Source organism: Durio zibethinus, chromosome 6 (assembly GCF_047325235.1).
Source record: "Durio zibethinus cultivar Kanyao isolate XHJ-2024 chromosome 6, ASM4732523v1, whole genome shotgun sequence".
In the NCBI taxonomy this organism is placed as follows: domain Eukaryota; kingdom Viridiplantae; phylum Streptophyta; class Magnoliopsida; order Malvales; family Malvaceae; genus Durio; species Durio zibethinus.
This window is the reverse complement of record NC_143167.1, coordinates 13,231,042-13,303,130: the sequence shown is the minus strand read 5'-3', so window position 1 is coordinate 13,303,130 and position 72,089 is coordinate 13,231,042. Positions and strand designations below refer to the sequence as shown.

Here is a 72,089-nt window from a genome sequence, read left to right as displayed (position 1 = left end):
TTATACAATTTAAATTATAGATATAATTTTTAAAAGTATAATAAAATATATAAATTTAATTCTATGAATTAAAAATAATCATCTTCACTTTGGGAGGATTAAATCATTCTGCTCCAAGAATATGATAATTCTCCTTATAATATTATCATTTTCAATTAGATACAAACATCTTCACACCATATCATACTGGTATGCTTATTTATTATCCTATATACTTAACATGATTATAAACTTTTATTTTATTATAATTATACCAATTAAATTTTAAAATTGAATGAATAATATTCAATTGATAAAATTTTAAAATAGTATTCTCTTAATTTTTTTTTAATCCATTCAAATGAATCTAAGTAAGTATTTTCAATAAATTAAATCAACCAATTAAAATTTAAATAAAAAATTAAATATTTTATATTGTCAAAAGTTCTAATTACAATAAAATAAATGTTTATAATCTTAATTTCATGTAATAGAAGATTAAGAGCTTATTCACATTTTAAAGTAAAATTTGAAAGTTTATTTGGATATTATATCTTTTTTTAATTTTTTAAAAGAATAAACTCCATGTACACCCCCTATGATATGCGACTTTCCCATTTACACTCATTGTGAAAAAATTTTCCCCACTTATAATCTTGGAGTTACGTATCATTATTAATAGGGATAATGGTGTCACCTTAAACCCTAAATTCCATTCGAAGAGAGAGTACAAAGGAGATTGGGACCAAAATTTCTTTGAATGTTGAGATTAATCGCTTGAAAATTAACGAAATTTAGTGGGTTTACTAAGGAATGAAGATGAATTAATAAGTTGTTGGTGGATGTTTTTGTGTCATTTTTGTTTATTGAAACCAAAGAGAAATCAAGATAAAATTCTATTCCATCACTCTTAGTAGTGCTTTTGATAGCATGTTAATTGATTAAATATAAGGTTTTTGGCTATTTTGTTGCTTTGTTTTGTCAATTAGCATTCTAGGGTTTATATCTGGATTATAAAAATATGTTTAAGGATTGTTCGATATTGGTGTTTTTTAAATCCTATTTTTTCACCTTAATTTTTTTTGTTACAAACATGTTGTATAATGAAGAATGTTGGTATACAAACATTGTTGGTGAAGATGTGCATTGGTTATAAAAATTTTAGATTATTGAATAATACTTTGTTTTAGGCTCTATTATTGAATGATAATTTGTTTTAGGCTATGTTAGCTATAAAAACTGTGCAAAATGTCTTATATTTGTTAACCTGCAGATGATGAACAATTGAAAATTATATGTACTGGTTTTTTATCATAGAGGTGAGTTCATAAGACAATTTAACTTAGTGTATGTTGATAGAGATGTGCACTGGAATGATGAGTTTCTTTATAAATGAACTATCATATTACGAGTTACATACAATGTTTGATCTTGTAAAACCATATTTATTGGACAACACTAAAATTTACTACTGTATACCAAGTTTTAGGCTTGAGACTAAGTTTATGATAATTGAAAATGACAAAGATGCTAAATATATGTTAGATTTTTATAAAAATGAGTATAGTAGCCCAATATACTTGATGTTTAAAGATAATTATATTTGTCTACAAGTAAGGGTATTTACCTTAAGTACAGAAAATGAAAGTCATATGGTGACTTTAGTTAGCCAAATGTTTTATGTTTTTCTGATAAAAGGCCTAGGGTTAAAATGAATGATAAAGGGAATAGGGTTGTTACATAATAACCATGGGGGGTTAAGATGAATGATAAAGGGAATGATGTTATTACTTAAGAACTAAATGGGTTAAGATGAATGATGAAGGGCTTGAGGTTGTTACACAAGATCTTAAGGTTGAGATGAATGATGATGGGCTTAAAGTTGAAATGAATGATGATCTAATGTTGGAAAATGAAGGTGGGTTTGAAATATTGCCTAATGATGATGGAGGTGGTGGTGAAATAGGTAGTGAAAAAGTATCTAGTGATGAAGTATTTGTTACTGATGAAGTTTTTGGAAGTGAAAAAGAACTTGTTGAAGAAGTGGTTGCTAAGAAAATGCCTATTAGAGATAATTTTGCTAAAGAAATGCATGTTAAAAACGTGCTTGTTGAAAATGTGCCTGTTAAGGAAAATGAAGATGGCATCAACTTGACTAAGGAGGATTTGAAAAAGTTGATGAAGCCAAAATAAAAAAATGAAGATGAATGCATAATTTGAAAGGTTTAAATGATGAGGAAGTAAAACAATACCCTAAATATCATGAACCAAAAGGTAATGGAAAAATGAAATTGGAAAAAGGTGTGGTGTTCTCCATCAGTAAAGTAGTTCAGATTAGCTTTAAATAATTGGGTAGTAGATATAAGGTATAATTACAAGTTTTAAAAGAATGAAAACTCTATAGTGACTGTGGTTTGTAATACTCATCAAGTTAACTACCTTTTAGATTGCATGCTCATGAGTGGATGGTGAAAATACATTTCAAATTAAAACATTTAGAGACCAACATACATGTGCTAGAACATCAAAGATGTCTCAAGTTGATGTTAGATTTTTGGCAATAAGATACTTAGCATCATTTAAAGAGGATCTAAAGCTAAATGTCTTGGCTTTTCTAAATAGAATATGGAGAGAACTAGGATGTAAGATTAGTACACCTATTTTTTTAGGGCAAAAAGCAAAGCTTTGAACTTTATTGAAGGAGACTATAGGGGTTAGTATGCAACTTTAAGGGATTATCATGAAATGATCTAAAAAAACTAATCATGGGAGCACTCTAAAGATGTTTCCTAACTTACAACCTCTAATGGTGGTGAATAGGTTACAAAAGAAGATGCCATCAAGGTTTTAGAGTTTTGTAGCTTAGTTTTCATGCACTAAAAAAATGGTTTAGTGGGTATTACAGACCAGTAATTGGTTTAGATAGGACATATTTGAAGACTGCTCTAGGTGGTCAATTGCTTATTGCCATTAGAAGAGATGGTAATGAAACTATGGTACCCATTGCCATAGCAGCTATTGTGTAAGAAATAAGAGAGTCATGGACTTGGCTTTTGACCATTTCATTAGATGATATTGGACATCCAACAGTTAAAAGGTAGGCATTTATTTCAAATTAGCAAAATGTATATTTTATTTTAAAGAATTATTTCTTATATCAAAGTTTTTTTTTATTTTTATAAACTTTTAATGTGTTTTTGTTTTTTGTTATTTGTTTAGGATTTACAACAAATGTTTCATTAGTTTTGTCCAACTATAGAACATAGGTTTTCCATAAAGCATAGGTATGAAAATTTCAAAAAGAGTTTCAAGGGTGTCGAGTACAAAGATACTTTTTGGGTAATTACTAGTGCTTTATCTATGAAAGAATGAAAGAAGGCAATGAATAAGCTGAAACAAATAGACAAAAGTAAGCCTTATGAGTGGTTGATGAAGCATAAAACTCAAAGTTGAACAAAAACACATTTTAGCACTAGAATTAAGTCTAATATCTTAGTTAACAATATGTGTGAGCCATTTAATGCATACAACTTAGCAACTGGGAATAAGCCAATTGTGTCAATGTTGGAGATGATTATGAAGAAGTTTTATGAAAAGATATGTTAAAAAACAAGATATGGAGAAATATGCAAGCCCAATCACTTTTACCATATAAGAAAGTCTTGATAAACATAATTTATAAAGTAAGAACTATTTGGCCATTTTTGTAAGTACGATGAAATATGAGATGGATTATTTTAACAAATCATGTATTGTAGACTTAGCTACAAAATTTTGTTCATATTGACTTTGGGACCTTACTGGTGTTTCATGTAAGCATAATGTCGCTTATATATTTATGAGAATAGAGAAGTCAAAGCAATATGTAGATAAATACTAAGGTAAGGAGACATATTTGAAGACATAAAAAGCTACGATCAATCTAATGCCAAGTAAAGATGAATTTAAAAGCTCATTAGGTCTTGTTGATGTACCAGTTGTCTTTAAACCCTCAGAAAAGTCCAAAAAAGCTAAGAAAAAGGCAATTAATGAATCTAAAAACCTTACAAAGTGTCAAGGGCAAAAAGTTTGTTAAATGTGGTAATTATCATAAAAAAGGTCATAATGTCAAAGGATGTAATGCTAGTGTGACTGGAGAAACATCACATCAAAAAAGAATAAGGAAACAAAATAATCAAGCATAATTTACAACTATTGAAGCTACTGTTTAACCTACCAAACATCAAACCTCAATTATAAATGTTCTCGAATGCTTATCCAAACTTTTAAAAGTAGCGTATTTTGTATTAAAAGTCATGTATTAATTATTGTTTTTTAAGGTAAAATTTTTTATTAGTTATTTCATATTAAAATTTTCTATATATTGTAGCTTTCAATTAGATCAACTAAAAAGTCAAAAATAGAAATTGTAAACACAGTTGCTGTAAATGTTCTTGAAAAATTATATAGGATTTTATCTACTCTTATGCAGCCTTTTGCATTAACTCTTGTGTAGCTTTCTTCATCTACTATAATACCCACCACTGGATTAAAGTTTTTATCTGCAATGCACACTACAAGATCAAAGTAAACTTTTAAATCCTTCAATTTGGTCAGACCTTCAAACTTACCTTTTTTTTTTTTAAAATGTTGACTTAGCTTTATGATGTTTAAATTGTAGTCACAATCTTTGCCACCAGGAAACAAAGAAAGGTAACTTTCAAGAATATAAAGCAATGTTGGAAAAAAAAAGGAAAATTAACCTAAAAAAGGATGACTTGCAAGCAAAAAGTTAGCTTTTTTATTTTTGTATATTAGAACTATTGACTTAGTATAAGGTTTCATATTTTCTAAGTTATAAATATGATCAGCTAGTGTAACATTATGATTTTTGTATATCCAAACTGTAACTAATCAGCAAGTATTATATGATGAATATCTTAATTAATCTCTTAGTTATATGATTTGTTCTAAGAACTAAGTTTTCATTATATGAGTTGTTTCGTATGTTGATAACAAGTTTATTGGTCCCATACCTTGAGTATTCAATTTATGGTTCATCATTACATAGCAATTTTTCAAGCAATTCTGGTTTCAAGTTCACTAAAGGCATTAATTCTTTAAGCATTATAGACACACCATATTTTTTCAGGATTTTATTCATTGATTTTATATTTTAATGTTATTGGTTTTTATTATTTTATTTTATTTGTTCTTGTTAAGGAAAAAAAAAGGGCAAATTCAATAGGAATTGAATATTTTGTCAAACAACATTTGGAAATAAACTTTCTTTGGTCCAGAATATTGTTTTGGATTCGATTTAGTGTTTAAATAAAAATATATATAATGATAAAAGCCTAGTTTTGGGAAAGGGTCTAAAAATGAATTGAATTTAAACTCTAAGATTGAGACTTTGTGAAGAAAAAAAAAACTAAAAACCTTATTTTATTTTGGAGTCTAGTTTGAATTAGGATTAATTCCCTATTTAAAGAACTATAATTAAACACAAAAAATAGGAAGGAAAAAAAAAAAACTAAGAAACATCAATTGACAAATAAGAAAAAAGCAAAAATAGTGCTATGGCAATGTTTGTTTTGGTAGTTTTTGGGATAAGATTCTTATGTTGATCATAGGTTTATGTTTGATTTAAAGAGGTTGAGATTTGGGGAAAATGAAAAGAGAATCGATGTCTGGGTTTAGGAATTTTCTTTTGCAAAATTTTAGAATTTTTAAGAAAATTTTAAATTTTTCGTTGAGATTTCTAGTGAAAGTTGAAGATTTTGGTGAAGTTTTGGGCAAATGTTGTAGATTCCGTTGAAGTTTTTGGTGAAGGTTGAATTTTTTGATTAAGGATTGGAGTTTCCAAGTTGACTTCCGAGATTTATTGTCAGAGCTAGGTTTCTATGAGTTTTTTGGCCAATGTTCTTGGTGTTTTACATAGAGGTTAGAGAAAAACCAAAAAAAAAAAAAAAAGAGAGGATAAAGGAAAAAAGTGAAAGAAAAACATATTTTAGACTTTTTGGAAACAACACATTTTAGGCTTAAAAAATTTTTGTAAATTTGTGGCCTAACCCAACTAGACTTACATATTGACTCAAGGTAAGTTAGACTTGTTTTACATGTTTTCTTTTTTATATTTTTATATATTTTTTTATTATTTAATTCATTTATTTGATTTATTTAATTTGTTATTTGTCTAACTTTTTTTTCTTTCTTCTTAAATTTATATTATTTTTTTATTGATTTATTTATGCATTTATTTGATTTGATTTAAAAATTAAGAATACGTTAATTAAAAAAATGAGATTAAATTCATGTGTTAGATAATAAATAATTAATTAGATTTCATTGTACTTCTCTTGTATTTTCTAAAAAATTAGTTTTGTGTAAAATTTTGAGAATAAATATTAATTATTTCGATGATGAAATTTTACAAATGCACAAATGGGTGTTTTTTTTTAAAAATTTCTAGATGAGAATTTTTTTAAAAATTTTTGTTAGAATGGTAGAGAATTTAGATAAAAGTTTTCAATAAGTGATAATTTAAATTTATGTTAGAATTAAAACAAAATTAAAATAAAAGGGTATAGAATTAAATATTAATTATTCCAATGATAAAATTATAAAAATGCATGAATGAGTGATTTTGAAAAATTTTTAAGTGAATTTTTTTTTTTAAATTTTGCCAAATTGATAAAAAATTTAGATTAAAGATTTCAATATCAATAACTGATTTTTTTTTCAAATTAAAATAAATTAGAACAAAATTAAATTAAAGTAATAAAACTTAGAAAATAATATTTTCATAAAATATAAAATAAGTCTGACAATGAGATATTTTGAAGAGAACGAATGAGTTTTTTAAATACTCTTGAAATGAGAAAATTTTTTAAGAATTCTGCCAAAATAGTAAGAAAGACTTCAATTATTTTTGATAAACTTAATTAATTTTTTTCATAAATTATTTAATAAATCCGATGATGGAGTGAACCTTTTCGAGAAAATATTAGAATTTTTGAGTATTTTTTGAGGTAAGGAGGAACTTTTGAAAAATTTTACTAGATTAATGGAAAAAACCTAAAAATTTGTTCCAATATTTAAATATCAAAACTTAAGATAAAAGACCATTCAATTAAGACCAATATTAGGATAATTTAAAATTAATTGGTACCATTTTAGGATGGGCATTGTGGGGATACTATAGCCTACCTAACATGTAATTGAACTTTCGAATCTACTTCTGGATGCAGATTATAATCTATTCTTTTTAAAGAGCCTTAATCATGCTTAGGACATCTTTAAAAAAGTAGATTCACTTAAGTGACAAATCATACCTAAACAAAAATATTGATGGTGGCTCTTAGTTAGTGGTAAGAATCGAGTTCTCGGACTTGTACGTTATAATAGTATAACGACTCCATTAGGACAATTTGAGAATCGAGCCAATAACTAATTTTATATTAGCCTATGTTTTTATTGAATGGTCTTGGTTTATTTTTATGTATATTAATTTTTTTTTAATTAATTTATTTTTGTAAATGATTATGAGGCATCTTTAGAAAACTTATTATGTTCCTTCATACAAACTAACACATGTATATGCATAACATAAGCCCTACATTTAGGCTTTGTCCTTTTTAAAAGAAGATAAAGTACCTACATTTTTGTGAGATAATAATCTCCTAATGGCTAGCGAAATAATCCTACTCAAATTGAATCTTTTCGTTTGTAGTCTATGATGGGCAAAGATTAGAGTACCTTACTAATTCACTTGGGATGTTAATGAGAAACAATTTAAGAACCTTCAGTCTGTAAAAATCTTAGCCCTGCACATAGTGAACCATAAGGTAACAAGCTTAAGGTAGAGTTATGATCCACCCATTATATGGAATGTAAACCAAGTTAAGACATATGAAAGGACATTTGAATGAATTATATGATAAGTTTGAAAAACTTTGAGGGTATTTAGTTTCTCATGCATCACTAATGCATGCATTCATCCATGCATCGTTAAATTATTACGTAGCAAAAACATTAACACATGCATCCATTAAACCGTTATGCATTCATTCAATCTTTCAAATACATGTATTCATGCATTAGTGGTGTATATAATCGTTCAAATTCATGCATCATTAGATTGATAACATTCAATGCATGCATTTATTTGTTCATTTATGCATATGGGAAAAATTTTTCTAACATATTAGGATGACTTTTGTCATAAGTATCTAGTAATGTATAATCTTAATTATGGTAACAAATGGTTTGAAAATCATTAGAGAATTTCATATAGCCTATTTGCCATTGTTATAACACTCATGCTCAAACAAAGGTCATGGAAAAAGAATAGGCTAGTTGAATTAAAAATGTTGAAAATGCCTAAATAGAAATCAAGAGAGTTAGAAAAGATTATAAAGATGCTCAACAAGATGAACAAAAGAAAAGCTATAGAAGAGTCTTCTATTTTGTAAAATCATCCATCCTAAGATGTTGTAGGCCTCTTATATCCTTCATACCAAGCCCAAACATATCACAGGGTACAAGCATAATAGCTTCTTGGAATGCCTTTTGCAATTCTCCAAAGTTTGTTTTAAACATATACCAATCCTATTTGTAAGGAGAAAATGTTTGATCCTATTCAAGTTCCTGATTTGTATGATATTAAGGAATAAGAAAAATTGAAGAAAAATTTAAAGCAATGGATAGAAAAATTTAAAGTAATGGATGACTCTTTTACTCAAAAGATGAATCTAATAAAATATGGACTTTAAATGGTGGAAAGAATGAAAATTTATAGATGTATGGATGCATTTGAGCTATGCTTGGTTCATGATTAAGATAAATAAATGTTTATAATCTTAATTTCACGTAATAAAAGATTAAGAGCTTATTTACATTTTAAAGTAAAATTTGAAAGTTTATTTGGATATTATATATTTTTTAATTTTTTAAAAGAATAAACTCTATGTACACCCTCTATGATATGCGATTTTCCCATTTACACTCCCTAGGAAAATTTTTTCCCCACTTATAATTTTGGAGTTACCTATCATTACTAAAAGGGATAATGGTGTCACCCTAAACCCTAAATTCCATTTGAAGAGAGTATAAAAAAAAGATTGAAAGCAAAATTTCTTTGAATGTTGAGATTAATCACTTGAAAATTAACAAAATCAAGTGGATTTACTAAGGAACGAATATGAAATAATAAGTTGTTGGTGGATGTGTCTGTGTCATTTTTGTTTATTGAAACCAAAGAGAAACCAAGGTAAAATTCTGTTCCATCACTCTCAATAGTGCTTTTGATAACATGCAAATGATTAAATCTGAGGTTTTTGGTTATTTTGTTGATTTGTTTTGTCAATTAACATTCTAGGATTTGTATCTGGATTAAAAAAAAGTGTTTAAGGATTGTTCGATATTGCTTTTTAAAAAAAATATCATGTTTTTTCACTTTAATTTTTTTTGTTACAAACATGTTGTATAATGAAGAATGTTGATATATAAACATTGTTGATGGAGATGTGCATTGGTTATAAAAATTTTAGTTATTGAATCATACTTTATTTTAGGCTTTATTATTGAATGATACTTCGCTTTAGGCTCTGTTAACTATAAAAACTATGAAAAATGTCTTATATTTGTTAACTTGTAGATGGTGAACGATTGAAAATTATATGCATTGGTTCGTTATCATGGAGGTGAGTCGTAAGACAATTTAACTTAGTGTATGTTGATAAAGATGTGCACTGGAATAGTGAGTTTCCTAATAGATGAACTATCATATTATGAGTTATGTACAATGTTTGATCATATAAGACTATATTTATGGGACGACACTAAAATTTATTACGATATACTAGGTTTTAGGCTTAAAACTAAGTTTATGATAATTGAAAATGACAAAGACGCTAAATATATGTTAGATTTTATAAAGATGAGTATAGTTGCCCAATATACTTGATGTTTAAAGATAATTATATTTGTCTACAAGTAAGGTTACTTACCTTAGGTACAAAAAATGAAAGTTATATATGAAGCTTTAGTCAGCTAAATGCCTTATGTTTTTCTAATGAAAGGCCTAGGGTTAAAAAAATGATGAAGGGAATGGGATTGTTATATAATAACCATGAGGGGTTAGAATGAATGATGAAGGAAATGATGTTGTTACACAAGAACTACAATGGGTTAAGATAAATGATGAAGGACCTAAGGTTGTTACACAATATCTTATGGTTGAGATGAATGATGATGGGCTTGAAGTTGAAATTAATGATAATCTAATGTTGGAAGATGAAAGTGGGTTTAAAATATTGTCTAATGATGATGATGATGATGGTAATGGTGAAATAAGTGGTGAATAAGTGTCTAGTGATGAAGTATCTGCTATTGATAAAGTCTTTGGAAGTGAAAAAAACTCGCTGAAGAAGTGGCTGCTAGGGAAGTGCCTACTAGGGATAATTTTGCTAAAGAAATACAGGTTAAAAATATGCCTGCTGAAAATGTGCCTGTTAGGGAAAATGAAGATAGCATCAACTTGACTAAAGATGATAAGAACAAAGTTTATGAAACCAAAAGAAAATGAAGACAAATGCATAATTTGAAAGGTTTGAATGATGGAGAAGTAGAATAACACCCTAAATATCATGAACTAGAAGGCAATGGAAAAAGGTATAGTGTTCTCTATTAATAGAGCAATTCAGATTAGCCTTGAATAATAGGGTAATAGATATAAGGTATAATTATAAGTTTTAAAATAATGAAAACTAGTGATTGTGGTTTGTAATACTCATCCAGTCAACTACGTTTTAGAGTGCATGCTTCATGAGTGGCTGGTGAAAATACATTTCAAATTAAGACATATAGAGACTAACATACATATGCTAGAACATTAAAGATGTCTTAAGTTGATGTTAGATTTTTGGCAATAAGATACTTAGCATCATTTAAAGATGATCCAAAGCTAAATGTCTTGGGTTTTGTAAATAGAATATGGAGAGAACTAGGATGTGAGATTAGTACACCTACTTTTTACAAGGTAAAAAGTAAAGCTTTGGACATTATTGAAGAAGACTATAGGGATTAGTATGTAATTTAAGGGATTATCATGAAATGATCTAAAAAAACTAATCATGGGAGCACTCTAAGATGTTTACTATGCTATAACCTTTAATGGTGGTGAATGGGCTACAAAAATAAATGCCACCAAGGTTTTAGAGTTTTATAGCTTAGTTTCATGCACTAAAAGAATGGTTTAGTAGGCATTGTAGACCAATAATTGGTTTAGATAGGATACATTTGAAGACTGCTTTACGTGGTCAATTGCTTATTGCCAATGAAAAGGATGGTAATGCAACTATAGTGCCCATTGCCACAATAGCTATTGTGTAAGAAATAAGAGAGTTATGGACTTGGCTTTTAACCATTTCATTGGATGATATTGGACATCCAACTGTTAAAAGGTAGGCATTCATTTCAAATCAACAAAAGGTATATTTTATTTTAAAGAATTATTTTTTATATCAAAGTTTTTTTTTGTTATTTTATAACCTTTTAATGTGCTTTTGTTGTTTGTTTTTTGTTTAAGGTTTACAATAAACATTTGATTAGTTTTGTCCAACTATAGAACATAGGTTCTACATAAAGCATAGGTATGCAAATTTCAAGAAAACTTTCAAAAGTGTAGAGTAGAAAGATACTTTCTAGGCAATTGCTAGTGCTTTATCTTTAAAGGAATGAAATAAGGCAATGAATAAGTTGAAACAGATGGACAAAAGTAAGCCTTATGAGTGGTTAATGAAGCATAAACCTCAAAGTTGGACAAGATCACATTTTAGCACTAGGATTAAGTCTAATATGTTAGTTAACAATATGTCCAAGCCATTTAATGCATACATGTTAACAACTAGAAATCAGCCAATTGTGTCAATGAATTTTCAAGTTGAATTTTTCAATAGGTTTGAATTTTTTGGTGGGATTCTGGTGACATTTTTAGAAACCAATTGGTTTTTCAGTTTTTGATTAAATTTTTTAATGACTTTGCCAGAAACTAGTGGGTTTTTTTTTAGTTTTTGGTTGAATCTCCGATGGTGTTTTTAGAAAATTTCTAGAGAGAAGTCAGAGCTTCTTGGTCTTGAAAAAGGGAGAGCAGGGGGCGTAAGAACAAAAACACAAAAAGTGACTTTTATAGGGTGTCAAAATGACATTATTTTGGAAAACCTAGTTATGAAGGTGACCAGACAAAGATCCACACATTGACCTCGTGCTGACTCAACCTGATTGTAAGTTTTTCTTTTTTTTTTTTTCATTTTCATTTTCATTTTCATTTTATTTTTTGATTTGATTTGATTTATTTATTAATTTGTTTTTCCATTTTTTGTGTTATTTTACTGGTTTATTTATTCATTTGTATTTAGTAATTCAATATTTTATTATAAAAAATCTTTTCTTTTAGAAAAATAAAGTAAAAAAAATACTTTCAAATAAGTCTTTTAAAAATATATATAATAAATAAATAAATAAGAAAAAGTCTTTTCAAATAAGTTGTAATAAAAAAATTTTTCAAATAAGTTTTTTCAAAAAAGCAAATAAACAAAAATAAAAAAAATAAAAGAAATCTTTTCAAGTAAATTTATGGAATCCACCAAACTATTGAAAAATTTCATAAATCAGTTTTTCAGAAAAAGAAATAAATAAAAGATAATTTTATCCTACAAATGATTGGAGGATTGCTTGTAAATTAAGTCTTATCAAACTATTGAGAGACTTAATGAATTTTCTCAAAAAAAGAAAAATAAAATTTTTACAAATATTTTTTTAAATCTTACAAAACTATTAGGAGACTTACTAATTTTTTTGAATAAAATATTTTAATAAATCTGATGACGAAACATTTTCAGAGTGGGACACTAGTCTCTATAAATACTTTTAAAGTGAGAGAATTATCTTAAATTGCTATCAAACTATTAAGAAATTTTAAGACTAATTTTTAATATTAAATAATTTAGTAAATTACAAATATGATCAAGGCTTGGATAATTTGAAATCAAACTGATACCATCTTTTGAATAGGCGCTGTGGGGGTGCTTTAACTTTCCTTACGTGTAATTGTACTCCCGAACCAAAACTCTGATTTCGTAGATTAGGATCTAATATTTAAAGATACCTAAGTCAATTTTAGGATTCCTCTTTAAATAGTACAGATTTAAACCGGTGACCAATCACACCTAAACAAAAAAAGATTAGTAACGACTTCTCTAATCCATGTTTAACAGTAGGTCTATGGATCTATACGTTATGATAGTTTAGCGACTCCACTGGAGACATCGAAAGTCAAACCAGTAGATGATTTCTTATTATCTAACCTTGACCTAATAAATTTAGGATTATTTTGTTTTTGCTTTTTTATATTTGCTTAGTTATTTATTGTATATACATGTTATTCATTTACATGTGCATAACATAAAATTTTCCACCTGAGCTCTACCCCTATGAGAGAGTGAAGTATCTATGCCCTTGTGAGATTTCATGTCTTTGCATAGGCTTGCGAAACAATCCTACTCAAATTGAATCTTTTTCACTTGTAGCTTATGATAGGCGAGGATCGAGATGTCTTACTAGTCTGTGATGGACAATAATATAAGGAACAATTTGGAAACCTTCTAGAAGTAATCCAAGCCACATATAGTTAACTCTAAAGGTCCAAATCTAGGTAAAACCGTGCCTTCTGTTACGTTAGAAAACCCTAAATAGGGCATATGGTTGGATGTCTAATATCTTTTTGTCTCTTCTCTTTTACTAATCCTGTATGCTAGTATTTATATTTACATTTTTACTAACTATTTTCTTTTATTATGCATTTACATCATTATAAGGAATATTTGCCATGAAATATTTTAACAAAGAAAATCTTAGTTACATCAAGGGAAAGCCTAGGTAAATCCTCTACTAGCCTAAAAAGAAAGTCTGAAGAGTTAAAGCATGTAAACAAAAGGCTAAAAATAGAAGTCCAAACACTTGAGCAAGAAAAGGATAGATGGAGGAATTTGTGCATTGACCTTAATACAACAAGGTCATCCATTAATTAGGAATTGGCCCAACAATTGCAAGAAAATAGGTAACTGCAAGCAAAATTACAAGAAAAGGAGACAATGCTCTTTGAAGTAAAAAAGCACATCCAGATGCTAAATAAAGTGGTGATGAGAATTAGAGTGCAAATGAAGGCTGTAACTGAAGAATATGATCAAATAAAAAAAAGCATATATGAAGAAGTATAACCAGTTGAAGTCTCTACTTGACCGAATCATGATGGTCGTTGACAAAACCAAGGACATGATAGAAAAGATTAAAAAATGAAAGGCAAGGGTGCCATCAGTGGGGGTACACAACCAGAAGTTGATAGATTTCTTTAATGAAGTGCAAAGCTAGTATCAACGAGCCATGAATTTTTTTTCAGTAGTTTTAGACTTTTTATGGATGTAACGTTAGATTTGGTTAACAATAAATTTTAATTCAATAAAGATTTTCTTTGATAACAATTGCTATGTGGTAAATTTTTCTTATTGTATTCATATATTTTGTTTTAGTACTTATTCTTATGAATGATTTGAAAGTTTTATGAACATCATTTGAAATTTGCACATTGTGAAAATCAAGGTTCGAGGATAGCTCAACACTAGTATTACATTTAAACTAGAGCTAGAAAGATGGAGTAAGACAATGTAAGCCATTTTGAGATGATAGAAAAAGCTTAAGAGATAATAGAGAAGAATTTAAGTAAGATTTTTTAAGCTCTAAAAAAGATGAACAATAGAAAATAAGTAGAAAAAGATACCTCATATAGAGATACTGAATTATCATACCCTCCAGGCTTTGGTCCACACCAAACTTAGACCGTTCTGAATCTTCAACTGTAATAGACTATGTTCCCAAATTACAGGAATGTTCAAAGTTATAACAATCTTACCTTCGTTAAAAAATCGGATGAGCCTATCCAAATTCTCAAAATGGATGAAGCAAAAGAAGAAGTGAAGTTATAAATGATTGTACCATCAAAATATTCAAAGATCGATTAAGCCATGAACATGATTAAGGAAAGACTATGGGCTATGGAAGACATTGATTTCTATAGCTCTATGGATACTATCAACCTTTGTTTGGTCTTAGACATTATGATTCCTTCGAAATTCAAAGTACTAGAATTTAATAAATACTATGATACTAAGTGCCCCATTACACACATAACAATGTATTATCATAAAATGGTGACATATGCTAGTAATGAAAAATTGCTTATGCATGTGTTTCAAGATAGCTTGATCGGGTCTGTTGCAAGATGATATGTTTAGTTGGATAGGACTCGCATTAAATTATGACAAGATTTGACTCGATCTTTCATCAACCAATACTGCCACATTATATATATGGCTTCTAATCATATTTCATTGCAAGGTATAGAGAAAAAATATCTAAATCTTTCAAAGAGTATGTCTAAAGGTGGTGAGATGTCACTGCTTAGGTACAACCTCCCCTAACAGAGAAAAAAATAACAATGCTATTTGTAAGCACTCTAAAGTTATCATACTATGAGAGAATGATAAGTAACGCGACTAAAAATTTTACCGATATGGTGATTTCAGGGGAGATCATTAAAAATGCAATCAAAAGTGGTAAATTGAAAGAAATAGAGTTTTTTGCTACTAAAAAAAGCCTAAGAAAAAGGAAAGTGAGACTCAAGTTGTGAGTTTTGATAGGTAGTAATTTAGAAACCACTTTTAACTAGTTTATCCAACATATCATACTATTGTGAGTTATGCCTCTACTACAGTTTACCAATCAACTCTATGACTTTCTTATCTATCCATACGTAGGACCTTTGTTCGTCCAACCACCCTAACAAGTGGTGTGCAGGAATCATGAAATCAAGAAAAGCCTTCATTTGACCTTATTCCTATGAGTTACCTAAATTTGTACTAAGAACTTTACAAAAATCATTTGATTACTCCTATAATTGTAAAACAACCCGAACCTCGTTATCCTAAATGGTATGATTCCACTACTTACTGTGACTAGCATTTTGGGGTGGTAGACCATTCCATCAAAAATTGTATCCCTTTGAAACATATGATGCAAAGTCTGATCAAAGAAAAGGTTTATAAATTTTGATACAAGTTGACACACGACATCTAATGTCAGTGGTAATCCATTGCCCAATCATCCAGAGACATAATTTTAGAGAGGTTGGTTGGAACTACTTGTCATTATGAACTTCTTGAGAATATAGATATTCTTTTATGTACTTGAATTTTATCTTATTTTTTATCATTTTAATAAAGTGATAGATTTGATGCATTTTTGTGATATTTTTCTTTTGTGTGAATTACCATTATCTACTTTTACCCATTTATACCTTTTTTTCATATCCATTCTTTGATTCTAAATAATGAATGTTTGGGCAATTGAGATGATAATTTAAGATTAGATTTTTAAAATATCAATTCATGATGATTGGATTAATAAATAAAGATTTTTTGGGAGACTGATGAGTGAAAGAAAGGTAAATCTGGTAAAGAATTTCAAAAGTGATGCAATATATGATATTTGCAATTATGTTCTTAGTTAATAAAGATTCTCCATCAAGAGTATTCATTTTCGAAATGAGATATGGCCATCTTTCTTTTACTTTAAAAAAAAAAGAAAAAAGATTAAAATTATCCTTTGCTACCCTATTTGAACTTGTTAAAATTTTTTTTAAAGAACCCTAACCAATGATTACTCCCATATTGGGGGGCAAAGTCAAGAACTTTGTAATTTTAAGGATAAAGCCCTTTTATGTTTAAATTTTTGTAAAAAATGACAAAAAGAAAAAAAAAAGAAAAAGAAAATGAAGAGAAATTGTTGGGGCAAAACGTCAATACGGTCCACATGAAGAAATGATCCTTGGTTTGATTACCCTTCATATACAGTTTGGGCCTGTTTCATCCATCTTTTTAGCAACCTTTACCTTAGCCTATGCTACGTCCCTTAAAAGTCTATTTTAATCGAATGAGAATACTCGATTTAGAAAATCATGAATTGAATTAGGGCATGTTTGTCATTGGATTATTTGAAGCTTTGATCAAAGTGTCACTGATAGATCATAGGATAAATGGGAAAAAGGTATCCTAAAAAAAAAGAAAAAAATTGTAAAAATTGAAAAGAAACAAAAAAATTAAAAAATGATGCAAGAAGAAAAACAAAAAAGGGAAAAAGAAGAAAAAAGAGAAAAAAAAAATTAAACTGAAAACCTTAAAGGGCAGTTTAAGTAAAGATAAAAACTTAAAAAAATAGCTTTATGTGAAGGTCCCAAGAATAAGGATAATGATTTGCTCAACAATTGAAAATATTAATGGAATGTGTTTTTGAAAGATGATCTTGAGTTTGAGTTCAAAATTATCTAAACAATCATTATTTTAGATGTTAATAACCTATTTGAATGAATCACAATATTTTGCTTTTGTTCATCATTGAGTTGTTTTTTACCATACCTTTTGTTCTTTCAATAATAAAAACTCGTTTTTCTTATCTTTCACCAAATAAGCATTCCTTGAATGAACTAAATAAATGTATTATGTCTGTCATTGATTTGAATATTGGCAAATAAATGAATGACATTTTTCATAAGGAGTTTTCCCATTTTTTCGAAGAAAATCCAAGATGAGATAAATGAAAGAAGCATGAGAAAATGATTTACAAAGGGGCAAATAAGGTGATTCAGTGATGAATTTAGTAATAGATTTGTTGACATGACCTACAAGTTATGATTAGATGAAAAGAATGATATGGATCAGTTGATAAAATTTACTCTGAGATTATTAATACTAAAAAGCTAAAAAGAACTGGTGGAGTATTGAGAATCTTGTCACCACAATTGAAATTTCATGACATCAGTAATATATAAATTATGTTTACATTTACATCATAGCTAGGACATGCATTTGCAGAATAGCATTATCACTCATTCTGATCTCAGTTTAGTCCAGATCATTTTTTTAACTCACGATTTTATCTCGATCATTCCTCTTTAACCTTGACTCAGTCTTGGTTGCTCTATCTCTTAGACTCACAATTTCATCCTATTCATTCGATATCTACTCAGTCCAAATCATTTTCTTGACTAATGGTTTCATCCTGATCATTTATTTTTGACCTTGATTCAGTCCTGGTCATTTTTAGACTCACGATTTTATCCTGGTCATTTATCTTCGATCTTGACTCGATCTTAGTTGCTTTTAAACTCATGATTTCATCTCGATTATTCGATTTTGACTCAGTGTAGATAATTTTCTTGACTTGCGATTTTATCTCGATCATTCATCTTTGACCTCAACTCGATCTTGGTTGATTTCAGACTCATGATTTCATTATGATCATTCGATCTCAACTCAGTTCAAATCATTCTCCTGACTCACAGTTTCATCCCAGTTATTCATTTTCAACCTTGACTCAATCGTAGTCACTTTTAGACTCGCGATTTCATCCCGATCATTCATCTTCGACCTTGACTCGATCTTGGTTGCTCTATCTTTCAGACTCGCGATTATGTCTTGGTCATTTGATCTTCGCTTAGTCCAGATCATTTTTTTGACTCGTAGTTTCATCTCGATCATTCATCTTCAACCTCGACTCGATCCTTATTGCTTTATCTTTTAGACTCGTGGTTTCGTTCGTGTCATCCGATTTCGGTTTAATCTAAATAATTGTTTTGACTTGTGGCTCAGTCCCTATCATTCTACCTATTGACTCGATGCTTAGGGTAGAGTGGGTGTTTAGGTCTTTACATCATCCATGTTTAACAAAGATGTGTAAAGAGGAGTAGTTATAGACACCCATTTGTGTCCGGGGTCAATTTTCATCATTATTATTACTATTATTTTTTATTAGTATTATTGTTTGTTATTATTACTATAGTATAGTGTACTATTTTATATTATTATTATTATTGTAGTATAGCTTATTACTTTAGTTTAGTATTATATGTTTATTAGTATTATTACCTTTATTATTATTATTATTATTATTATTATTATTATTATTATTATTATTATTATTATTATATTTTATTTCCTAATCGACGGTAAAAAATTGAAACTTGGAATTGAATTTAGTCAAAGGGTTAATCAGAACCCAAATCAAGGGATTTTTAATAAATTCAGAAAATCAGTAAAGAACTTAGACCTAAATTGAGGTTTAGGCATAATTCACTCCCATGATTCAAGCTTGGGATTGATTCTATTCATTTCCTAAAATCTATCCTTGAAGTACCTATAAATCAAACCAAGAATCACAAGAAATGGACATGATTGATTTTCTAGAAAAATGGTTGAATTTGGTGTTATGAAAATTTTCTAGGTAGTAGGGATTTTTTGGGATTTTGATTTTGGGAACCCTAGGTTCGATTTGAAGTTTCTGGGTTAGATTTGGGTTTTTGAAGTTTGCATTAGGGTTCTACAGAGTTTTTGAAAAAATCTAGGCAAATTTAAAAAATTTAGAATTTTTTTTAAAAAATCTAGGTTTAGGATGATTTTTTCGGTGAAAGATGAATTTTTCGAATGAATTTTTTGATGGGTTTGAATTTTTTGGTGGGATTTCGGTGACATTTCTAGAAATCAATGGGTTTTTAGTTTTTGGTTAAATTTTTTGGTTACTTTCCCAGAATCTGATGGATTTTTTCAATTTTCAGTTGAATCTCCGATAGTGTTTTTAAGGAATTTCTATAAAGAAATCAGAGCTCCTCAGTCTAAAAAAAGGGAAAGTATGGGGCTTCTGAACAAAAATGCAAAAAAGTGACTTTTATAGGGTGTCAAAACGACACCATTTTGGATAATCCAGTTAAACGGACAACCTGACAAGGATCCGCACATTAACCCTGGTGCCAACTAGACCCATTGTAGATTTTTTTTTTTTCATTTTCATTTTATTTTTTGATTTTATTTATTTATTTATTTATTTGTTTTTCAGTTTTTTGTGTTATTTTATTGGTTTATTTATTCATTTGTATTTAGTAATTCAATATTTTATTATAAAAAATCTTTTTTTTTGAGAAAATAAAGCAAAAAAAATATACTTTCAAATAAGTCTTTTCAAAAATATATAATAGTAAATAAATAAATAAATCTTTTCAAATAAGTTGTAATAAAAAATCTTTTCAAATAAGTTTTTTCAAAAAAAAAAAAATATTTTTGAGTAAATTTATGGAATCCACCAAACTATTGGAAAATTTCATAAATAAGTTTTTTTTTTTTTTAAAAAGGATAATTTTATCTTCCAAATGATTTGAAAATTATTTTTTAAACTAAGTCTTATCAACCTATTAGAAGATTTAAGGAATTTTCTTAAAAAAAGAAAAATAAAATTTTTACAAATGTTTTTTTTCAATCTCACTAAAATATTAGGAGACTTACTAATTTTTTTAAATAAAATATATTAGTAAATCTGACAATGAAACCTCTTCAAAGTGAAATACTAGTTTTTATGAATACTCTTGAGGTAGTAGAATTATCTTAAATTGATACCAAACTATTGGGATAATTTTAAGACTAATTTTTAGTATTAAATAATTTGGTAAATTACAAATATGATCAAGGCTTGGATAATTTGAAATCAAATTGATACCATCCTTTGGATGGGCGCTGTAGGGGTGCTATAACCTTTCCTATGTATAACCGTACTCTCAAATCAAAACTTTAATTTCGTAGATCAGGATCTACTACTTAAAGATACTTAAGTCAATCTTGAAACTCTTCTTTAAATAGGACAGATTGAAACAAGTGACTAATCACACCTAAATAAAAAAGATTGGTGATGACTCTTCTAATCCATGTCTAGCGGTAAGTCCATAGATCTATACGTTACGACATATATAATGTAAAAAGCCTGGTTTTGGGAAAGGATCTAAAAAGGAATTGAATTTAGACTTTAAGATTGAGACTTTGTAAAGAAAAAGAAACTAAAAACCATTTTTTAATTTGGAGTCGAGTTTGGATTGGGATTAATTCTCTATTTAAAGAACTATAATTAAGCATGAAAAAAAGGAAGGAAAAAGAACAATTAACAAACATCAATTAACAAACAAGAAAAAGGCAAAAATAATGCTCTGGCTATTTTGTTTTGGTAGTTTTAGGGATAAGATTCTTATGTTGATCGTAAGTTTATGTTTAATTTAAAGAGAATGAGATTTGGGGAAAATGAAAAGAGAATCCAAGTCTAGGTTTATGAATTTTTTTTGCAAAATTCTGGAATTTTTAAGAAAATTTTAAATTTTTTGTTGAGATTTCCAATGAAAGTTGAAGATTTTGGTGAAGGTTGAATTTTTTGATTGAGGTTTGGAGTTTCCAACATTGATTTCTGAGATTTATTGTTGGAATTTTGGTTTTTATGGGTTTTCTTGCCAATGTTCTTGGTGTTTTAGATAGAGGTTAGAGAAAAACCAAAAAAAGAGAAAAGGATAAGGGAAAAAAGTGAAAGAAAAACATATTTTAGACTTCGTCGAAAACAACACCATTTAGGCCTAAAATTTTTTTGTAAATCCATAGTCTGACCTAACTAGACTTGCGTATTGACTCGAGGTAAGCTAGACTCATTCAGCATGTTTTCTTTTTTATATTGTTTTCTTTTTTTCATTTTTATTATTTAATTCATTTATTTGATTTATTTAATTTGTTATTTGTCTAACCTTTTTTTCTTTTTCTTAAATTTATATTATTCTATTTATTTATTGATTTATTTATGCATTTATTTGATTTGATTTAAAAATTAAGAATACGTTAATTAAAAAATGAGATTAAATTTGTGTTAGATAATAAATAATTAATTAGATTTCATTGTATTTCTCTTGTATTTTCTAAAAAATTAGTTTTGTGTAAAATTTTGAAAATAAATACTAATTATCTCAATGATGAAATTTTACAAATGCACAAATGGGTGATTTTAAAAATTTCTATGTGAGAATTTTTTTAAAATTTTTATTAGAATGGTAGAGAATTTAGATAAAAAATTTCAATAACTAATAATTAAAATTTATTTTTGAATTAAAAGAAAATTAAAATAACAGGGGTTTAGAATTAAATATTAATTATTCTAATGATGAAATTATAAAAATGCAGGAATGATGATTTTTAAAAATTTTTAAGTGAGAAGTTCTTTTTCTAAATTTTGCCAAATTGATGAAAAATTTAGATTAAAGATTTCAATATCAATAATTGATGTTTATTTTCAAATTAAAATAAATTAGAACAAAATTAAATTAAACTAATAAAACTTAAAAAATAATATTTTCATAAAATTTAAAACAAGTCCGACGATGGGACGTTTTTAAGAAAATGAATGGATTTTTTGAATACTCTTAAAATAAAAAAATTTTTTAAAAATTCTACCAAAATTTATGCATTCATTCAATCTTTCAATACATGTATTCATGCATCAATGGTGTATATAATTGTTCAAATTCATTCATCATTAGATTGATAACATCCAATGCATGCATTTATTTGTTTAGTTATGCATATGAGAAAAAATTTTTAATATATTAAGATGATTTTTGTGATAAGTATCTGGTAATGTATAATCCTAGTTGTGGTAACAAAAAGTTTGAAAATCATCAGAGAATTTTAGATAGCCTATTCGCCATTGTTATAATACTTTTGCTCAAACAAAGATCATGGAAAAAAATAGGCTAGTTGAATTAAAAGGTTGAAAAGGCCTAAATAAAAATCAAAAGAGTTAGAAAAGATTATGGAGATGCTCAACAAGATGAACATAAGAAAAGCTGTAGATGAGACTTTTATTTTGCAAAATCATCCATCCCAAGATGTTGTGGACCCTTTATATCCTCTATACCAAGCCTAAACATATCAAAGGGTACAAGCACAATAGCTTCATTTTTTTAGGGCATATCCATATGCATATCCTGGAATGCCACTGCAACTCCCCAATGTCTGTTTCAAACATATACCAATCCTATTTTTAGGAAAAAAAATGTTTGATCCTTATTCAAGCTCTTGATTTGAATGATCCTAAGGAATAAGAAAAATTAAAGATAAGCACTTTTAAAGCAATAGATGACTCTTTTACTCAAAAGATAAATCTAATAGAAGAGAGACTTTGAGTGGTGGAAGAAATGAAATTTTATAGATCTATGGATGCATTTGAGCTATTCTTGGTTCATGATGTAGTGGTTCTGCCTAAATTTAAGGTCTAAGAATTTGAAAAATATGATGGGACAAAATGTTCAGTGACCCATATCATTATGTATTACTTCAAAAAGGTTATGCACACTCATGATTAAAAGCTTATGATTTATATGTTTCAAGATAGTTTAATAGGTTCTACTCTAGATGGTATGTTCAGTTGGATATAACTCAAATTCATTCACGGAAGAAATTGGCAAGAACATTAATAACTTTGTATAGACACATAATAGATTTTGGATTTAGACCATTTGTCTTTATAGAATATGGAGAAGAACACTACTGAGAGTTTTAAGGGATATGCCAAAAGGTGAAAAGATGTTGCTATCCAAGTCTAACCCCCTAACAGAGAAAGAGACATAGTGTTGTTCTCTAGTCTTTTTAAAACTTCATACTATGGAAAGATAATTGGAAATGCAATTAAAAATTTTATTGATATAGTGATTTGGGGAGATAATAGAAAATGCAATCAAGAATGGCAAACTTGAATGAAATGATGCTTCTAATGAAAGAAAAATGATGCACTAAAAAAAAAGAAGGAGATGCTCAAGCAGTGATATATTAAAGGCAATAGGTTGGTTTACCTTATACTATCTTTATTCTTATCCTATATACCCATCTTATTACCTAGCTATGAAAAACTCCTTCCAAAGTTTTTTTGCTTATCATCAAATTATGCAATCAAGTTTGCAAACAAACTTTCAGGCACATACATTTAATTATGTATCTATAATTTAACTAGTTGTTTAACCCAAGAACCTGGTGAGTAATAAAAGAAAGAACACTTTCATTGATCCAATTTCTATGACATACATTGAGTTACTCCCTCAACTCATTAAGAATAACCTAGTTGTACCATTTTATTTAGAGTTTTTGAAGCTTCCTTACCCCAAAGAGTATGACTACCAATGCTACTTGTGATTATCATATTGGGATTATAGGTCATTCTACATAAAAAAGCATAGCATTAAAGTATAAGGTGCAAAGTTTAGTCAAGGTTAGCTTGGTGAATTTTGAAGATAAAAAGGGCTAAGTGTTAGTGAAAATCCTTTATCTAACCATATGTAGGCATAATTTCTATAAGGATTTTATTGAAAGTTAAAGTTTCTTGTTACTTTAGGGGTTTTTAGGAAGTAATGCAAGTATTTGAATATCTTGAACATTAAGAAAATCTTTTATGTGTTGGCCATTTATTTGTCTTTCATTTTAATAAAATGAAAAGTGTTTTTCATTACATGTTTCTTTTTTCATTTTCACTTTTATCCTTTCATATTACACTTATTCTCATATTCCAAATAATGAATATTCAAATAATCATAACAATAATTCATGATTCAATTTTGAAATCTCACTCATATTGATGACATTGATGATTATGACCCTTATTCTATTAAGATTTTTAGAGTTGAAGGAAGATGAATTTATATAAGGAGATTTTTAAATTGACATGTAGTTTTCACCCATTGAAAGACAAAAATAGAGTTATTTGATGAGTACGTGGTTCTTTTTGGTGAATTGTCCATAAGTTTATTTTTATTTAATAAATGGTTTTCGATAAGAATGTTAATGTTTGATATGAGAAATGGCCATTTTTATTTTCTTTTCACACAAATACTAAAATTATCAATTTGTCACCTTATTTGAGCATTTTAAATTCTTGTTAAAGAAATCCAACCAAAGATTACTCTTCATACTAGGGATAAATTTTCAAAAAATGACCTGTTCCCAAAAAAAAAAAGGTAAAGGTCATAAAAGATCTTAATGATAAATTTTGGACAAAACCTGTTCTTAAAAAAAAGAAAATGAAGGTTATAAATGATCTCAAAGGCAAAGCAAAAAAACTTTTTTTGAATTTGAACTCTTCTTTGACAAAATGAAAAAGTGAAAGTAAAAAAATAAAAAGATGAAAAAGTTAAAAATAGGGCAAAATGTTAATGTACTTCCCATAACAATAAACGATCTTTTGGTATATAATCCTTCAAACATATATTTTGGGACTCTTTTATCCATTTTTTTATAATATCTCATTTTAACGTACGATACATGCCTTAAAAATTCATTTTGATCAAATATGAATACTTAACTGAAAGATCATATGTTGAACTAAGGCATTCATGTAATAAAATTAAAAGGCAATGAGATTATGATCTTTTCTTATATTTTGGGATTAATTTGGAGTTTGATAAGAATGTTTATGGTGAATGAAAAGAGATGAAAAAGAAAATTGGAAACGACAATGATGAAATGAAAAAGATAAGAAAAAGAGAATGAAAAATAAGGGAAAAAATTTAAATTGAAAGCCCAAAAGAACATTTTAAGGAAAAGATGATAACATGGCTAAAAATATGAAAAGACAGCTTGTGATAAGAAAAAAACCAATATCATTTAAGAATCATGTGGGATAAGGGCAAGATTTGGTTTGATAAGCTCAAAAAAATCAAAGGCGTAAATGAAATGAGTTTTTAATAAAGAATTTTGATGTAAAAAATTATCTGGATATTCATTATTTGGATGTTGTTATACCGTCCAACATTATCCCGTTTAGTGATAAGCTTTGAAATTGTTCAATTTTTTCTCTACTAAACTTGTTCTTATGTTGAGTATTTTTTTCTTTAACTAATCTTATTCTTTATTAGTATTGCTTTCCAATAATGAATTAAAGAAATATGTGATGAATTGCATTTGTCATGAAATTGGAATGATGAAAAATAAATGATAAAATTCATAAAAGACCTTTGTATTACTTTAAAAAAAAAGTTAGTAAAATAGGGGCAGAATGTGAAAAGTAAAAGTGACAAAGGAAACTTGAGAAAATGTTGATTCTCAAGGCCCTAAAATGAAACAAGAAACATTTGAAAAAGTTCAAATTTTGTCATCAAATGATGCATGTGGCAAAAGGACATTTTTATTCATAAACTAGCTGATAGAACTTGATATCTAGTCTAAAAGTTATTGTTTAGAAGCAGAAAATGACAAGGATTGAAAGCTAGAAAAGAAAAAGAAAGATGAAAAAAAGTCTTAAGAATCTTTTTACCACAATTAAAGGTTCATAACATTGCATTTATTGATAACATTAATTTCATTGACATTTGTATTACATGTAATTCATTCATGACATTGCATTGCATTCGTGGTATTTGTTGTATACATTGCAAACAAGAGATGATGACTTTTGATTTTGAAATTAACAAAAGTGTGAGAATTTTTCATTAAATGAAGTTTAAACTTCTCGATCCTTGATTAAGGAATTTTTTTTTTTTAAAAAAGAGGTTTTCATTCCTTCGATTAAGGAAAACTTTTTAAAAAATAAATCTCGATCCTTGATTAAGGAGAATTTTGCAAAAATGGATCTTAATCCTTGGTTGAGGAAAAGTTTCAAATATAAGATTCCGACCTTCGAATGAAAAAACAGTTTCAAGGAAAAATGAGAAACCTTGGTTAATGGAGCTTTTTAAAATTTCAAAGTTTTATTGCCTCTAGTTAAAAGGGTTTTTGAATTTTAAAGTTACATTGTCTTTAGTTAGAGGAGTTTTTCAAGATTTGAAGTTTCATTATCTATGGTGAGAGGAGTTTATTTTAAAGTTATATTGCCTCTGGTTAAAGACGTTTTTCAAAAAGTTAAAAGGGTTTTTGAATTTTAAAGTTACATTGTCTTTAGTTAGAGGAGTTTTTCAAGATTTGAAGTTTCATTATCTATGGTGAGAGGAGTTTATTTTAAAGTTATATTGCCTCTGGTTAAAGACGTTTTTCAAAAAGTTAAAAAGGTTTTTGAATTTTAAAGTTACATTGTCTTTAGTTAGAGGAGTTTTTCAAGATTTGAAGTTTCATTATCTATGGTGAGAGGAGTTTATTTTAAAGTTATATTGCCTCTGGTTAAAGACGTTTTTCAAAATTTATGTTTCATTACTTTTGGTGAGAGGAGGTTAAATTTTAAAGTTACATTGCTTCTAATTAGAAGAGTTTTTCAAAATTTTAAGTTTCATTTCTTCTGGTTAAAATAGCTTTTTTTTTTTTTTTTTCAAAATTTAAAGTTTCATACCTTCTGTTTAGAAGAGTCATTTTATAATTTTCAAAAGTTATTGAGTCTAGTTTAGAATAACCTTTTATAATTTTCAAAGTTATTGAGCCGTTGTTTGGAGGGGCCATTTAAAAAAAAAAACTTTTGGTAGATTAGGTTCCAGAAGTAATGGTTGTCTATGTTTTTGTACAATTCATGTTTCATGAAAAATACACAAAAAAGGCAACTGTAGACACCCCATTTGTTTAGGGTTTTGTTCATTGATTTTCTATTTTATTTAATGTTATTGGTCTTTATTATTTTTATTTTATTTTATTTATTTTGAAGAAAAGAAAAGGGGAGATTGGATGGGAATTGAGTGACTGTTCAAACCATATTGGAATTAAACTCTTTTTGATCCAGAATACTATTTCGGATGGGATTTAGTGTTTAATTGAAAATATATAATAAATAAAGCATGGTTTTGGGAAAGGATACAAAAAGGAATTGGATTTAGATTTTAAGATTGAGACTAAGAAAAAAAACTAAAAGCCATATTTTGATTTGGAGTCTGGTTTGGATTAGGATTAATTCCCTATTTAAAGAGCCATAATTAAACACATAAGGGAAGGAAGGAAAAAAAATAAAGAAACAACAATCAACAAACAAGAAAAAAGCCAACATAATGTTATGGTAGTGTTCGTTTTTCATAGTTTTTAGGATAAGATTTTGGGTTGATTGTAGGTTTAGGTTTGATTTAAAAAGGTTTAGATTTAGGGACAACAAAAAGAAAGTCGAAGTTTGGGTTTAGGCATTTTTTTCATGAAAAATTTTAGGATTTTTGTGGAATTTTTTAAAATTTTTATTGAGTTTTTTTGACAAAAGTTGAAGATTTTGATAAAGTTTTTTCATGAAAGTTGAAGATTCCTTTAAAGTTTTTGGCCATGGTTGAATTTTTTGGTTGAGGTTTGTAGTTTTTGATTCTAACTTTTGAGATTTATTGTTAGAATCTAGCTTTTTTTCGACTTTTAGATTGATATTCTTGGTATTTTAAATGGAGGTTAGAGATAAATTGAAAAGAGAAAAAAGGAAAAGGAAAAAACATGAGAGTTTTTTTTTTTTTTTAAGCTTATATACTTTTGGGAAACAAAGTCGTTTAGATCTAAAAAAATTTTGCAAAGTTGCAGCTCGACTCGACTAAACCCGTGCACCTATCCAAAGTAAGTTTGACTTGTTTCGCTTGTTTTCCTTTTTTATTTTTATTTTTTGTTTTTATTATTTAATTCATTTATTTGATTTACTTTGTTTGTTTAGTTTATTATTCATCTAACTTGTTTTTTCTTTTTCTTAAATTTATATTATTCTATTTATTTATTGATTGATTTATTCATTTGTTTAATTTTATTTAAAAATTAGGAATATGTTAATTAAATAAATGAGATTAAATTTATGGGTTAGATAATAAATAATTAATTGTATTTCATTGTATTCTCTTTTGTTTTCTAAAAAATTAGTTTTGTATATGATTTTGAGAATAATTATTTGATTATTTCGATAATAAAATTTTAAAAAGGTAATTTTAAAAAAATTTCTAGGTGAAATTTTTTTTAAAAAAATTTTGCAAAATGATGAAAAATTTAGACAATAAATTTTAACAAACAATAATTAAAATTTATTTTTGAATTAAAAAAAATTAAAAGGGTTTAGAATTAAATATTAATTATTTCAATGATGAGATATAAAAATACATAAATGGTGATTTTTAAAAATTTCTAAATGAGAATTTCTTTTTAAATTTTGTTAGATTGATAGAGAATTTAGATTAAATATTTCAATATAAATAATTAATATTTTATTTTTAAATAAAATAAAATAGAACAAAAATCAAATTAAATTAATAAAAATTTAAAAATAATATTTTCATATAAAATATAATAAGTCTAATGACGGGATTTTTTTAAGAGAACAAATGGATTTCTTAAGTATTATTGAGATGAAGAAAATTTTTAAGAATTCTACAATAATGGTGAAGAAGACCTATACTATTTTCCAATGAAACTTAATTAATTTTTTCATAAAATATTTAATAAATCTAAAAATGAAGTCTTTTTAAAAAAGTGATTAGATTCTTGAATACTTTTTAAGTGAGAAGGGATTTTTAAGAAAATTTACTAGATTGATAAAGAAAATATAATTTTTTTTTCAATTTTTAAATATTAAAACTTAAGATAAAAGACCATTTAGTTAGGACCAATATTAGAATAAATTTAAATTAATTGGTATCATTTTTAAGATGGACATTATGAGAATGTTATAATATTTTCTACATACAATTGAACTACTAAATTTAATTTTAAGATGCAAACTAAAATTTATTCTTTTTATATATCTTTATCGGGTCTATTTGAAAGAGTAAATTTATTTAAGTGAAAATTACATCTAAATAAAAAAAATTGATAATAACTCTTATTTAGTGTCTAATGATCGAATTCTCGTATTTATATGTAATGACAAGCATTACAAAGCAAATATGGTAGATGACATAAAAGCACCAATTTTGCATTAGAAAAATGTTCATTGGTTTTTAATTGAACATCTTCGTTGACAACTTCATCTTTTTGGGCAAAATACAACTGCTCTAAACCCATCGAGACAAAATTCGCTTCAACTTAACATCAAAAATTGACCTTTTACTTTCATTGATGACAATACAATCCACAACATTACGTAAAATCCAAAAACAATAAACTCAAACACAATTGCAACGTATTTGAAAAGCTTTCTCCATTACATAAATTTTTAATTTCACCCTTCAATTTTTTTCCAGCATCCTTGAACGTCCTAGCTCTTTCTTCAGTTCTTTCTGCTTCAACTTACATTTTTTTAGTTCTTGTCTCAACTCCCACTCAATTTGATTTTTTTCAATTAATTCATCTTCCATTTTTTGCATTCTCTTCATCAACTGGTCTACAACTTGTTCTTTCATTTGATAAGTTGGTGGGTCATACCAAATCGACACTTTTCTCTACTCTAAGGCATAACACTAATTCAAAATTATGAGACGAAGAGTAGTAAAAGACCAATAATTGAACCCATTTATCGTGTAACGAGCACGGTCAACAAATTTCCTCTCTAAACTTTAGGCCGTTCGAAAAGGAAATCAAATTCCATAATTGCAATCCAAGATTCAGGAAATGCCATTTTCACAATTTGTTTGAAATTTACTTGCATTTTTTGTGGTTTAAATGCAAAAAGATTTGATTTTTGTCATTGATTTTAACTTGAATTTACATAAATAACTTAAGGTAAGGGTATTTTTGAGATTACATAAAATATAACTCATGTTTAATATTGTTGCCTCTTTTGCTAACAGTAGGTAACCTCAAGGTTATAAGTGACAACACGAAATGTAAGTGAGAAAGTCATACACTGGATGGGGTACATGTAGAATTTACCCTTTCTAAAAAATGTTAGCACGCGTGGCACGTGAGGAGGACAGAAGGTGACGCTTTAAAGTAACCCTAGAGGCGGTCTCAGATAAAAAGGAAAAATCGAGAGATCTACAAAATTGTACACCTTTACCTGCTCTATTCCTAACCCTAGGTCTTTGTTGCACCCACACCGAATCCACCGCCGTTCCACTTGACCTTCACCTGGGTTTCTTTAATCTTCTTCCCCTCTCTTCGGACACCAGGGTTTTGTGTAAATGAGAGGCAGGAGTTATACTCCATCTCCGCCCAGGGGCTACGGCCGGAGAGGACGGAGCCCCAGCCCCAGAGGCCGTTATGGTGGTCGCGCTCGAGACCTTCCTACAAGCCTTTTGGTTCGCAACCTCCGCCATGACTGCAGGTTTCTTCTCCTCCATTCTGCTTCTGCCTCCATATTTCTTAGCACTATTATTATCAGCTGTTTTTGAAAATGGAATTTTCTTACAATAGGGAATGATATTTTTTCAACTTTCTTTCTAATTCGTTTAAATAAAAATTTGGGTGATTTCCATGACATATATCGCATCGTAATGTTCATGAGTGTTATATTTTCTTCGTCATCCATTGTCAATGAACCATGGTATTGTAGCAACTGTTTCAGTGGGATTGTTTATTTTCTGTGAAGTTTCAACTAAGATTGATTATCTCTAATAATTCATAATGCAATGGAACGGCAGATGATTGATTATTTGTTTCCACGTATGGTTTTGTGCTTTTGCAGGCCAGAAGACCTTCGCAGGCCCTTCGAAAGATTTGGTCCTCTTAAAGATATATATCTGCCCAAGGATTATTATACTGGGTGAGGATATATATTATACTTATTTAGATAATCGAATTGATTTGTTTTAATCTTTTCTTTTATTCACTGGACTCAAACAAACTTATTCTTTTAACTTTACCATGGGTTTTGTGTGGTCTAGGGCTTGTTTGGCGACACTTGATTCTTTTTGGAACCACAGAAATAATATTGTAACTTTTTTATTTTCCATTTTTATGATCTTTGTTATAGGAAATTTTGAGTTGTATTCATAACTTTGATTTATTGCATTCGGATTATGTCCCTTGAGAAACTATGACTCTTCAAAATTCTTATCTCTAATATAGGAGGTCCAAGCAAAGTTTAAAACACATTTTTCTCTCTATGCTTTTTACCAGACAGGCTGTCCTGCTAATGCTCCTTCCTCTCAATATCTATTCTGATGTTGGGGCATTCCTTTAAGTATACTCTTCTGTAATAACAAATTGGGTGTGTTAATTGAACTTCTTGAGGTTTAACAGTGAAATTAAAGTTTTGAAGACATCAATCAAGTAATTAGAGTTCTTTTGAAGATGATGTTAGTGGTAGTGAAGATTGGAAGGAAGTTGGGTTTGAATACATTGTGAAGATGTACCAAGTCTTGAAGATTTTCAACTGATCTTTAAACTGACACTTGCAAGGTTAGCAGGCAAGTGCTTGCTTTTTCATGCTTATGATGACCTTCCATATTACTAGGGATTATTTTGGAAATATCATTGGAAAAGGTTATTGGTCTGCACGGTGCCTGCCAGATTTTATTTTGTGTGGTAGCCTTGCAGTGACTTTTTTGTATAATTCTTCAGGGAACCTCGAGGGTTTGGTTTTGTCCAATATGTTGAGCCTGCTGATGCTGCTGAAGCCAAATACCAGATGGATGGCCAGGTTCTTCTTGGTCGAGAGTTGACTGTTGTCTTTGCTGAAGAAAACAGGAAGAAACCAGCTGAAATGAGACACAGAGAGCGAGCGAGGTAGGCTTTCCAGGACATTTACTAAGCTATAGCATATTTTTTCAGATAGATTGGGAATGCAATTGGCTTCCTTGATTTATTAAGGGGAAGTTCTTCATCTTCTAGTTTCCAAATAAATAGTTGCATTCTTAATAGTTCACAATTTGCATCATTTGAACATTTAGTCCTAACCTCATAACTGATCAAGTAGATACTTTGTTTCATCTTCTCAAATAGTTAAAAAAAATTTAGGAATATTATTGGTTTAAGCTAGAATGCTGCCTCTGCTTTGCCTAAGGATTTTTTATTTTAATTTTTATAAAAATAATTTTAAATTTATCTTTTTCAATTCTTAGATTTTTCAGATTTAAAGAAAAAAAGATTTGAAAATCTTGTATCTAGAGTTTTTTATATGATTGTTTATGTTGATTGGTTGTAATTAATTTTTTTCCTTTCAAATTTATTAAAAAATCTCAATTCTAATGTCTTTAGTTTTTTAATTTTAGTTTTTCGTTTTTAGGAGACATTATTTTTAATGAATATTTAAATTCTAGATTTAGTCATGTTTTAAAGAATTTTTTGTTATTTTTTGGTGAGATTTTTAGTTTTTTTTTTATGTAGGTTATTTTTTTCACTTATTATTGTTTTAGTTGCATTTTTTATACATTAATATGTGGTTGAGATTTAATATATTGGTTAGTCATAGGATTTTTGATATTGAGTTTTTCATTGGTGAGTTGAATATATTGTTAGGAATTTTTTTTTTTTCATCATCTAGATGTTTGGTTTGATTTTTTTTTTTCTGGCAAAAAATTTGAAGGGTTTTATAACTGCCAACAGCATTTCCTCCTCTCTCTTCTCACCTCCTACTTTTTTATTTTCTATTTTTCTTATAATTATAATTAAGCAAATAAAAAAGAATATTTTTTTGAAAAAACTTATTTAAGAAAAATAAAAAATGCCACATGGTGAGCAAAGATTTCGCCACAAGTCACATAGTAGGCTTTAAAAGATTTTTTGAAAAAAGATTATTTTAAAAAATTAAAAAAAAAAAAAAAGATGACACTAGGCAAGCAAAGTACTTGCCACTTTTCATCACACAATCTCTTAGGGGATAGTTTTAATCTATAGTTATAGATAAATTCTTAGCTTCCTTGGATGAGATAATGGATCGTAAAATGGACCAATTGGAATGCTTGTGGTATTTTGAGGGAAGATATTCTTTTTAGATGTAACTAGGTTTTTCTATGTCATTGGGGGATTATGCTGATATCCATCTTATTAGGGGGTTGGATAATGGTTGTCTAGTAGGTTCAGAATTCTTAATTTTGTATCTTTCTGTAAACATTATGCTGGTGAACATGTTTATAAGTCCAATGGAACAAAGAAATTTCTAGGAAAATATGGATTTGTCTTACAGTCCGTTTACTAGGAAGCAAAGAAAGGAGAAATGAAGGAAAATTTTTTAATCTATTGGTTAAGTTACATAATATGTGTTATTTTGTAGTTTAGCCCTTAGAGTAGAACTTTTAGAACTTTTCCTTCCTTTTTCTTTCCTTCCCACCTAATGGAGCCTTAGAGATAGGTAATTTTCCTGTACGTTTTGCACAAGGGCTTCTGTAATATTTGGTTCAGAATTCTTAATTTTATATCTTTGCATAAATGTTATGCTGCTAAACATGGTCCACGGAACAGAGAAATTTCCTATGAAGCTCTGATGCTCTCTCTCTCTCAACTTTCAATGTTCTCTCTGTTTCAGAGGAGGTCGATATCGTGATAGGAGAAGGTCCCCTCCTCGTTACTCTCGTTCACCTCGATATTCTCGGTCTCCACCTCGTCATGGGAGATCTAGGTCACGCAGTCGTGATTATTCCCCTCCTACAGTGAGACATTACTCAAGGTACTAAATGTGTTTCTTCCTCTTGACTAAATTATTTTAAATATTTTGTCTCTTTATAGGTTTATGCTATTAATGTGAACTTAAAATAATCTTATGCTCTGTTTGTGCTGAAGCAGATCTGTTTCACCCCAAGATGGACGGTACAACCAAGATAGGTATTCACGTTCTCCACCATACAATGGCTCAAGGAGCCGGAGCCATAGTCTAGACAGGGGGCAAGGCCATAGCCGGAGCAGAAGTCGAAGCCCGAGAAGAAGCAGAAGCCCAAATCTGAGAAGAAGCCGAAGCAGAAGCCACAGCCCAAGACGAGTTGGAAGTCCACCCAGAAGCAGAAGCCAGAGTCCAAACCATGAGGAGTACAAGAGGGAAGTAAATGGAGAAAGGTCTCCCAATCAGTGATATTTGTGCTGCCATCTTTTGTAGCATTATTTCTAGGTACTGTATTGTTTGGTGTATTTGATTATGAAGGGTGGTGTTTGAACTGAAAGTTGATAGAATACTTTCTTGGTTTTGGAGTCCAACTGGTTATGTTAAAATTTCAGTTATTGATGCTGAGATATTCTTACGTAAGGCAAGCTCTGTGAGTGATATTGATGAACTGTTTTGTCCTCAATTGTTCGATGTAACTTTTTTTTTTCTCTCGTACAATTTGTTAAATTATGCTGCCGTTCTTGGAGAATTTGTTAGCAAATGACTAGATGGGGCCTTTGTAGCATAGATGCTTGTCCTATAATAAAAATTCTTACATTCATGGGGTGCCAGACATGAAATGAATGGCATTATTGGATGGGTCTTTGTGCAATCCGTCTGCAACTGAATCTTAGTGTTGTGACAAAAAAGAAACTAAGGATAGGACTTTTTGGCAATTGGGATCCTACTGGCACCGATGAATTCCATCTTTACAACAAAGCAGCGTCTCAACCGGCCCTCTGTTCCATGTTCGTCACCCTTTATACGCGGTTTTAAACTTTTAGGTCATACAATACGTTGCTATTTTCATTGTCTATGCCTTTTGTCTGGGCCATTATTGTAAAAAATATCTTTCCAACTTGGAATCAAATCATTTTCTTGGACCAGTAAAAATTTTAGTCTGACTTTAGTACGGTTATTATAAAAAGGAAAAAAAAAAGAAAGAAAAACATTGCACCACAAGTAACAGAATGAACGTCATGTTAACTATTCTTCTATTAATCGTTTTAATGAAGAGATTATATAGCATTTAGTTATGTTTTATTACTTAAATTAGTTGTGCAAAAAGTGATGTCAATTACAAATGATTAGAATTATTACAAATAAAAAGGGAAATATTTTTCTTCATTTTGTCCTTGTCACTTAACAAATGGAGGCTCGGCACCCATTCTTATAGTGAAAAATAATGTCAATTCAGCTTGTACTAGTTGGGAATAAAATAATATACTTCAGTTGTTAATAAATGACTTAACACAAGAACACAATCTCGATGGTTGATGCACTTGTGTATTTTAATTTCTGCAAATATTGTCCCGCTTCTATATTCTTCTTCACGGTAATATTTATTTTTTAAAATATAAAAAAAAGAGCTTAAAATATTGCAAAAAAGACAAACAACATAAGTTGCACAGACAAAGAAGGCTTTGTTTCATACAGTCAGTGGCTTCTGAGAGCCTGATAGATCAAACAAAGACAAAGCTGCCATTGAAGGTTTCTTACCTCTCAATCTGAAACCTTCTTCTATTATTTTAGTATCTCTAATAATGTAGTTTTTGATGTCTTCTTTCTTTTATTACTATGAAATTGTGGGGTATGCTTCTTTATTATTGTATTTAATATATGGAGTGTTTTTATTAAGTGAAGCCTGTTGGTCTGGCTTCCACATTTATGTATAGAAAGGTTATTGTGGGGCTTTTGAAATCCTTTCTTCGTTCTCACTTAACTGTATTCTTTGTGCTGGATTGCTAGTTTTGTGTCTTCGAACACTTACTTTCTTGGTTTTTTTTTTTTTTTTTTTCAGAATTCCATTTTGCAGTTTGGCAACTTGGATCAGGTGTTTCTGAACTTCCTTCTCTTGATTTCTTCATCTGGGTAACCTTGTTTGTCGTTATTATGTGGACTTTGGCTTCTGGGTACTTTAAGAATGCAACTTTTGGGGGATCTTTCCATCTGGGTATTTTGGGATTAGACTTTTTTGCAATGCTTTCTTTTCATGAATGGCTTTTTATGCTCGGAATGTGAAATGGTGTTTTGGATATTTTGTAGATTCTTAGTTTTTTTTTTTTTTGAAATAGTTGGAAATGCTTATTGGATAAGATAGACTTAAAGACAGCTGCAGGAGGCATCCATGTATGGTTCTTTGAATTCCTTATAATTATCACAATCATTTGTTTCTCTCTAATATAGTCGCTATTCTTCAAGATTTCCCCCCCTTCCATCTCCTTTACACTGTTGTTATCAACTTCAAACTAGGGCTGTTTCATTATTCTTTTAACCCAAGTTTCTGGGAATCATGATTTAGCTTTGTTTCATCAAAAGCATACAAAATTATTTACATAAAATATTTTTGCAAAATTATTTACATAAAATATTTTTGCAAAATTACATATACAATGGGTTTTAAACCAACGAGGACCTAATAAATCCTGCTAGTACTGGGATTTCTGCTTGACATAATGTCAACACCATTTTCACTGAAGATTAATTTATTTGTAAGGAGTCAAAAGAGGTTTACGTCCTTTTTTTTTCCTGTCATTATAATACATGAAGGTGGATTCCTTGATAATGTGCTTCAAAAGGTCACATGTAAAGATGATATATTTATCCTTCTATTGCTCAATTTGGTGTCATCTACCTGGTTAGTACATGTAACACTACTTTCCAACTGTGAGCAAGAGCACTATAAACCCAAACATTTTCAGGATTGATTCTTCTCTTCAACTGGTTGGCTAGCATAGTTAGCATGATTGAACTTGTTTTTTTTATATTTTTTGTTTAGAATAGGTGCCTCAACAGCAGAGTTGTTGGTTTTATGTACCTTCCAAACACTTGCTTGGACAACTATTGTTGATGAAATGGGCTTGGAGTTATATCTATTATGTAATGAATATGGAAGTTTACTTTAACTAATATTTTGATTTAGCATTTGTCTTTTATAAAAAATGTACATATTTGCATTTTATTTTCTGATGCCTAAGAACATTAAATTTCGAAGTAGTTTTACTATTTATTTAGAGTATTTTGGGTTTTTCTGAGTTTTATATTTCATATTTTTTCTCCATAAATTCTCAGTGTTAGCTGAATTTAACTATCGTCTGTCTGATTCTTGCTTTTGTTTGCAGAACATTTAGAATTTAAGCTCCAGTTGAGAGTAAACAGCACGAGACTGCCCATTTAGGTTGAAGGTTTTTTATAATCAGATGATTCTTGACAGATGTTTTGGAAGCATGCTTCTGGTTCTAATTAGCATGTTTGCCAATGTGTTAGGTAATTTAGAAATTTATTGATGGTTTTTGGCTAAATTCTATTTGGAAGCTTAATATTATACAGTTATGCTATATAGATGAGGCTTTAGAAATTTAGCGTTTGTTCCTTTGGGGTTAGTTCTTTCTATGATTATCAAACTATTTGCTGTAAAATTTCTTATCAGTATAAAGGATATTTCTTGTTAATGAGTATTTTTTATTTTACTTTTTTCCAATAGTAACCAGTGTTGGTACTTCTTATGGCTCAAATACCACCAGTGCACATCATTGTAAACTTGCAACCATGTTAATCATCGTTGCAGGTAATAAATACTTCAAATTGGTTGAGTCTGCATTTTCTTGTCATATTTTTAAAAGGTTCCTAATAGAGAGGCCTTTGAAGATCTAGAGACCATTGAAATCAAAATGCTTTGATTCCATTCCGTTCTGTGTTTTGTTTTGTTTTATTTTCTTTGTCCACAACATTTACTTTTTTGGATTTTTCTTTTGGTTTATGCCTAAGTTGGTGTTTGTTTTCTTGAAATCCGGAGAATGATGGTGAAATATTGAGGTTTTTATACCTAGAATAGGTAGTTCATTGAGTGTCGTATATATTTGTGTAAAGGACTTTTGCATCAAAAAGAATTGTGTATAGGAAGTAAATCAATCAATGGTTCCTTTATTTACCATTATGATAAACTACCTCTAATGATCTGGGTGGGGGGGGGGGGGGGAACATTTAGTTACAAGGTGCTTCTTAATGTTAGGTAATGCACATAAAAAAGTACATGTAATAGTGTTTCTTTCCAGTTCTTTCTGACTTAGATTCTTGACTGTATAGGTGCATTCATTGGGATAAACATAGGTACTGATGTTTCCAGCATGCCGTCAGCTTCAGACGTGGTTGCTATTGTCAAAGGCCATCAAATTACTCACATACGACTTTATGATGCTGACTCTCACATGCTGAAAGCCCTTGCAGACAGCGCGATTGAAGTTACAGTTGGTGTGACAAATGAGGAAGTCCTAGGAATTGGAGAATCCGCATCAGCAGCAGCAGCCTGGATCAACAAAAATGTCGCATCCTACGTGCCTTCAACCAACATTACAGCCATTGCTGTTGGGAGTGAGGTTCTCACCTCAATCCCTGATGCTGCCCCAGTTTTAGTTACTGCTATGAATAACCTCCACAAAGCACTTGTGGCTTCTAATCTGAATTTTCAGGTTAAAGTTTCAAGCCCCCAATCCATGGACATCATTCCCAAGCCTTTCCCCCCCTCTACTGCTGCCTTTAACTCCTCATCAAACTCTACAATATACCAGCTTCTTCAGTTTTTGAAGAACACTAACTCCTATTACATGTTAAATGCTTATCCATATTATGGTTACACTAATGGAAATGGCATTTTTCCAATTGATTATGCTCTTTTCAAACCTCTCCCCTCTGTCAAACAAATTGTTGACCCAAACACTCTCTTCCACTATAACAGCATGTTTGATGCGATGGTTGATGCAACCTATTATTCTATGGGCGCTCTCAATTTTTCTGGGATCCCTATTGTTGTCACAGAAACAGGATGGCCTTGGCAAGGTGGATCCGATGAACCTGACGCCACTGTGGAAAATGCTGAGACCTTCATTAATAATTTGATCCGGCGAGTTTCCAATAATTCAGGTCCACCTAATCAACCGGCTTTTCCCATCAACACATACATTTATGAATTGTTTAATGAGGACAAGAGACCTGGGCCTGTCTCCGAGAAAAACTGGGGGGTGCTTTTTATGAATGGTACTGCCATTTTTCCTTTGAGTTTGAGTGGTTCTAGTCAGATTACAGGAAATTCTACTACAGTTTTCTGTGTGGCAAAAGACGACAGTAGTGAAGATAAATTGCAAGATGGGCTCAACTGGGCATGTGGGCAAGGCCAGGCCAATTGCAGTGCTATGCGATCAGGGGAGCCATGTTATCTCCCAAATAACATCAAGAACCATGCATCTTATGCTTACAATGATTATTATCAAAAAATGCATAGTGTTGGTGGGACATGTGATTTTGATGGGACAGCCACAACTACCACTAATGATCCAAGTAAGTTGGCACAAGTTTTCTCATCAGTATTGATCTTTTTAATTTTATCTGTAACATATATTTTTTTTAAAAAATACATTAGAATTTAATTTTCGGTCTAAGAACTTTTGCTAGCTGGTTTATATGATGCTATGTCAATACCTAGGTTTGCTTTAAAATGAAGTTGATATTTCTCTGATAGTTTCCCATTCAAACTAAGCTTTGTGGTGGAACCTTTGTAAGGAAAGAAACTTGCATTTTTTGAGCTACGAAGTTAAAAATTTCATGGTACTATTATTGCAATCAAAGCAAAAAAAAAAAAAAAAGAAAAAAAAGCCTTAGACAATGTCAGGTGTACATTTTTTACAAACATATTAGATGTTCATCACTTAAATGGTAATTCATTACATTATATTGTCTTTCCTTTTAGAAAGCCAAGATCCCAAATTGGTCAAAACATGTCACATCCTCGATTGAAAAATTTTGCAGACTTTAGATCTAATTGAGGCATTTAAGCTTTCATTTGTTATAATCACCTTGAATTCCCAGTTCTACAGTTTTTTTTGTTTCCTCCTTTTAATGAGACTGTTGAACTGTCTAGCAACTAAACTGACTTGCCTGTGGACATCAGCTATTTGCTTTTGTGACAATTGGTATATTAACAGAATTATCAAGACTAATTTCAGATTCAAGGATGTACATTGTCTATGCCTCATCCTCTACGTGATGTGTTTTATGTATCATGTGGATAATTATATTACATTGGAGGGGAGGTGTTATAGTTTCCTCCCCATCATGATAGTTTCGTATCAAGTGTTTTATATATGAAAATATGCTCAAAAGCTTGACATTTTTGTAACCCTATCTTTTGCTAAATCAACCATAATGCATCCATTGGTGTCTGATTATTTAATTATCATATATTCTTCCCTTCTTTATGTCATGATATGCAACTTAGTCATTTTTTTGGCTGATTACTTAACTGGTGGATGACTTCTGCAGGTTATGGTTTCTGTATATTTACAGGAAGGTGAGGTTCCAAATCTTTCACAGTTGATGAGTTCCATATTTGTTAATGATATTTATTTAGGATGATGACCCCTTTGTTTCTTGAAACAGTTCTAATTCAAGCACGGGTGGAGGGATTTCGCCTCCTGTAGCATTCGGTCCTATAAGTCCTTTTGGAGAGAGTACAAAGCTTCCTGTATCCAAGATTCAGTTTCTAATCTCAGCAGCTTGTCTTGCTGTAATCTTGCTATAACAATGGATTTACACCTTGTTGCCCGGCTTAGAGTAGTGCCGAAGATCACATTTAACATAAGATGAAGTAGATTGTAATGACATCCACAGAGGTCAATGATATGTGACGGTTGTTTTAATCTTCATGGTGGCGTTCGCATGTTTATCATCCATACCAATTTTGCTTTAGTTTTGAGTTGGTTGATCCTCTTGGATACTCAGCGCCCACCTCTTTCGGCAATCAGGTGCCTTGTGGGTTAGCAGTAGCCATTCTAGCCTTTATTATTATTGTTTTTTTGGAACATGAGTAAACTTGGATTTGTTAGTTGACAATGGAAATGCAATTCTTCCTACAATCAGCCCTTAAAGTTAAGTTCCATCTTTTGCTTTTCAGTCCTTTTAGTCTATCATTTTTACATGTTTTTATAGATTTTGTTAAATTTGAAAGTAAATATCATAATGCACTTGACTATTGCACTCTAAACTCTGTTTTTTCTCTTTGGCAAAAAAAAATAAAATTAAATAAATAAATTACACAATATACTTATTTTATAAAACAATGAATTTAAGATATTCTATAAATAATCCGACTATAATGTTAGTATATATAGTAAAATTATAGAATCCATAATAAAATATTTTTTCCTAATTTTTTAATTTTGGAGGAAAAAAAAAGCATCAAAATGGGAAAAATAAATAAAAAAAGATGTACCCAAAAACAAGAAAAAAGAGCAGTGAAACGGTGCGTTGGGATGAATTTTATTGGCGGTGATCATTGAATGCCGGTGAGAAATAACAGCAAAAAGAAGCAGAGGAGCGTTGTTTATCATTTCCTTTGTTACAGCAAAAAGAAGAGTGGATGAAGATCAAATCGTAATGATGATAGGAGGAGGAGGAAGATCATCGTCGTCTTCAACAACAGCCGGTGGAACATGGGTCTCAACAACCTCGGTGTCGGCTTCAGGGAAGAGGATTCAAAGGGAAATGTCTGAGCTCAACGCTGACCCTCCTTCCAATTGCTCTGCTGGCCCCAAGGGCGACAATCTCTACCATTGGGTCGCCACCATCATTGGCCCTCCTGGTTTACAACTTTTCTTCTTTCCACTTTTTTTCCTTTCTGACAAATGGGTATTTCTTAAATGTCTCTTGTATTTTGCTTCTTTCCTTTGATTTTGCCATTTTCAGAAGTGCGTGCTTGTTAAATCTCTTGTTAACGCTTTTTTTTTTTTCCCTGAAGAGTGTTTTTTCAGTTCGTTTTAAGCGCACTCGCGTAATTCTTGCTTTTCTATAAATGGGTTTTTTTTGAATTTACATATTTTCTTGTCAATGGTGTAATTCTTTTTTATTTTATTTTATTTTTTTTGTGGGCTTTGAGAAATTAGTTTAAGCTTACTTGCTCATTGTTGTTTCCAGGTAGTTATTTGATTACTTTTGAGAAGCAGGCTGTTTCTGAAGTACTTTGTTTTATTATTTGCTTGATGTTCTTCTTTCTGAGAATAGTCATTAGAATTTCTTGTTGCCATGCTTGATCTTGCTATCTTCTTATGTTTCCTTTGGTTTTGAATGTTAGCTTAAGCATACTTGCTTAGCTGTTACCTCTTGTTTAATGTTCAATTGTTGTGAATATGGATGATAAGTGATTTGATGCTTATATAAGATGTTCCTTTCTGTAAGACAATTAAAGGAGAAAGGATCAATTATAGCCAGTTATCATAGTAAGTAAATGATGTAACTTCACTTTCAAGCACAACACTGACCAAAACCTGCAGATAAAATTAGTTGAATTTAACACAAATGAACAGATTCATTTACAAGAAACAAAAATTGAAAGGTATTTGGAACCATACTTGATATTACAAGAGAAATGTTTAACATAATCTTGACCAGTTTAAACTACTATTAGTCTTCAATTGTTTTCAGTAACAGGTGCATGTTATTATCGATTTTCTTTTTCAATTGAATTGAATGTTTGAATGAGTTTGGTTTTACTTCTAGCTTCCTAAAATTGTCTTCTACCTTTTTTTGTTAGTGTCCAAAGATTGAAAAAAAATATTAACTCAGCTATATTAACAAGCTTCCTTGTGTTCATTTTGTGCAGGAACACCATACCAAGGTGGCATATTTTTCCTTGACATTACATTTCCGAGTGATTATCCCTTTAAACCTCCCAAGGTATGCTCATTGATCATATTGTTGAAGACCATTAAACAATATTTTTATTGTTTAACATGCCTGTTTGGATCCAGTATCAATTATCTATCATGTCATATCTTTATTCTCACCTCCCTTCTCTCTCTCTCTCTCTCTCTCTCTCTCTCTAATCCCCTGGACTTTTTAATTTTGTTAGAGGGGGAGAGGGGTGGGGGTGTTTGTATGAAAGTGGGAGGTAGTTGATGATTGGCTAGCTGAAAAATATATAATTATGATAATATGTATTTTAACTACCAGCAGCCTCGTTTCTATACAGTAATTTTCCCTCAAGAAAAAGCAAACTAGAGGTCACATTTAATCTATAACTTGCATGACATTCCAGCCTTTTCTGTATAGACATCAATTTTTTTGGTGTTTGGCAGGCACCACTAGAAGATGGTAGGCTAGATAAATCCTAGTGTCTTCTTTTCCTGCCTACCTACGTACCTGGTACCTTGACTAGCTTTGCTCCGACTAGATTGATTAGTGCCCTTCCTTTCCTAAGCACAATGCTCAAAAATCTTCAACTTAAAATGGGCAATAGGGCCCGAAAGTCCCTCCTACCACCTTTGCACTCATGCATGTTAGAAGATTCATGAGTATGTCATATAACTCATACGCTGAAGATTCAATTACACTACAATGGGGTGACATGTAGTGTGTGCTGATATAGGGAAGTATGTATTGCCAATTCACAAATTATGGCACCATTCAAAATCTATAGACATGAACCTTGCTGTGATCTAGATTAAGACTAGATCGCATTGTGAATATGGATATTATACTTTGAACTCAAAGTTAGGACAAATATATGAGCTCCTGCTTATATATGAGAGATCTATTTACTCTTACTCAAAATGTATAACACTGAACACATTTCTTCTATTCTATGTATAGCTGGATGCAACTTTCATTTAGCTTTTCTGTGCAATAGTGAATTGATCAATTTTCCACTCTACTTCCATAATTTGTTGCTTATTTCTTTTGATTATATGTACTGTTTTACAGGTAGTATTCAAAACTCGAATATATCACTGCAATGTTGACGCTGCTGGAAATCTCAGTTTGGACATTTTAAAGGATAGTTGGAGCCCAGCCCTAACAATTACAAAGGTGCTAACTGCAATCAGATCAATTTTCACGAACCCTGACCCTTGTAAGTTTCCTCTATCATCTCTTAACTGGTAAACTGATGGGTTGGGAGGCTTTTTGTGGAGTTAAAGGAGTATATCCAACTAGTAAATGTGAGGGAAAAAACTGATGCATTTTTTGCAAAAGGAACAGAAAACAATACCTATTTTGTGCTCAATGCTTCATAATATGCTGTCTTTAAGCATACTTGTGGTTATATTGCCGTTATCATGCTAAAGATGTGGCTTTTCTTGTTATGACAGATAATCCTCTCATCTCTTCCATTTCTCGCTTGTATTTAGCTGATAAAGCTAAACACAATGAAATAGCTGCAGAGTGGACACTGCGGTTTGCCAAATAAGCCAAGTATTCCTTTAGGGAGCATTACTACAAGCAGCAACCAGAATTTCAACTGCACCACATGCAGATTTCTTCATAAATTTAATGATGGCTAACTAAACTTGTTGTCTGAGCTCTTTGGCTTTCCAGCTGGTGTGATATTGGTAAAAGAACCTGTCTGCTGCTCTGCAAGTGAGCTAAAAAATTTTAACTGGTTAAATTTAGACCCCATTTTGGCAGTGCAATGCTGTATCATTGCGGGAAATGCAGCTCAATGAAACTGTATGTTAGGGTTACTTGTTCCGTCTACTGTTTTATGAAGGGGGGTTTGGAGAATCAATGGTTTTTTCCATTTGTTTTTAGAAATTATGTAGTACTTTTTCACAGTGAAACTGCCTTGTAGCTATGATCCATGTATCCATGTTTATTAATATCCAACCTCTCAATTAGATCTAACAATTCACGTATTTATATCAGTGTTTATTTCATATTAAACATATGCAAAGCATGAAAATTATTATATCATAATTAGTATTGATACGTTAAATGTAAATCTCATTTGTGATTTTTGTGAAAATTTTAAATTTCATCAATTTTTTTTATCATAGTATCATATTTTGTTTAAAATTATTAGGTCTAGTCTTGAATTGTATTAATCTCTAGTTATAAATAGAAGTGTTTATTTGGTCGGTTAGGCTCATTTTGAATTGAATTCTTTAAAATTGAATTAGTTGAATTATATTATGTTATTTTTGTTAATCGAAATAAATTTATAAATTTCAAAAGTAAATTTATGAATTTCAAAATTTAATCTATCAAATTTAATTTGGTCAGTTCTGTTAATTTTTTTTGTTAATCAAATAATAAATATATTTAAGTTAATTATATTTTAAACTCTTAATTTTTTATATTTTAAATAAATTAAATAAAATTATCTAATAAAATATTTAAATATTAAAATATTATGCTAAAAATTCTAATAAATTATGAAATTAAATGATCCATTTCATAAATTTTTTATTTTATATTTGGATTATATTATATTTTGATTGAAAACTGAAATTTTTTTAAAATTATTTTTATTAATCGATTAAAATTAATTCAATTATTAATGAATTAATTGAATTAAATCGATTCAGCCAATTAATCCAATTAAACTTGAATTATAAACACCTAACAGCGTATGTCCACGATCATGTGTCTTCATATGAAAAAAAAAAAAAGAAAAGTTCTGTTGTCCACTGATGTTAGACAAACAACAGGAAAAGAAAGAAATTTAGGATTAAAAAAAAAAAAAAACTTGCAGCTGATTTTGAGCATTCCAATTTAAGTGCTATTGGATGAACTATTGCAACAACTTTTTTAATTAAGCAATAAACAGAGATAAGATTTTTTTTAAAATTTTTTTATTTGATTATTATTTTTAATTATTTTTATTTATGTTATTAATTAAAATTAAGAATTGATATACTTAAGATTTAAAGGAGTTTTTAAGTAGGTTTTTTGGTAACTTAATGCCACCTTTCAATTTCAGGATTAACTGAAGGTTAATTGAACGACATTCAATTATACTACAACTAAACTCCTAATTAAAAATAATTAAGAGGACATGTTAAAAGAATAGGAGAGACTTAGAGAGAGATGGAGATGATAAAGAGAGGGAGAAAGTTGAAAATGAAAAAATATTAGGGATTTAAAAGGGTGCTAAATGCAAGGTTTGGTGTAGGAAAGAAGAAAAGAATAAGAAAATTTTAAGCATAATTTTTAAATTTCAAAATTTATACGTGAATATTAAAACATTAAATTGAATCAAATTATGTATCTTTTTGGGTAAACATAATTGATAAGTGGAAGTAATATCAATCTTCTGTATAGACTAGGGGTCCATTGGATGGGCAGCAAAAATAATAGTGGAGATGAAATTAGTTATTGTAACGGTGAGATTGGTTATTAAGGTGGTGAGATTAAAATAAAAAATGTTTTATGTGTTTGAATATAAAAACAGTGATGACAGTGGGGTAAAATATAATAAAAATAAAACTTACTATTAAGGACATTAAATTAAAATTGTATATAGTAAAATTTATAATTATTTGATATTTAAATATTTGATATTTAAAAATTTAACGAATAATTAAAAATTAAGAAATTTATTTTTATCAAATCATAAATTTGTTAAAAATTAATAATACTATATTTATAAATATTAAACTTAACAAAAAACTATTTTTTTTAAAAAAATATTAATATATTTAGACATCTTAGAATAAAAGCAACTAATATTTATTTACTTTATTACTTATAAAGTTATCTATTTTATTTTTTTATTCACTAATAATTTATTTAATTATAAAATTAATTACTTTTATGTATTTATTATTTAACCTATTTATATATTAATTAATTTATTAAATAATTACATAAATGCTATGTTAAATAATTATAAAAAATTAATTTGAAAAAATGAAATTAAAAAAATAAAATAACAAAATAAATAAATAACTAATATAAAATACTAAACCAATCTACAAGTGTAAGGATATATTTGTCCATCATTATAATTTCAAGGAGGAAGAAAAAATGCAAAAAATTGAGATAATATTGGAAATGAGAGCTGCAATGAACAAAAACATTTTCACTGGAAGGGGTAACATCCAGTAAAAAAACAATGGTCCAATGCGATTGAAAAACACCTCATTGCACTGTACTGGTGAGCCAAACATAATTTCAGTGCAATTAAAGATTACAAGTGCACCCCACTGAAGGTACAATTGAATCTAAATGGCCTATAGGTCTTTCTCTTTGCTCTTTTCTTACTGCTTTTAATGGATAGATATTACTACTTTGAAGTGAAAAAAGAATCTTAGCCAATTTTTTTAAAACCCTAGAAGCCTCCTTATTAAAGGTTTATTAAGTCAAAAGCTTACACAACTACTAAATTACATTGACCTAATAAGATATAAAAAACCCACACAGAAGTGATCACTATTACATTATTTGGGCCTTCATGCTTGTTTTATGTTAGGACAAAACTTATTAGTCGATTTTATTAAATTATTAAAATCGTTAATTAATAGTAGCTCATTTATGAAAAATTCTAAATTCTTTTATTTGGGCAATATTAATTGGGTTGTTCTATTTTAAGAAAATAGAATTTTGAAAACAAGATTACAGACTAATTTACTTTACTTTAATGTGGCCACATTTTAAAAATAATTTAGTTTTTTAAGACAACATCTTAATGAATTTATCTAACAAAACCATCTAGTATCGAATTATAGCAACCTTTATACCTCATATTGACATAAGTCCAATCTATGACTACAAGTACTAGAAACTCTACTGATAATAGGTCTCAATGTGGTTGTGTAGTAAGAAAATAACACTTAAATATGATTTCAATGTGTTATTTTTATTGTCAGTCCTCTTGCCGATTTCTCTAAACTTGCTAAGAAATCTTCATAACATCCAAATGTATCTACATGTCTCTTCTTTATCTTTAAGGTTATTTGTTGATATTGCTTATGAGACATACCTAAATGACATTAAAGTCATACTTACGATAAATATCAAGTCTTAAGATTTTATAACATGATATGTCAATAAAAATTATGATGAATGTATAAAACAATTATGTCCAATTAGCTTTATAGTATTTCATGAATTTATTCATCTTAAACTATATCTTATAAGTAATTAGTAATCATATGTGACACATTTAACAAAGTAAAGAAACCTAAAACAACAATGGTTCTAAAATCAAAATTTTCAATGCATTTATTTTCATAATTACCTTAAAATGTTCTATTTTTCATACCTAAAGGATATACGTATTATGAATTGGCAATACCATATTCTTCACATAGAGAAAATATGTCATCATGTAATTCACTAGTATGATAAGTGTAAAACAAAATTCTCTCATTCACTTTTGAATTCCTTAAAAGAAAATATTCAATTTTCTTTAAAATATATTATCAACAAATGACAACAAATATGCCATTAAAAATCGATAACTGGTAGGTTTAATAATGACAGTTAAGATAATCAAATCAATATCTTAATTAAGAGTTAAACAAGTAAAAAGAATATTTGTCTAAATGAAATTATATTTTAGTACTCTTAATTTTACTTAAATCAAATTGAGATATCATAATAGGTCTAAAACTTTCTTCTGTGGAAGCTAATCATTTTGGCTATTATAAGGTACTATACAATAATTGTATATTTTCAAAGGTGATAAATTAAAGTGACTAACAATTTATGCATTTATTATGTTATACAAAACATTCAAGAACTTATCATTCATGGTAGACATAAACTTATGATGACAATTATCCAATCATATTGAAACTGAAAGGCCAATTATGATCTAAACAGATAAAACTTCAATCAGTTTAACATATGTACTAGTCTTATCAATAATAACCAAGGTACCTCATAACAATTTTAATCTTGGACATTCTTTTAAAGAAAATATCATACTTGTGTGATAATACCTCAAAAGAAAAAATTACAAAGACTTTTAAAAATATATGTTCTTTGGGCTTATAAATTTCTTAGATATATGTATATTTTCACTTAACAAAAATAGTTCACAATTATCTCTAAATTAAAAAAATATGATCAATCCCTTTAGATAGGTAATCATATGTAGTAACTTAGAGACAATCCCATAACAATATAAGAAATTTTATAATCAATGTGGTTCTATTGATTTTCTTATGTTTATTTATATATGTGATCACTCTAAGCGAGATACTATTTAAATATAACTTAATGGATCACTAAAAGTTAAAACTTAGAATGCCTAGTACCATTTTAAGCATATTAAAAATTTTAAGTCATACTCTATAATCATGCTGTCAATCAACAGAAACATTTAGAATGCTATATTACAAATTAAATTTTCTTAACAATTAATAATACTTTTATTACAACATTGCAATCTTTCAAGCATGACTGGAAGAAATTTCAAAATTAAAAATTGATTGGCCACAAAGAACATCTACCAATGTAGATACTTTATATTTACATGAGATTCAATAAACTACATAATATTTATAGCATAAATCTCAATATACAAAATGATTATGATATATAAGGAATGTCAATCGCACATAATTTTCTAGACAATCATATATACACAATGATTATGATATAAACCAATTTCATATTTAACTGAGAAATATAATATTTTCAATACCATTAAATATAAGTTGTGAAATAAATATCAAAGCAAGTTAATTTAGTAACCTTAACAATAATATATTTTAATCAAAATTTTGAAATTTGCAAAACGAATTTTGCTTGCTCTTACATATTGAAACTTTTACTCATATCTATTTTAACTTTCATAACTCATCTTTTTTTATTTATTTATTACCCAAGAACTTTATGGTAATATTTATTGAGTTTTATGATATTAATAAGTGACAGCACCTAAAATTATAGTAATTTTACATGCTAAAATAAGTGCTAAAATTTTAAATTTGGATGGATTTTGGTGCTATTAATGTTGTTTTTGTGATTTCTAGGGTTTAAGATCATGATGTATGACTTTCATTTAATTCATGCATGTAGTAGTCAAAACCTATTGGTCCATTATCACCAATCCATATGACCAAGTGAAGAAGATGCTTCACATGCACAAGGACTCTACTCACATTCGGCTATATCCTTTCCAAAAAAAGATAAAATTCAAATAAAAAAGTTCAAGGCCCTAAGAACACTAGATAGGTTCAGCCAAAGGTGTTTAAGCTCAAAAAGGACTCTTTTGCTTATCTTTTGAATAATTATACATCGAATAGGTTTGTAGCTATTTGAATTTGAAGAATTTGGATAAAAAGCGCTATTTTGTCTTAAATCCAAGCCTTAGCCAAACCTAGGATGGAGATTGAATCCAAGCAAGATTAAACGGCCAAGATAATATCCCAAGAGTCCCAATTGGCCAAGCACTGTCAAGACTAAAGAGTCCATGTTCAACTAACTTATTGAAGATGAATATAAACCCTATTCATTAGCATTTGAATTAAATTCAACTTCTTGTAATCTTTATCCCTCTAGCTGAACCTATACCTATAAATAGGCAAAGTCATTTCACTTGTGAAAAAGGCCAACTCTTCACCATTCTTCTTTCTCTTTTTTCTTTTCTTTTATATAGTCTTCTTAGTTTTCTTAGTTATTACTTTAGGTGATAGATTTGCCAATAACAAAGTTGTTTCTAAACTTGCTTTCAATAAAAATATTCTTGTATACAATTCTAGTTTTTACAGAGGTTTTTTTTATTGTTTTTAGCAATCATTATTATTTTCCTACTTTAATCTTGTTTTCATGTAATCTTTGTTTTCTAATATTTATTTATTACAATACTAGTTTTGGCCATTACTCTTTTACATAAAAGCTTTCAATTTCATGGTACAAATCTTGCTTCCATTATTCTTTTTATGTAAACCTACTTTTGGCAATCTCTAGTTCTCATTATTTTCAAGTTTTCAATCCTTACTTTTTTAAATATAGTTTTGGCTACTATCTTATACTTACCAAGTGACAGGTGGTAAAGTTAAGATCTAAGCCAACATTGCTCTCATTCTTTATTTTGCAAATCACCCTAAGTTTCCATTTGTTTAGATATAAAAGATTAGGTTATGACCTTTGGTACTTGCATTCACCTAACATTACATTCTATAATCCTTGTGGGGGACGATACTTGAATAATTATCACTTTATTACTTGATCGATCTGTGCACTTGCAATTATTACAAAAATAGGCTATCAAGTTTTTGGAACCGTTACTGGAAATTATAGCAGTTTTCAATTCAATATCAATAAGGTTTCTCTATTTTCTTATAATTTAAACATTTTTTAAAAAATTTTACTCTTAATTGCTTTGATCTTTCTTTATTTGTATGTGTAGTTTGAAAAGTGTGAATCTAACTCCAATGGTTTAAAAGATTAAAAGGACTTTCAGACGTTAAAGGAAAAAGTAAGAAACAACATCTGCATCTATAACTATGGCAAATGCAAATAATGAAAATCAAAGGATGTTGAGGGACTATGTAGTCCTTAATGTTGATGGTTTCTAATCATCAATTAAAAGGCTAACCATTTAAGCAAACAGCTTCCAGATCAAGCTTTCGATAATTTAGATAGTCTAAACTTCTATATAGTTTAGAGGGTTACCAAGTAATGATCCTAACCTCCATCTATCTAATTTTTTAGAATTGTATGGCGTTTTTAAAATACAATGTTGTTTCAGATAATGCTATAAGACTAAAACTTTTTTCTTTTTCTCTCAAGGACAAGGTGAAGTGTTAGTTATCTTCACTACCATCTAGCTTCATTACAAATTGGAAAGATTTGGCGTAAAAGTTTTCTGAAAAATTCTTTCCACCAACAACGACTAGTAAGTTGAGGAATGAGATCATCACTGTTAGCTTTTTAGGTGAGACTACCAAGTTTTCATTTGTTTAGATATAAAAGATTAGGTTATCACCTTTGGTACTTAAATTCATCTAACATTACATTCTATAATCTTTGTGGGAGATGATACTTGAATAATTATCACTTGATTACTTGATCAATTTGTGCACTTGCGATTATTGCAAAAATAGGCTATCAAGTTTTTGAAATTGTTACTAGAAATTATAACAGTTTTCAGTTCAATATCAATAAAAATTCTCTAGTTTTTTATAATCTAAACATTTTTTTCTTAAATTTTTTTCTTAATTGTTTTGATCTTTCTTTATTTGTATGTACAGTTTGAAAAGTGTCAACCTAGCTCTAATGGATTAAAAGATTAGAAGGACTTTCAGACGTTGAAGAAAAAAGCAAGCAACAACATCTGCATCTATAACTATGGCAAATGCAAATAATGAAAATCAAAGGACGTTGAGGGATTATGTGGTCCCTAATGCTGATGGTTTCTAATCATCCATTAAAAAACCAATCATTCTAGCAAACAACTTTCAAATGAAGCATTCGATATTTAGATAATCCAAATTTCTATACAATTTGGAGGGCTACCAAGCGATGATCCTAACCTTCATCTATCTAATTTCTTAGAATTGTATGGCACTTTTAAAATAAAATGTTGTTTCAGATAATGCTATAAGACTAAGACTTTTTTCTTTTTCTCTCAAGGACAAAGCGAAGTGTTAGTTGTCTTCATTACCATTTGGGTCTATTACAACTTGGGAGGATTTGGTGCAAAAGTTTTTTTGCAAAAATCTTTCCACCAACAAAGACTACCAAGTTCAGGAATGAGATCATCACTGTTAGCTTTCTAGGTGAGATGGTGATCTAAGAGGGGAATGGATTGGATATCTCTAAATTCTTTCCAAACAATGATTTCAAAAATAATTGAATGAAAAATTAAAATCAATATCAAAATATGATGCAAATAATAATAAATGGATGAAATATAAGCAAATATAAACTATAATCAAAATAAAGAGAAAGGGATAGAGAAATCAAACACAAGAATTTATAGAGGTTCAATTATTCTCCACAAGACACTTACATCTTCTGTCTTGGTTGTTCACACCAAGGCTTCAATTCGTTATCCTTGAATTGAAAATACAACGCTATCTTTTTCTTTCTAAGGCTTGAGATAGAAATCTTATACTCTTTACTTTCTAGGCTAAGTAACAACCTCTCAATCTCACAAGTTCAAAAGGATACCTCACCTCTTGATTACAAAATCACTTAATAGAAATGCAAACTTAAAACACCTCCAAAGACCAAGTGTTTACCTAATGAAGTACAAAGAAATTTGATGAACGAAACAACACAATATAGCTTGGATACAACAAATACAAAAGATATAGATTTTAAGCTCTAACAACTCTTAATTTTTGAGAGAATGAAAATATAACTTGTTAGTTCTTGCTCTCTTGATTCATCAATCATCTTGGTGTGTTGAAATGCCCAATATATAGAGAAATTGAAGAATTAGCCATTGGGGATGGTTTGGAAGAAGAAAATAGCCATTGAAACTTGATGAACTAGTTATTGGAGAAGTTTCTGGGCATACTTGATCGATCATTTCCCTGCAGGTATCGATTGTTTTATGTTTTATGCCATTTACGCCTTTAAAATATACAACCTAATTGATCCCTTTTATGTAGGGGATCGATCCTGTCAAGGGGTGATCAATCCCCTACATAGGGTGATCGATCCTTTTTGTAATCTTAAAGTAAAAACTCTATTCTGGGTAGAAAATCAACCGATCCTTTTTTGAGGGGATCGATCCCGTTAAGCTAGGTGGTTGTCTCCTATTTTGCACTATACTCACTAATTTGATCATATCTTGAGTTATACAATTCCAAATCAAAAACTATTTGAATATTTATAAACTAGACTTAAAGGGCTTTCTATCCATATAAAATTCATCACCTAATTCAATGTATACAAATTATAGTGAATTTTCAAATCTACCATTTATGCAGTTTTTAGACAACTATAAAGTATCTAGTAAAAGTTTAAAATCTTTTCTTAAAAAATTTAGATTTAGATTTTGTTTAATCCAATAGAAAGTAGACTCAAAGAGCTTTTCAACCATATAAAATTCAAATATTAAAGCTTTGTGAATTAATATAGAAAAATAAAGCAAATTTAATGTTGGAAAACTTTGTTATTGTAAAATAATTTTCTTAAGTTAATCTATTTCTCAAAACCAATATTATAAAATTATATTAAGTAAAAAATGAACAAGTTCATTTTAAAAACAACAACTGAACTTTCATTTAAGTTCAAATAAATAATCTTTAAAAATACTTTTGATTTGAGAAATAAGAAAACATAAAGAAAGGTTTGTTTAAACTTTGAAAATCATATTATTTATTTAATACAAAATATAAAACTTAAGAACATGTACTAAAAAAAATCTTTTTCAAAATCTTGAACAAGCTTATTTAACTTAATGTTTTGACATTGCAAAATAAGGATCAATTCAAGGCTAACAATCTTCCTTTTTTTTATATGACAAAACTTAATGATAAATTTGTTAGATAAAAAAAAAACTTTTTTTAAGACATGTAAGATTTTGAAAAACATTTTGAAAAACTTTTCCTTGAACAATGCATGGCAAAACTCTCCCTTAATTAATGCATCATAATCCAACATAACTCAACAAACATATGTTTGTCAAATATATGAAATATGTACAATCAAACATATGCATGTCAAGTATAAGCAAATTTGTCCATATGATATTTTTCTCTCTTTTTGTTATAGTAAAAAGGCATAAGCATATTAATGAGCAAATAAATGCAAAGAGGCATCATTAACAAATATATTCATGAAACATTTATCTTCCTTTTTGTTTATGCTTTTTATACTGAATGTTTAAGCTCCTATATCAATTGCTATAAGCATACAAGAAGAAATATCTCTAAACTTTCCTCATTTTTTTGTCATTTCAAAAGAAAGAGAGATTAATTCAAGGCATGGGACAAAATGCTTGATACCAATAAAATCAAGAGTATTTTGAATGCATGTAGTCAAGTGTAATATGCACAATAAAGTTCACATACATATATTCAAGCACAAAAGTATAAGTGTATCTAGTTGAAATGTTATAGCACAAAATCATTCATTCAACCTAACCATATGAAATTTATGAGCAAAAGGATAATAAATGATATGTAACCTACTTATAAATCATGTTATCATAAGATGTGCTTAGAATCTAAAACATCAATAGCAATTAAGCATAACTTTAAGCACATGCATAGAAGCTCATACAAATTGTTAAGGATACCAATTGTTAAAGCTATGTTATTACAAAACATACCAATTGTTATCCCAAAACAAATAAAGTAAAATTGTATTCTAAGATTTCTCTTTCTTTTCAAAATAAGGATTAATCAATTCAAGGCACACTTAATTTTGCATGAAAGGTATAAGCTATATCAAAGATAGACACATAAATAAACATCTATGAAAGTTCAAAAAACCTTTAACAATTTTGATACCAATTGTTAGCAATTTTATTCAATAACTTTCATAGAGCACACATACTTTAAGCATATGAAAGATTCATTCAATACATGCATAAATGATAATAGTAATCTTTCATAAGCTATCTTATCCAAACAAAAACCAAAAGTTCATATGTATTTAATAAAGTATGAATACTAATAAGCAAAAAGGTTCAATTATCATCATGTCATAACAAAGATTATTCAAGCATTTTCCAAACATGATAAACATAAAGGCTATAGCAAAGAAATAATAATAGTATAATTATTTGAATATATTCCTGTTTATTTCAATGTACAGCAATGAACTTAATCTAAACATATGCTAGTATCAAAATATATATTTCAATCAAAATCATACAAGCATATGCAAAAACATTTCAAATCACATATAGCGATATACCAAAAAAATGCAAACCTTTAGACATAATATGGTACATGCTATTTTAATAGACTCAATTAATGAACATGTATATAAAATTTTAAAATTGTAAGTTCATAATCCATGAGTCAAGACAATTGAAAGATAAAAAAAAATCAATATATTCAAATCATATCCATGTCCAAAGATTCAAACAAATATTCATGCAACAAAAACTATTAATCAAAGCAATCAAGAACTAGGCATGAATATTAATCAATCTAAGCATATAACAAAGTTAAAACAAAATCTATCAAGTAGCTTGGTGATTAATTTGTGCAAAGTGTTCACAAATTCAAACATAATATCTCATTTTTGCACATATCAAAGCAAGCATATATTCAAACTCATACATCATATCATAAAGTCGATACACTTACCTCTATCAATGTCAAGCTTTGTTGTTGTGCTTATTTGGCTTTAAATTCTCCAATCCACTTTATTTGAGCAAAATTAGGCTTAATTGATGAGGATGACATACTTTGCTTGCTATACTTGAAATTCAAAAAATGTAGGCTCATTCATGCTTATTTCAAATTCTCCTAGCCGAGACATAGAAAATGTTCTTGACAAAGAAATGTTCATTAATAGCATTAAGAATATCAATTGATAAAAATTATACTAATTGTTGGAAAATGAATTCCATATTCTAAGTCATTATAGGCAAAAGAAAAATTTTCTCATTAAGCAAAAGTTCTAATTTGCTAGCAAATCATTCAATATTAGCTAAAGCTATAGACAATTCATCATAATAAACATTATATAGTACAATGGTGACAATAAAGCAAAAGTTCTAAAGTAATGTGCAAAACATCAAGCTTTCTAGATATTTATGAACACAAAGAGAACATATTCAATAATCATGTATAGTCAAAGAATCACTAAAGAAAATGTCAAAATAAATTTTAGGCTATATGAAAACTAAAAACTCAAGGAAGACATATTTATCATCAAAAACATATTCAAAAAAATTTTAGCACAAAAGCATAAATATGTCTACAAAAATTATAGGCCATAATGGACAATGACATAAGGTAAAAAGAAGCACCATAAGAAAATCACTCACTTAAGTTATATTGAAAGCATGTTAAGTAAAGGTCAATCATATTCATATAAGCACACAATTGATAAGAACAATAGATGAACTAATAACACATCATTAAACATAATTAGTTCATCAATACTTAATCCCAAACCAAAAGATAAGTCAATTAAGCACAAATTTCAAAATGTTTCACAAAATTAATAATTCAATTTAACACATGAGCAAATATATTAAAAAATTTTTAAAAATCAAGAGATAAAAATTTTAAGTATTTTCAAATCATAAGCATTAAGGTAAGTTGAATTAATGATCACATGAACACATGAACACATAACTTGATCAAAAACATAGATGAACAATGAATCAATATATATCACCTAAGCGCATGATGTTCATCAATTCACCAACACAGGAGAAGAAATAAATCTTGAATTAATAAGGATAAATAATTAAAACATATTTCAAGAGTATTTCATTAGAAATCAAAAGATAAACAATCAAACATTAATATTTATGATTTAAGCACAAGATTATCATCAATTTCTAAAATAAAAAATCAAAAGTTAAAACAATTGAGAATAAAAATAATCAAGTTTAAATAATATTTCACAAGATCTAAGTATTACCAATAAGTGGAGCAATTTCAAACATCACGATTATATAAGCATACTAAACAATCACAAATCAATTTGCATAAAAATCACAAAAATCATTTTCATCATGCCAAAATCATTCAAATAAATATTTTTATGCAAAATACAATAAGATAATCCATTCAAAGCTTAATATGTTTAGGATTTTGATTTTTTTTTCGCTTTAAAACTCATTTTTGCTTGAAAAATACTTTAATAAATCTCAAAACTAGTCAAGCTCGTTTTTAACCAACTTGAACCATTCCAACAAATTTTAACTGATAAAACAATGTTATTCAAATGATCATTTGGTATTGGAAACAAGGAAATCAAAAAGTCAACTTTTAATCCACATATTTATTTGAAAATGGCTATTGAGATAGGCAAATATATTTAAACACACATTTAAGCTCTTCAAACCATTTAGAAAAGTTTTATATCATACTTTAAAATGTCCAAATGGTTTGTATGCCTATAAATATTCAAAAACAAGATTTGATATTTTAAGCTCCATAATCCTTTAAAACTTCCATGCGGTACTTATGAAAATTTTAAACCATTGCACGTATCAAGTTATCTTTATTTGAACAAGTTTAAATCACTGAATTCAAGATATTCAAATTCATTTTACAATTAAAAACTTGCTAAAACAAAATTTCATATTTTAAAGCTTGACTCTAGCAAAAAATCACTTTCAAAGTAAAACATAAAATTTCAAAATCATTAAACTTTGAGTGCTCCCTCTAAGTTTTGTACATAAATATAAAAATAATTAAACACTTAACTTAATCACATCAAGCACATATAAAATCTATCTCAAGCATTAAACACAATATCAAGAAGCATATGTGGGCATGTATTTCCTTCAAAACAATTTAGAATCAATCAAGATATATCTATAAAGCATATAGCAATTAAGCACTTCAACATTCTACCAAGAATAGGCAACCAATTTCAAATACTCTTCAAATAAATATTAGGCTTAGAGGTTACCTATTTTCATTGTATGTCTAGAGTATCCAATCTTCAAAAGCATATTGTAACTCCTTACTTTAGCACATCTACAAAAGACATTCTCATTTGATTTTTGGTACCCAAATTTCTTTGAGTCCTTGAAAGTTAGTGACCAAGTCTCTAGTTTTTTTTTAAACCCATACTTGCTTAATTCTAAACAAAACTTTTTTTATATAGGATAAGTATGTGTAGTATGACTATGAAAATGATAAAAATTGCATTTAATCACTTTTGTACTTAAAATTTTATTTAAAAACTCTTGTTTTTCATTCATCAAAACATCAAATTTCTTTTTCAAATGAAAATTTTCTTGTTCTAAAATTTCATACCTATTTTAAGAGGTTTTTAAATCTATTTTCACCTTTCATTTTTTTTTTCTAAAACAATTTTTGCATTCATCAAAAACTTATTCTCTAAATTTAATTTTGAAATCATTTTGTTATATTTCATTTTCATTGACTCAAATTTCATAACTAACTCATCAATGGCATCTTGTAATTCATCAAAAGTATATGAATTTGAATCAATTAAGTTAGATGTTACTTTAGGCTCTTCAAGAGCCATGAGACATGACACATTTTAGTAGGAAATTTATCTTTCATATAGCTCACTAAACTTTTTCCATATCTCATTTGAAGTGGAGTAATTTAAGACCAAGTTAAAGTTATGAGAGTTAAAAGCTCCATATAGTAAGCATTTAGCCTTGGCTCATTCATCACTTTCCTTATGTAGTTTGCATCATTTGAAGAAATTCAAAGTCCTTTCTTTATCACATTCTAAGCTCTAAACTCTTAGGCCATTATGAACACTTCATCCTCCTTCTTCATTTATAAAATTCAAATTTATCAAACATAGGAGTTTGGAAGACTTCCTCACTATCTTGGAACCTAAATTGAGCAATAAGATTTTTACTTAAGGTGGTCAAACTTACAAAAAGAAAACCTGGCTCTAATACCAATTGTTACTTTTTTAAGTGAAATGGTGATCTAAGATGGAAGGTGAATTGAATTTTTCCAAATTCTTCCCAAATAATGAATTCAAAATAATTGAATGAAAAATTAAAATCAATATAAAAATATGATGCAAATAACAATAAATTGATGAACTATAAGCAAATATAAACTATAATCAAAATAAAAATACGGATAGAAAAATCAAACATAAGGATTTATAGAGGTTCGTTCCCTCTTTATAAGGTACCTACATCCTTTCTCTTGATTGTCTACACCAAGGCTTCAATCCACTATTCTTGAATTGAAAATATAATCTTATATTTTTCTCTCTAAGGCTTAAGCTAGAAACCTTATACTCTACTGTCTAGGCTAAGTAACAACTTCTCAATCTTATAAATTCAAGTGAATACCTCACATTTTGATTACAAAATCACTTAATAGAAATGCAAACTTAAAACACCTCTCAAATGCTAACTGTTTACCTAATGAAGTACAAAAAAATTTGATGAATGAAATAATACAATATAGCTTGGATACAACAAATACAACAGATTTGGATTTTAAGCTTTAACAACTCTTGATTCTTTGAGAGAATGAAAATATAGCTTATTAGTTCTTGCTCTCTTGATTCATCAATCATCTTGGTGTGTTGGAATGCCCAATATATAGAGAAATTGAAGAACTAGCCATTAGGGATAGTTTGGAAGAAGAAAATAATTGTTGAAGCTTGATAAACTAGTCGTTGGAAAAGTTTCTGGGCACACCCAATTGATCCCTTCCCTGGAGGGATCGATTGGTTCATGTTTTGTGTCATTTACGCCTTAAAATATATAACCCGATTGATCCTTTTTATGTAGGGGATTGATCCTATTAAGGGGTGTGGATTCCCTACATAGGGTGATCGATCCTTTTTGCAATCTTAAAGCAAAAAATCAATTTTAGGTAGAAAATCAACTGATCCATTTTTGAAGAGATCGATCTTGTCAAGCTGGGTGGTTATCTCTTATTTTGCACTCTACTCACTAATTTGATTATATATTGAGTTATACAATTCCATATTCCAAATCAAAAACCATTTAAAGAATTAGAAACTAAACTTAAAAGGGCTTTTTATCCATATAAAATTCACCAACTAATTCATTGTATATGAATTATAGTGAATTTTCAAATCTATCTCTTGTATAGTTTTTATATAACTACAAAGTGTCTAATACAAATTTAAAATCTTTACATAGAAAATTTAGATTTTAATTTTGTTTGTTTGTTAGAAAGTAGACTCAAAAAGCTTTCCAACCATATAAAATTCAACTATTAAAGCTTTGTGAATTAATATAAAAAAATAAAATCAATTCAATATTGGAAAACTTTGTTCTTGTAAAATAACTTTCTTAAGTTAATCTATTTCTCAAAACTAATATTATCAAAATTGTATTAAATCCAAAATGAATAAGTTCACTTTAAAAAAAATAATTGAACTTTCTTTTAAGCTAAAATAAATAATCTTTAAAGATACTTTTGATTTGAGAAATAAGAAAACATAAAGAAAGTTTTGTTTAAACTTTGAAAATCATATTATTTATTTAGAACCAAAATATAAAACTTAAGAACATGTACTAAATAAATCTTTTTCAAAATCTTGATCAAGCTTATTTGGTTTAATGTTTTATCATTTCAAAATATAGATCAATTCAAGGTTAACAATAAACTTTTAGGACCTCAGACGCTACCAACTCTCTAAAAAATAGTTATAGTTAGGAAGACGTATACCCCGACCTTATAGTGCATTAGTACACAAAAACACCTATAGCATTCGAGCACATAGAGTTGATGGACGTAACCAACGTCTGATCTATCAATAATTTTCTCCTAGTAACACCACTGGGTCTCGAACTCATGACCTTGGCTCAATACTAATTTTAAGACCTTAAGTGCTACCAACTCTCCCAAAAGTAATTGCTGTTAGAAAGGTGTATACCCTAGCCTTATAAGCATTCAGCACACATAAAGTGCTTACAACATTCGAGCACATGGAGTTGATGGAAGTGACCAACCTCTGATCTGCCAATAATCACATTTATGTAAGTGGGGGGCATAAATCTATATGATGCTTGGGAGCGATTAAAAGAATTGTTAAGGAAGTGCCTACACCATGGTCTACCCCAATGGTTTCAAATACAAATCTTCTACAATAGTCTCACCCATCTATTAGAACCATTTTGGATTCAGGTACTGGAGGAGCCACTGAATCCAAAATGAGTAAAACTACTAAGGAGGTGCTTGAGTTAATTTAAGAGATGGCTACCAACAACTATCAATGGGGTATGGAGAGAAAGTTACATAAAAAAATTTGCTAATCTTTGCTAGATAGATGTTGTTTCATCTATTAACTCTTAGTTGGCAACCTTGACAAAAAAGATAGAAGCCTTAGGATCTACATCTCAACCTAACCCTGTCTATGCAATTCAAAACCCTTTTGTCTCATATGATATTTGTGAATAACCCTATTCAACTGACAAATGTCAATATATGGTAAAAATAGTCCAATATGCCTAACAATCTAAACCTACCTATAACCCTAATAGCAATACATATAATCCTATTCTGAGCTGAATCTATTATAGTGTTAAGACTTGTAAAATCTTTAGACAGTCTCTAAGTCTTTTGAATAAGATTTGTAGGTCTTCTTAGCTGAATCTATTATAGTGTTGAGATTTATAAATCTTTTGGGCATAATTTATAAGTTCTCTGAACACACTTTATAAGACCTCTAGACATAATCTCTGAGTTATTGTGACTAATTTTAAAATTTTGGAGTAAGAGAAGTTTTCATTTAAATTTATTTTAAAAATGTTGTGGAATTTTTGGTGAGCAGAGTTTTCATTTCAATTTATTTTCAAATTTAAAGTTATCGAGCCTTTGATTAGAGGAGTTTTTTCAAAAAATAATAATAAAAGAAAAAAAGTTAAAAAACCAAAATAAAATAAAACAAGAAAAAAAGTGAAAAATATATTTTGAGTCATTAGACCGGACAAATTGTTGCCTATATTTTTGCCTTATTCCTAATTCTCGACAATACGCAAAAAAAGGGCCATTGTAGTATCAATTTTTGTCTGGGTTAATAATTTTGTGTTCCAAATTAATTTGGCTTTTGAACTTATTTTCAAATTTCCACAAAGTTGATTTAATATTGATTTTTTAGCTATGAATTGTTGATAAGGACTTTGAAATTAATTTTGAAATGAAATATGCTTAGAACGGTCCAAAGTTAACATCTAAAGCTAAAATTAAAGTCCAAAGCATTGGGCCAAGGTATAGTCTTTTTCAAAATTCATAAGCCTAAGATCTAAGTCCAATTGAAGCCATAATTGTTTGATTTTGTTTGAATTTTAATTAATTGAAAAAATTTTATTTGAAAATTTAAAACAAAAAAAAAAATAAACAAATAGAAATCAATTGATAGGAATTTAAAGGTGTCATGCACGGCACCTTTGTCATGGTCCTAGAAATGAGCCATGAATTTCACATCAACTGTACACTAGAGTTGATCTTGGGATATAAGTGTTTACACGACCTTCTTTTTATGAAGTGCTTTTTGTGAGACAAAATCGTAAGGTCCAATGGGTCAGAATAGATAATACCTCACAAGTTGCTATGGACCTTGTGTTAGGTTGATCTGGATCGTGAAAGAGGCCATCCCTGTGTTTAAAGCCATGCAAACTCGGAGCTTAAGTCTTAGCCTGTGACAAGTAGTATTAGATCCAGCTCTAGAGGTACTAACGATGTGCCACCGAGGACGGTGGGCTTTCGTTGGAGTGAGGGAGGATGTCATGGTCCTAGAGAGGAGCCATGAATCTCACATCAGTTGTGTGCTAGAGTTACTCTTGGGATATAAGTGTTCATACCACCTTTTTTTTGTAAGGTATTTTTTATGGGACAAAACTATGAGGTCCAATGGGTAGGAGCGAATAATACCTCACAAGTTACTGTGGACCTTTTGTTAGGCTGATCTGAGACATGGAAAAGGCCATCCCTATATATAGGAGCCTTGTAAATCTGGAATTTAAGTCTCGACCCGTGACATCTTCACCTGGTCAATCACTCTTGTCCATCACTCAGCCACCCCAACCTACACTACCCCTCAGATAGCCACTTTAACAGCTGCCAACAGCCATTATGGTAGCTAAAATCAAGCCCCAAATCCGGAGACTGATTCAAGATTGATCCTATTAAATCTCAGACACAAAACTCAAAAAGGGGAGGGGGCCAATTTTTTGGATCGAAACACTTCGTAAAAAAAAAAAAAAAACCCACTGTCGCATCCTTGTAAACCTCAAAAAATCCATCACAGAATCATCACCATCAACCCCCTTTTCATTCCAAAACTAACCCGAGCAGACCCAAACCCTCTTCTATCAACACCCTAAGTTGAATCACCTAAGCTTACTCTTATCCCAAACACCCCATCCAATATTTTTTAATAAATTATTCAGTGAAAAATAAAGATTGATAACATCAAAACTAAAAATAAATAAACCTTTTTCATAAAATATCAAATTAATCCGACGATTGATCCTTTTTAAGTGAACAAATGAGTTTAGAAATAAAGTTGTTTTTGAAGAAGGTTTTAATGGCCTTCAAATGCTACATAGCATCATTATAGTACATAGCTTTTGAGATTATATGAAGCATAAGGCTCTTGCAACAAGTAGACGGTTGAAACAGAGAGGTTGATCGGTTGGGATATGCTACCAGATGACTTTGTTAAGGTCAATGTTGATGGGACTACCATTACAAATCCTGATGAATACACGGCGGAAAACATCTGTCGAGATAATGGAGTGTTGTGGTTTTTTGGCTTTATGTTAAAACTTGGTAGAAGTTGTACTTATTGAAGGCATAACTACATGCTATCTCAGAGGTTTTATAATCGGCTTGGAATAAAGGTTTTAAGAAGGTTATTTTACAGTCAGATTCATTGGTGGCTATTAAAAAATTTGAAAGGCCTCTGGATGATAAGGATCCATTTAATTAGTCAAATTATTTTACAGTGCAAGGAGCTTATATCAAAGGATTGGTAATGAATTATATGCTGATATGCTTGCAAGTTTGGTCAGACAAGGCAGTTCAGGACTTTTGATGGTACCATTGGTATCACACACATTTAATTAAAAATAAGAAACCATTTAATTCGGAACTTTTTAAGATAATATATAATTAATTGGTTAGACGTTATAAAAGATGATAATATATTTTTTCACACATAGATTAATTAATAACATCAATAAAAATTGTCTCTAAGTGGGACAGCTCTCAATGAATAGCTCATTATTGAGCTACCTTATTATTTTTCATTTGTGAAATAACTATTGGTAGATAAAAAAGTGAATTAAGTTGTTAGATTTCGCATGTCATGGTGTGTTAGGCTTGAATTGGATTGAGACATGATGAGTTAGTTTTAAATGAATTTGGAAAGAGAAATGTGGATGTTTGCTTGAAATGGATTTGTAATTGGGTAAAATTTTATGAGTTTTGAGTTTTTATCATTTATATGATTTGAGTTTGTAATTGGGTTTTTTATGAGTTTTAAGTTCTTATAATTTATTATCTATTATAAAATAAAATAAAATAAAATAATAAATATAAATATAAAAATGGAGAAAGATCAACTTACACCGGGTAAAATTTTTTAATTTTATATTTTTTCTTATTATCATTTTAAATAAATCTAAGAGATGAGATCAAATCATTTTTTTTTTACTTTTCTCTCTCATCCATTTGATCTATTGAAATCAATAGTTAGCAAAAAATATAAAATTAAAAAGTTTTACACTTGTGTAAGTTGATCTTGCTCCTATAAAAATATATAAAAATTGAAATTAAGTTACTTTTCTTTTTTTCTTTTGTTTTAAAATTTTTTTGCAAAAAAGGTTATATTTTACTATAAATTTAAAAAATTATATATTTAATCAAATGATTAATGAAAATATAACGCACATAACATAGTATGAAAAATTAACAAATAAAAGTATAGCAGCAATATATGAAACACTAAATATTATTTTAATATTTTTTTGTCCAAGTATATAAATCCAAAAAAAAAAAAAAAAACAAAAATCTGTTCCCTCTTCATTGTTTTGTGTCTAAACATTTATATATGACCGATGCATCTTTATTACACACCCACTATGAAACGCGGGCTTCTGCCTCCCGTTAATGTAGAGTTATTTTATTGTTTTTCATTGACACTTATCGACTATCATTTGGCAAAAAATTAAGTTTTTTTTTTTAAATCATAAAACTAAGTAATAACCAATAAAATCTCCAAAAATCATAAAAAAATAACAAAATATTATTAAAATATCAATTAAAGGTAAATTAAAAATTCACAATAACAAAATTAAGATAAATATATTTATTTAAATAAAAATTAAAAAAAAATGTTGCATAAATATGCATCTAATAAAAAAACAAACAAAAGAATAAAATATATTTATTTTAATTAATTATAATGTAAATATTTAAATTTGATTTCGCATAATTAAATAAATTATTTAAGTATTAATTTCATCTTTTACATTACATTTCATTTTGTTAAAATAAAATCTTGAAACGTTAATTAATTATATTAACTAAAATACATAAAAATATGTTTTTACAAAATCGTAAGCATTGAAATAAAAAAAAAAAAAAAAAAACCTTCATTCTTTAAATCATGCAAAATATTGAACAAAATTAGAAGAAAAGAAACAAGTTATGCTTGCAGATCTTGTAGCACCGAACATCTTTGAAAGCTTTAGGAAGTCTTAATCCATTTGCTCCAGCGGCCATTTAACGTCAAATACACTAATCAAGCTTTTGATTCCTTGACTTTTGAATTTTGAGATGAAAAATTATTTTGAAGAAAAATGATATTAAGAAAATATGTGATTCTTGAATTTTGTTGATTTAGAGAATATAAAATTTTTGAATTTGATTTAGAAGAATGTAATATTATTTAATAAAATTTTTTACTATATTATTATTGATGATACATAAATAACGTAACATATTTATAGATAACTTATTGTGTTTGTTGAAATTAAAAAAATTTTGAATTTTTTTCATATTTCTAATAAACATAATTTTATAATTTTAATTATTTTTATATTAATTATCCTTACATAAAGAAAATATATGGATCAATAATATTAAATAAATATATTTTAAATTTTATATGTAATAATATTAAGTAAATGTATTTTATGTTTTATTTTAATTTTGTTATGAATAATAAAATCCACTATATTTTCTATCTTAAAAACATGATATTTGTTAAAATTTTAAAATTTTGAAAATAACGTTCCAACATTTACTACTATCTTAAAAATATGGTTGTTGTTAAAATTATAGAATTTTGAAAAAATAACTTCCAACATCCATTATGTTGTTTATTTTAAAAATGCGATTTTTATTAAATTTTAAATTTTTAAAAATAAAGTTTCAATATTTATTATGTTTTTTTATCTTTAAAAACATAATTTTTGTTAATATTTCAAAAATAAAATTATAATATTCATTACGTTTTTTTATCTTAAAAGCACTATCTTTGTTAACATTTTAGAATTTTAAAAACAAAATTTTGACTTTCACTGTATTTCTTATTTTAAAAACATGATTTTTTTTTATAAAATTTTAAAATTTTTAAAATAAAGTTTTAACATCTACTATATTTTTTATTTTAAAAACTCGATCTTTATTAAAATTTTAGAATTTTAAAAATAAAAGTTCAACATTTATTATATTTTTTATCTTGAAAACGTAATCTTTGTTAAAGTTTTAGAATTTAAAAAATATAATTTATCTTTCAAATCCCAATATAATTAATATTTAAAATAGTTTTAATTTCAAATAATTTAGTATTATTTAAAAATATACATATGTTAAAAATTATTATATTTTTATTAAATAAATTCAAACTAATTGTATAAATTAGATACAAATTTAATCCAAATGAATAAAACTCAATAAAAATAAAAATTGAATTAATTTATATTGTTTAAAAAATAAAATTTAAATATCATTATTTTTAAGTGTCAAAGGATAAGATTTAAAATGCTTTGTGCGATATTAAAAAGTAAAATAGATCGTAAGAACTATTTATTTAGGACAAAAACAAGATAAATTTTGCATTTCATAAAAAATCTCACGGAAAGGAAGATATATGATTTATGATTATTTTTTTATATTATTGAAAATTTAAAAAAATCTAAAAAAAAAACACATTAAAATAACAAATATTAAAATTAAAGTACTAAAATAAAATTTCCGAATTAACAAGACAATGCAGGTCAAAAACACAACAATGGTAATATATGACCTAAAATTAAACGCCCTCTAATAATGGATCTTGATGACAGGAAAAGTGAATGAAAAAGATTTAAGATTGGAACAACTCAGTAACAAGTATAGAAACACGTACAATCAAGCCGACCATAGAGATACGCAGCCCAGTTATAGGCAAGTCTTAGGACGTAAGCTTAAAATGGCAAAATGCCAGTGTGTACTTCAAATAATTGCAGTTGTGAGGCTACCACCCCTATGATTCTCGATACGAATGGAGTTGACTCTTGATTAATTTATCTATCAAAAATTAACATCAGTTTTTTTTTTTTTTTTTTTTTTTTTTTCAAGAGAATAGAGCCTTACAGAGAAGAAAAAAAAATTGAAATGGAATCTCAATTTTAATATTTTTTTTAAGATTATTTTGACTATTAAATTAAAAAATAAAAAACAAATTAACATTAATTTTATGGTCTCAAATCTTGTTTTTATCAAAATATTTAATTAAAAAATTTGAATAAATATTTTAAAAGAATCAAAGCTCATAATCTTTTTAGGATAAACTTAATCTCTACTATTTCGTATAAATATATCTATTTTGAATTATAATATTTTACTTATCTTAATGCAAACATGCAATTTAATTATTTGTAAGTATGTTTTATACGGACATGTATACATATAAAAGATATTTATGAGTAATTAATTGTCTTTCCGTGATGCAAGAATACATTTATAACATCTATATATTTATATAAAATTATATAAATAAATAACATGGATAAATATTATTACACTTGAAAGTCTATGGTGGGCCTTTTAGTACTTTGCAGTCTATGATTTAAGAAATTCATTAGCGTAATCAAATTTTATTTTTTTAATTTTTAATATGTATTTATAAGTAAATAAAAAAATAAGTCAATTATGCTAAAAGTCTTTATATTTTGTAAAATTTTAGAATTTAATCCTTGTACTATAATTCATACAAATTTAATTTTTATATTATTTTAATTTCATAATCTTAAACTAATTACTAACTTCATTAATTTTTTATTATTGACTTTGCTGATGTAACATTAACTTGCTAGCATGGCAATTTGGAATAATGAAATCAGTTGTTAAATTATAGTTCTTATATTCATACAAAATTTAAAATTTAGTTTCTGCACATATATGAAATTTGAAAATTTGCTTTTGTATTTATAAGAAATTTAAATTTTAGTTCCTTTAATGCTAAAAATATTTTGAATTTTTTAGAAATTTTTTAGTTTTTTTTTTAATTTTAAATTTTAAAAATTACTATAATATTCTCTTATAATATTCTATCACAATATTAAAAAATCTATCATAATATTCTATCACAATTTTCATACATTGTCAATAGATCTGTCACAATTTTTGGTCACCCATGTGAAATATTGTTATTAGTTCTATCACTATTTCTTGTTACATTTTGTTATAAAATATAAATCTATTACTAATTTTATTATACTTTTCTATCATAATTGTAATATATTGTGACCATATGAAAAAAAATCTTACACAAATTTGTTAAAAATTTATTACAAATTTGTAAATATATGATACAACTTTGTCACAATCTAATTTTAATAAAACTATTATTTTTTATTAATTTATTAAATGAATTAGAATTATAATTAAATCCTATAAGGGTAAAAGTATTTATCAAATAGTGTTTCTATTTCTTTAAATTTTAACTTATTTAAATAATTTTTTATTGTCAAATCTAGATTCAAGATTCTTAATATTTTAAAGTAATTTACTAAACTTAATGTTTATTGGTTTTAAAATTAACCTTATAATTTAATTTAACATAATTATTTAGATAAGTTTTTTTTGTGAAAAAAAAATTGAAAATTCTCATTATAATATACGATATTGATATTTCATCAAATAAGTCATTTTCTCATTTTGTTTTGTTAAGATTCAAAATTTATTCTTCAAATGGATAGAATCTCATCCTTCATAAGAATTTAGTTTTGAATCTCTTATTTTATTTGATTGAATGGAATAGTCATTTCATTCATGATCTATTTCAGATTCATTACAAATGCAATTATATTCAATAGTTTAGTTCATTATAAATTTTGTTATATGATATATTTAAAATAATTAAAATAATATTAACTTTGATATATTAATTTAAATTATTAATATTATAATTGATTAATATAAATGATAATAATAATATTATTAGTATGATATTATTTATAATTAATTACATATAATAAAAACTAATATATTTCAAAAATATTTTTATATTAGTGGACTAAAATAGTTTTAAAATTTAATATTTTTAAAAAACTAAAATATTCAAAATAATTTTTACATTAGAGGGATTAATTTTTAAATTTTAAATTTCATATGAGTACAGAGACTAAATTTCAAATTTTATATGAGTATATAAATCATTTACATATTCTAACAACTGATTTCAACCATTGAAGTTGTCACGTCAACAAGCCAACATTATATCAGTAAAGTTAACACTGACATCATTAAGTCAACTATGATGTCAACATTTTTAATGGCAAAAAATTAATGGAGTTAGTGATTGAATTGAGATTATCAAATTAAAATAGTACGAGGATTAAACTTTTATAAATTACAATATAAGGACTAAATTTTAAATTTCGTAAAGTATAGGGACCTTTGACATAATTTGACTAACAAAAGTATAATGATAAATATTATATTTATAATTTTACCAAATCTAACTAAGCTTAAACCAAGTTTGAGTGGCTTGAATAAATTACAAACGGAGTTCGAGCAAGAAAAATGAAACTCAATTGAATTTGAGTAGAGTTTTGAACTTAAAAATTTTTTTTTATCGAATTGAACAAGAGTTTGACAATGTATCAACTTGACATGACTCGATTATATCTTAATTGTCCTTTAATTTGAAATTCTAAATCCACCATTAAGAGATTTGATTTATCCCATTTTTCCTAGTTTTTTTGTGAAGACAAAACTTACAGTCTGGAAACCGATTTTAATTCCTAAAATATAAATAAAAGAATATGGCTCTTAATTAATTATGGATAAATAGTAACATTAGGGGTGAAGGGTGAAACTCGACCCACTTATATTTGTTGTTGACTCGAAAAATAATGAGACATTTACTCAATCAAATGATGCCCTTTGATTGGTATATTACCATATTATCAGATTTTTTAACAATGTTAGATGTTGAGAGAAATTGACAAGAAGAAGGAAAATTGAGGAACCGCAGTGACTATTTTTTAGTATAAGAGATGAGGAAATTTTGTTATAATATATGGAGCAAGTGTGATATTATCCTATTTTTGTTATATTTAATATCAAATTAATTATTCAATTGAACCAACCATGGACCAAACTCGAGGTTAAACAATCGGTCCCATTATTAAAAGATTGATGACACCTTTCATTTGCTAGTAATAATAATAACATTGATAGTTGCATATTGCATTTGTCTTACCTCACACTCAATGAGAGAGTATTTTATTTAAAATTATTTAGATTATAATTTTATAATTAATCAATAATATAAAAAACTATGTAAAACTTCATCACTTTAAAATATAAATTTTACATTAAATTTTAATAAATTTTACATAATATTAAATTATAATTAATTAATTATATTGTAATAATTACAAATTATATACTACTCATTTACTGTAGGTCTTGCAGTATTTTGACAAAAATACCAATGCCTTCTTTTTAATAACTCGAGGGCATGCTGGTTGTTATCATTTTTGTAAACGAAGTTTATCATGTGTTTATATATATCTATGGTGAACATCAAGTGTTATATACATTTTAAAAAATATATTAAATTTTTTAATTTAAAAAATTATATCATATATTTTTATAATTTTAAATAATTTTAATTTAAAAAATATTTCTAAGAAATACATGTAACAATTTCGCAGTTTTGCTAAAAAATGCATTTTTTAAGAATAATTAATATTATTTATTATAATATTTTTATTAAATACAATC

At 28.2% G+C, this 72,089-nt stretch overlaps 3 protein-coding genes across 11 annotated transcripts; all 3 read left to right on the top strand.

Moving 5' to 3' along the window:
• The first annotated feature begins 30,607 nt into the window (after positions 1 to 30,607).
• On the top strand, positions 30,608 to 34,912 carry SCL30A (SC35-like splicing factor 30A). Of its 3 annotated transcripts, XM_022873391.2 has the most exons (5): positions 30,608 to 31,032; positions 31,393 to 31,470; positions 32,271 to 32,435; positions 34,174 to 34,314; positions 34,431 to 34,912. In XM_022873391.2, exons 1-5 carry the CDS (start codon positions 30,890 to 30,892, stop codon positions 34,711 to 34,713), a joined length of 810 nt encoding a protein of 269 aa, XP_022729126.2. In that variant the 5' UTR covers positions 30,608 to 30,889; the 3' UTR covers positions 34,714 to 34,912. The 3 variants fall into 3 exon arrangements, with proteins under 3 accessions (XP_022729126.2, XP_022729128.2, XP_089618334.1); XM_022873393.2 differs by lacking the exon at positions 34,174 to 34,314 and having other exon boundaries at positions 30,725 to 31,032; XM_089762208.1 differs by lacking the exon at positions 31,393 to 31,470 and having other exon boundaries at positions 30,755 to 31,032.
• Positions 34,913 to 35,871: 959 nt separating this feature from the next.
• LOC111284621 (glucan endo-1,3-beta-glucosidase 4-like) lies at positions 35,872 to 41,411 on the top strand. 7 transcript variants are annotated; one of them, XM_022873389.2, is made up of 7 exons: positions 35,938 to 35,994; positions 36,305 to 36,337; positions 36,579 to 36,633; positions 37,626 to 37,770; positions 38,590 to 39,837; positions 40,819 to 40,846; positions 40,936 to 41,411. In XM_022873389.2, the coding sequence occupies exons 4-7, from the start codon at positions 37,704 to 37,706 to the stop codon at positions 41,075 to 41,077; spliced, it is 1,485 nt and encodes a 494-aa protein (XP_022729124.2). In that variant the 5' UTR covers positions 35,938 to 35,994; positions 36,305 to 36,337; positions 36,579 to 36,633; positions 37,626 to 37,703; the 3' UTR covers positions 41,078 to 41,411. The 7 variants fall into 7 exon arrangements, with proteins under 7 accessions (XP_022729123.2, XP_022729124.2, XP_089618330.1 ...); XM_022873388.2 differs by lacking the exon at positions 36,579 to 36,633 and having other exon boundaries at positions 35,872 to 35,994; XM_089762204.1 differs by lacking the exon at positions 36,579 to 36,633 and having other exon boundaries at positions 35,940 to 35,994; positions 36,305 to 36,375.
• Positions 41,412 to 41,852: 441 nt separating this feature from the next.
• FUS9 (Ubiquitin-conjugating enzyme family protein) lies at positions 41,853 to 45,210 on the top strand. The gene is made up of 4 exons (XM_022873395.2): positions 41,853 to 42,136; positions 43,154 to 43,227; positions 44,254 to 44,401; positions 44,640 to 45,210. Exons 1-4 carry the CDS (start codon positions 41,932 to 41,934, stop codon positions 44,735 to 44,737), a joined length of 525 nt encoding a protein of 174 aa, XP_022729130.1. The 5' UTR covers positions 41,853 to 41,931; the 3' UTR covers positions 44,738 to 45,210.
• Positions 45,211 to 72,089: the final 26,879 nt, after the last annotated feature.

Coding starts and splice junctions, on each gene's coding strand:
- SCL30A (XM_022873391.2), top strand. CDS start 30,890: ATGAGAGGCAGGAGTTATACTCCATCTCCGCCCAGGGGCTACGGCCGG. Junction 31,033..31,392: donor AACCTCCGCCATGACTGCAG/GTTTCTTCTCCT, acceptor GTGCTTTTGCAG/GCCAGAAGACCTTCGCAGGC. Junction 31,471..32,270: donor CCCAAGGATTATTATACTGG/GTGAGGATATAT, acceptor ATAATTCTTCAG/GGAACCTCGAGGGTTTGGTT.
- LOC111284621 (XM_022873388.2), top strand. CDS start 37,704: ATGATTCTTGACAGATGTTTTGGAAGCATGCTTCTGGTTCTAATTAGC. Junction 37,771..38,589: donor CATGTTTGCCAATGTGTTAG/GTAATTTAGAAA, acceptor TTGACTGTATAG/GTGCATTCATTGGGATAAAC. Junction 39,838..40,818: donor AACTACCACTAATGATCCAA/GTAAGTTGGCAC, acceptor TGACTTCTGCAG/GTTATGGTTTCTGTATATTT.
- FUS9 (XM_022873395.2), top strand. CDS start 41,932: ATGATGATAGGAGGAGGAGGAAGATCATCGTCGTCTTCAACAACAGCC. Junction 43,228..44,253: donor ATCCCTTTAAACCTCCCAAG/GTATGCTCATTG, acceptor ACTGTTTTACAG/GTAGTATTCAAAACTCGAAT. Junction 44,402..44,639: donor TTTCACGAACCCTGACCCTT/GTAAGTTTCCTC, acceptor TTGTTATGACAG/ATAATCCTCTCATCTCTTCC.